This window comes from Pezoporus flaviventris, unplaced genomic scaffold (assembly GCF_033815535.1).
Source record: "Pezoporus flaviventris isolate CSIRO_AGI_PZ_B2104156 unplaced genomic scaffold, CSIRO_AGI_Pfla_v1 ptg000007l, whole genome shotgun sequence".
Classification (NCBI taxonomy): Eukaryota; Metazoa; Chordata; class Aves; order Psittaciformes; family Psittacidae; genus Pezoporus; species Pezoporus flaviventris.
The window spans coordinates 86,411,145-86,483,233 of NW_026892555.1; the positions used below are offsets into that span (position 1 = coordinate 86,411,145).

The following is a 72,089-nucleotide window of genomic DNA, read 5'->3' on the forward strand; positions in this document are numbered from 1 at the left end:
CTTTCTGTTTTATTTTCCCAGTGGTTAAATCCCAATGGCTAGGTACCACATAGGAGGCAAAGTCTGGATTTTAAGACCTGCTTATTGCTATGTGAGGCGGTGCATGTGCATGCCTGTGCCCACGTGCAGGTGACTTTCTGGCAACAGCACCACAAGCCTCAACCAAGGCACAGTGATGGCACCCAAAGCAGTTTGCTTCTGGCAGGAAGCTGCTCTGCTGCAGCAGCTCCCAGTCCTGGTGCTGCTGGCACTCACACCCAGATGAGAAACCAGCATCCACCTCAACCTCTGCTGCTATATACATGCCACTGCTCTTGAGATCAGAGTCTAGAGTACTGAAATTATTTTTTTTTCTTCACACTTTTCAGCTCCTTGTCATTGAAAGGACATTTTCTTGACAAGTAACTGCTGTTTCTCCATGATCTCCTTTTGTTGGCATGAGCTTCCAGCAGCCTGCCCCTGTCCTCTGCAGTGCCCGGCACACCCTCTACCAGAAGACATCCACCAATAGTGAAGAAATTTTCTCTTCAAAAATAATAATTTTGTTAATTTAACTCCAAAATAGCTATAGCAAAAGGCTATACTATCTTTGGTGGGATTTTTCTGGGTAATCTAAAGCAATTGGTGGAAAAACCTAGTTATGTTTAGAAGCATAAAAATCACAACAAATATCTTTGAGAATCTTCAGGTCAGTCAAGAGAATAGTTTTGTAAGACTATTAAATCAATACACCCTGAGGAACTACTTTCCCTCTCACTGAGGATGTTTAACAGAAGGAATAAGAATCAGCACAACAGCAACTGAATACTTCTATTTATTTCTTCATTAATATAGTATTTCCTTCCCCATAGATAAATAAAAAGAATCATTATAAGACAAGTACTGAAGAACTATCAAAATAGAGTGCAATTGCATCCATTGCTTCTTTCGGAAAACAATCTGCCTTAGTATTATTTAGAAATATCACTGCTACCTATAAGGTAATGAACCTCTTTTACCCCAACCTGAATATCCATAATGGATCCAAGGTACATAACATTGTGTTTTAGCCCAGTACTCAGATACATACCACATGAAAAGGTATAAGAATCATATTATTGAAGAGAAAGTTTATTAATGGTAAGGGCAGGTTAAGCCACTGCCAGAAGGTGAATTATTTTACTGGTCAAGATTAGAGTTTTGCTTTCTTCTGAAAGAAGCTGACAATAGCATTTATACATTCATCAGATAACCATCTCTCCTTCAGGACTTCACACTCTTTACTGTTGACTGCATGGAGCTTCTCCTTTTCAATACTTCGTAATAGTTGCTTTGACACTGCCAAGGTCTAGAGGAGAAAAACAGGAACATTAGGAAGTTCTGTTTTCTATACTGTTTCATAAAATGGAATAATAAACACTTCGGAATTCAAACCAGACTGTATTAACACTGCTTTTTGTCACCTTTTTGTCAGAAGTAATTATTGCATTTGATCACCAAGACTGCTAATAAGGTGGAAGTGGTTCAGGGAAAGGAAACAGCAGTCCATAATCAGGAGAGATGGGCTTAAGAAGTGAAACCTGTTCAGCTATTTGCAGTGCCAAATGCAACCTACTTTATCAGCAGCTGGCACGAGTGTCTCTTCTTGTACAATGCAAAGTAATATATTGTGACTCATATTGTTTTGCAAAACCTAAACTAGTGAGCAGAATGACTGAATTCAGCAAAAAGTAAAGCCACCCAGCATCATCTTGAGCACCCACAGAGTGCAATTAATATTGTAGACGCAGTGGTAAGGCTCTTAAAACTAAATCATTGCCAAAATAAACACCTCAGAGGAGACATCCAAGGTGTGCACACAGACTGCAGGTAGATTAATTAATTAGTTTTTAAGGCTTTTCAGCCACTGTATACAGTGCACTGTCTTAGAGTCAGCCAGGATAGAAGAGAAGTATCTGCTCTCCTGTAGCAGAGGGACAGATCTGTGCTTAAAGGAAAATATACTGAGCCCTGTTATTTCAATTAAGGACAAAGTAAACCGAGAAAGAAACAAGATAAGTTTGGCAGGAGGATTGGGAATGCTAGAGGCTTACAAGGTGGAGGAAAATTTAAAATACTGACATTTGGGGGGAGGTCTGCATAAGCTTCTAATCTTGCCCAAACTTCCTTCTGAAAAGTGCTCTCGGGGAAGACTTCAGTCACAAGTCCCTGGGCACAGGCTTCTGCTGCAGTCAGCTTTTTATTGAAAAGCAAAAATTCATTCGCCTATATAAAGAAAAGCAGAAAGAGTGATTCAATGAGACACAGGACTTGAGCAACCTGACAGAAAAAGTACAAGCTTCCAAGTCACATTTATTTTACTCTTGCTCATTAATATCTGCCCTCTGAAAAGAGCAGCACAGAATAGATGAGGCTAGAAGGGATATCCACATCCTGTTTAGTTCAAACCCCCTCTTCAAGGAGAGTCAGCTGGAGGAGGCTGCCCAGGGCTGTGTCCTGTCAGGTTTCAAGTGTCCTCGAGGACACCTCCCCTAGGATAAGTACATTTCCCCAAGGATGAAGACTTCACAGCATCTCTGCACAACTTGTTCCCATTTATCACTACCATCACTATAAAGGTATTTCTTAATGTTCAGATGGAATTTCCTGTGTTTCAGTTTGTACCCCTTTCCTCTTCTCCTCTCAAGACAAGATTGGGCGTTGGTCAGCAGAGGGTGAGCAATTGTGTTGTGGCATCACTTCTGTTTCCAGAGTTTTACTCCTTCTCTCTTTTTATTCCCTATGACTATTGTTGTGGTTATTTCTATTACTATTATATTTTACTTCAATTATTAAACTGCTCTTATCTCAATCCCCAGGTTTTATCTTCTTCCATTTCTCCTCCCCATCCCATCCAGAGTGGGAAATGAGCAAGTGCCTGTGTGTTATTTAGTTGCTGGCTGTGGTTAAACTGCAACACACTTTTTGTAGTTATTATAATTTAGTTTCCTTGTTTCTGGAGTAGGCAGAGCAAATAAGAGTATGGACAGAAAGCCAATCTATGTTAGAACATATTAGAAAACAGAAGAGGTCTGGAAGTAAATATATAAGTGGACTGCTTCACACTCACATTTGGAGGAATGGTTGAATACAAGTTTCCCACATGATTGGCAGAAGCCCTACAATACTTGCTCCCTCGCCTGAGAAAGGCAGTCTACCAAGACATTTCTTACAACAGCACTTACTTTCTTTTTCACATCATTCCATCCCATTGTTAGACAAAAGATGCAACCTTTCACCATACAGAAATTGTCTCAAGAAGGTGGAGAAAGCCATGAGAAAAAAAAACCTTAACCAGTTTCACAGTATGGCTTTCGAAGTGGTCACTGCTCTATTATAGTGCCTATTCTGACATTGTCATCGCATTTCTTGACCTTTGGTTCAAAAGCTGCAAACAGGAGCTTTCTCTGAGGACTCTTGCTGTGACTCTACTTGCTCTTACAGCTGGAGGATACCAACACACAAAGGTCAGATGATCCCACATAGAGTGCAGACATTCTTACCTTAGCGAAGCCCATGATTTTTGGAAACAGGTAAGAGGAACATCCTTCTGGGCTCTGTCCAAGTTGACTAAACGGGCTGTGAAATGTAGCCTGGCAAAACAAAACGAAATAAAAAACCGAATCAAGCCTCACAACAGAGCTTAAGACTAAAGTAGTAGGATTTAGTTTTCATTGTAAAGTTTCTACTGTGATGGAGTTTACAAGAAATACATTTGAACTGTTACCACAACAGGCTTTAAACACCATCCACTAACACTGCTTCATCCTCTCAATGTACACAAGATCTGACTTTGTACGTGTAATTCACTTCCCTTCTCATAATAATTGATGAAATTACCTTATTTGAATACAGTGCTCAGAGAAACTAATTTGCATGTGCAAAATCTGAAAAGTTAAATCCATAGCTCAAATAACTTAAAAAGCATTTTGCTTGCTGAAGTAATACTACATTTACTCTACTCCTGAAAATTCAAGTCACTGAATCTTCTTTCCTCAAATGTTATGCAAATTTAAAAAAACTTGTGGCAGAAATGCAGCATGGGATCACACGAAACAGTCTCATAATTGCAAGTCAGCACCAAACTACAGAATGTTGTTCTGACAACTCGTATCAACATTAAGCAAAGAAACGTTTGTCTTTATTTCTTTAATTTTCATTTAAAAACATGAACTGACACAGAGTGCAAAAGTTGCACTGTAATAGAAGGTAATAATCTCCTGCTGTACTGCAGAGGGCCATACAGTATGACAGACTAATAGACTTCCTAGCAAGAAAGCGGTATTTATATCCTTGTAAGAAAAGATTAGACAACATCTGCCAGGATACAGGCTAGTATTGGTCATGCTTAAGCAAGGGGAGATTAACTATACTGAACTGGTGCCCCATGAACTGGAGCAAAACCCAGCACAGAAGGCAATGCTAACTTACCACCCAAAACACTGATCTGTTGTCAGACTGGGCTGTGCAGTGTGGCTATGCAATGTGGCTGATAATGACCTGCTCTAGGAATAGATGGCTGAGAATAAAACCAGATCCTGGATATAGCAAAGCTGGCCACTTCAATGCCTAAGGCACTCCAATCTATGAGAGAATGTGAAATTGAGTATTAATTTGTACGAAAATGACCTTACTGCATGGGAGTTCACAATCCTGGAAAGGGAAGAACAGAGAACAAACACTTGTGAGAAGGTGTCCTGAGTTCAGCAGTAGCAGTCATTTTTCTCCTCAGTAGCTGGTACAGTGCTGTGTTTTTCACTTTCAGCCTGAGAATAATGCCGGTAGCACCGATGTTTTTAGTTGTTGCTAAATAAGGTTTTCTCCAATCAAGGACTTTCTGAATCTCATCCTGTCAGGGAGGACAGGAGGAAGCAGAGACAGGACACCTGACCCAAACTAGCCAAAGCAGCCAAACTAGCCATTCTATACAACAGCACATCATGCCCAGTATAGAAACTGGAGACAGTTACCCTGAAGGCCCAGATCCCTGCTCGGGTTGGGCTGGGTATCAGTCAGCAGGTGGTGAGTGGTTGTATTCTCTTCCCTTGTTATTTCCCTTACCATTATTATTATTGGTGGTAGCAACAGTAGTTTGTGTTATACCTTAGTTACTGGACTGTTCTTATCTCAACCCGTGGGAGTTACATTCTTCCAATTCTCCTCCCCATCCCTCTGGGATGGGAGGAAATGGCAGGGGAGTGAGCTAGCGGCTGTGTGGTTCTGAGTTATCAGCTGGGCTTAAACCATGACAGAAGGCTCCAATAAACTTGAAGTTAACAGTAAAGTTCTCAAGAAGACTAACCTAAGCAAAAGGCTAAGTCAGACCCTGCAGAAGTCCCCACAGACCTGCAACTAAGGGCACAAGCAAAACCTGTCCTAGTGCAGGTAAGAAAAAGCAAAAACTATGTCAGACAACTAAGAATGAAACTAATAAGCATGCAGAAAGTAAAAACAAACAAAAATAGGAAAACACGGCAAAAAAAAGATACATTTTCCCACGATAGCATATACCAAGTATATGACATGAACAAGTGTTTAATTGGCAACTCTAAAGTTAGGGATCTGGCTAGTAGAGCTGATGACAAGTACATAAATCAAATAACATTGTGGGATGTCAAAACAGTAATACAGCTGGCAGAATGTGGAAGAGTTCTGCTGTACTTCTCATCAGTAAGATGCTGGAATGATGCATCCAGTTTATACCACTATGCTTAAAGAACAACTTGAAGGAGCCTAGAGGAATGTGACTGCAGGCCACATGAATAAAAAATAAATGAATTGCAGCTGTTTAGGTAAAACGAAAAAGAAAAGGAAAAGACAGAGTGGATGTAAAGCTGAGACATATCTAACAGTCTAAGTACACTGATGGCTAAGCGCACTTACAGCTGTTGTAAAGGAGAATGAAAATTGTCTGTTCTTTAGATTCAGAAAGAATAGGTTCACCCTGCAGCAAAGAAAAAGATCAGATGGGAAGGGAGGAAGAGGGAGAACTCAACAATCTCCTAGCAAAAGATCTAGGAACCGGAGCAGACTGAATAAATCACGCACATTATACAAGCATATCTGAAGAGTGATATGGTCCCAGCTGATCCCATAATGGTGCAAACAAAAGGTTTTGGTCCCTTACAACTCAACTGCCTTTAGACTCATAGCGACAAACCCAGTCCAGCAGGGATTCCAAGGAAAAATCTGATACAGCGCTGAAGCAGGAGTCAAAGTACCACCCATTACAGACATCTCTTGCAACAGGCAGCTTGCCTAGAATTAAGACCTTGGGTTAAATTTATCTGTTTAATAACTTTATATAAATGAACATCAGAGAACATAAAAAATAAGCCATATAATGGGATTTTGTGCTATGCCTTAATATAGCTTTTGGTTATGCACAAAAAAAGAATCTTAAAAAGATTCTTAAAAAGAATCTTAAGTTGAATAAACAAAAGCTTTTCTAAACTTACCTTAGAATTAAGATTAGATAAAATGCCAGTTTCTGCACTTCCATAGTAATCCCACACTTGAAAGGGGCCTTACAACCATCATTTCACATCAGCTATTCTTTACTGTATTCACTAACACAGTAAAGAGTTTCCAAGCTGGAGTCAGTAACTTGATAACTGTAACTATGGCAGGGAAATTCCGTGCTTGTTAACCACTGGATGATGCACCCCAGTGCTAGTAATTAATATAGGTGTTCCTTGGCATAATATAAAAATACTTTACACCTGCGTGCTCTTTTCTGTGAGATTAACCCAAGCCAAATAATACTAGTTACAGAAAGAGGTGTAAAGACTGCCTTGGGATCACCTATGTAATGTACTTACCCTGTCAGAAGCGTAGATAACATCACACAATCCAAGGACCGTTACAGTGATTCCAATAGCTGGGCCATTTACCACTGCAATCAGTGGTTTCGGAAAATCAATAAATTGACCCACGAACTCTCTAAAGCAAAGGAAAGAGACGTCCTTGTCTTCCATTAAATATAAACAACTTTCAAAACATGTTATTAGATACTGCATTCCCCCCCCCCCCCCCCACCATGAGCCAGATTCTATGTAGCATGTTTCTGACCATTTTCCAGACAAATTCTGACAAGGTAAGATCTGAAATACCTGCATTTCCTTACCAACTAAGAATCAAACACATACATGTCAGCACAACTCTCCTAGTGCCTGCCATCAAGTTATGAAAGTGCTGTCCTCTTCAGCTACAGTTACGGAATACAACTCACTAACAAGAACAGTCTTTTGACCTGTCTATCCATCTGATTATACAGCCATCTTAATCCCACCCATGGGATATCCATTCCCATCACAGACTATTTTACAGTGAAGCCCCAGCAGGCACAAAAATTATGATGCTACCACAACGCAGAATTGCCTCATGCTGTTCTGCATGGGTTTGAGAAACTGTATTTTGTTTCACTTATCAAGAAGTGCAAAACAGATCCTCAAAATACAGCATTTTTTAAAAGTTAAAAATGTGGTAAAACTCCACTTCCCTGGCATCACTGTGCAGCAGTTGTAATAAAGCACCCTGCTTGTGTAGTAGTAGCAGTGTAGCAAATACAGTCTTCTCACAAGAGCAAGATAAAAGACCATAAACTACACGTGAGACTATGCATTGTACCTAACACCCTATAAAACACTGCAGGCTGGAACACTTGCCAGATGCCACTGAATAACATCTTTGCAGCAGATTCAGGCTGCATTGTTATCACTTTGTAGGGGCAACTGTGATCCACAGACAGCTGGCCTAAGTGAAAACTGCAAAACTGAGTACTCTGCTTGCAGTTCATCCTTAAAAAATAAATCAAAACCATTGTTGCTTTTTGTGTATTTTAGATTTTCCATCAACTGCAAGTGCTTGAGGAAGCAATACAGCTTGCGAGCATCTCTCAGATGTAATCATCACATAAAGAAGTAAAAGAGAAGACAAAATCTGGTTAAATAGGGAAGAATTGAACATGTTTGTCCCAAAAAAGCATTTCAATCTCTGTGTGAAGTGATGCCCCTGATTTCCTTGGCAGCAGAAAACAAAGTACTTTAACAGGTAGATTCAGACTCTAAGATGGAACAAGCTCATTACACTCAGTCTCTATTCAAAGTAGTCTGACACTGAAGGTATTTTGGCATGACCTGCTAGTGTAGACATCATTGCATAGTAACAAGAAAGAAAAACCCCACAAATTTTTCATTGTAGCATACAAACTATACAGTCAAAATTGTGCTTTTGTCATTCTATCTGCATGTATATTGGGGACTAAAAAATAAAATTGAGTCTTTAGCATCATTGTACTTAAATTTTGCAATATTCATCTCATTTCCTCATTTATTTAATATGATTAATACCAATTCTCCCACATGCTCTTTTTGTTTATGCATACGGCGAGCCCTCAGAGTCATCTAAATGGATGTATTGTAGCATAACTGTGTCCCTGCTGCCATGTTTTCTAATAATGCCCGCAAATTACATTTTACCCATTATGGTAACATGTATATATATATGAAATCAAGATGTTCTACTTGAGTAATGCTGCTCCATCATCTGCCATCTTCTTCATCTCACCAGGCTGGACATTAGTAAAATTATTCAGATCATTTCCACTACTATAGTAGTCTCCATTTCCTGCAGAGAACACATGAATAAATACACCAATGGTTTCTGAGTAGGTATGAGAAGCTTCCATTTATTACATTTACAAAAGCATTTTGTTCTAAGTATCTAACATTATTATGTAACTACAGGGATTGTCTCAAAGTATACACGCTACCTTAAAGGACATCTACAGTTTAAAAACAAGTTTTGACAATTCACTGAAAAACAATGGGTAGAGAGCCAAAGAATATTAAATCTGAAAGATTTGAGAGGGGGGAGGGAATTTCTTTTTTCTGTAACAGTGTCCGAGTGAAAATATTTTCTTTCCCTGCATACCGGTTCTGAGATTTTTTTCTGTCAATTCACGATCATTCACGCAGTAAGATGCGAGAAACTAGTGGGGTTTTTTAAACAGGAAGATGGAAATGTAACTTTAAGCATCTCCTTTCATCCCTCTTCAAACTGACGAAGGTATCAAAATTACACAAAATGACCTATTTAATATGTGGTAGAAGATTCATGGGGTTTATGACCAATTAAGGTCATTCTAAGGATAAGACTGACAGCATAGAATTGATATTATTATACTGAAAGGTAGATTCTTCAGAAAGAAGCAGATAGCCTGTTAGTGAATGTATATGTCAGTTTGAGGCACCATCAAAAAAGCAAGGAGTATTTAAAAGCTAGACTGCATGATTCGTGTAAATCATTGTATGTTCCATGAGGACATTCACAGGACAGGACCTTGCACAGGTTAGCACATCCACTACTTTATGCAGTGATCTTACTACGTAAAAGAGAACTGAAAGGCTTGTGCAGAGGTGTCTGCTATTTAGTCCTAGCTATACATGTGTTAAACATTCCAGTTGTGTCAACCACCCTTCTCATTTTGTAAGGACTGTTGTGCCTAGTTACTGCTCCTGAAAGGAAATTGAGCAAACTCACACCTTGTGTTCTAAGGAAAGACAACCATGGAGAAGACTATGTATGCAATTACCTCAGAAGTAATGAATAAACAGGCTTAAGCACAAATTCACCTTGCTTACTTAGCTTATTTACACTACTTAGCTGCCAGCCAAAGCTCAAGCTTTGGCTAATTTCTTAAATGCACACCTATCTGCAAAGAGGATGTGCCAGATAGGCAGTGCATGCCCTCAGCCTTTCTGTCCCTCCCACCTGCCCTTGCCATAGTCAGCATCAGAGATGGAACAAACTGTCCTCTAGAGAATCCCAATGATATGTCCCTAGAGCAGCTAAATGTCACAGACAGCTGAGTTTGGGCTTCCATTTCACCCTGTTGAGCAGTCATCTAGCTGCACACATCTGGTGATTGCAATGTATGTGGCTGGGCCAGGTTGTAACTTGCCTGACCAACCCTTTTCCATGGCAGCCACAGAAGTCAAACCACCTTTTTTTTCCAATGATCACAGGTAAACATGCAGTGTAAACTCTCTGCTTGCCATGCCAGTGCAGGACTTGAGGGACTTGATTTTAGTATGTTCCAATGTATCACAGGATGAGATAGAGTTGACTAAACCCATACCAATTAACTCCAAAAACAGTAATGAAGATGCTGTGGAGCAGGTATTTCAGCTACACAAAGTAATAAAGCCCTTCAGGAGTATTCCATGTCTATCTTCTACATCTCAAAGGTTTTGCTATAACATCAAGCTTGCTAAAGAATTTGAAATACCACCTTGAAAGAATATTGCCCAAGTACTTTGGAAAAATCTTAGGTCTATATTAGAGGAAAGAACTTCCTCAAATAATTCTATCTTAGTCTAAATACAGGTAGATAGTTCATGTTAGTACTGTACTTTGGCACAATATAAAACAAATCCAAGAGAGGAATGTGAAGTGTCATACCAGTAATAACTGCTATGGTAGAATCATCTTTTCCAGCTTCTTGAAGTGCTTTGATAATTTCTCTGTACATCTGTATAAGAGAAAAAATAAAAATAAAAATCAAAGTACAGTCCAATCTTGTATCCACAAAACAGGCTAATCTTCCTGCAGTTTGCCATTTTAATTTAGTGCAGACTGTAATCCTATATTAAGTTTGAAAGAAACCAAAAGACACAGAAAATCCCAATCTGTAAAATTTTAGCTGAATGGTTTCATTATATACTGGATATTTATTCCTTAGGTTATCATCGGAGTCAAGATACTAAGCCCTCAAAATTCAGACCACCATGCTTCAGTCAGCTCTGCTAAACCTGTAGTACTGATTCTTTAAACACTTAAGTCATTTACCCAGTAAAGAAAAAAAATATTAGTCCTCCCAAGTTAATTTCTTTACCATATGGTTGATGGCATTTTTCCTATCAGGTCGGTTAAACATTATCTTTGTGATCTTATTTTTGGTGGTAACTATTATTGTTTCATAGCCATCATGCCTGCCCTCTTCTGGGGAAACTTCTTCCTTCTGTGCAGCAGGTTCTGCAGAGACCAGACTTGCGACAAGTTCAGCATATTTCTGTCTGGCATCATCCTGTAAGACAAGAAAAGGAGAGGGGGAGAGGGATGACAAAAAAACCCCACACGAGATCATCAAAAGCTGAAATGGAGACATGTTTGTTATACTATTCATAAAATGGGTACCTGGGGAGTCAGGGACAGGGGTGGGTGGGAAGTGACACTGTGCTTCAGGACAAAAAAACAAGCAAAACTCAGTTAGAAAGCATTCTAATTAGGGAGAGAAGGGGAAGATGCTGTGTTTAAACACTACAGATCATGCTTAAAGTTATCTGGAAAGCAGCAGCCATGGATCTGCAAAATAAAAGTACACATGCCAAGAGGATGACATTTATTTTATTGGAGAAGTGCCCCCATCCACAGCTGAGATTATCAGAGAGATCTTTATCATATTCCCAGCATTTACACATTTCCATGGGTCCTTTGTTTCTACTTTGCAGTTGGTCATCTCTCCAACAAAATGAAAGTTTTTATTTTAGAACACATGCCGCTGAAAACAGGACTGCTGAAATGGGTCTACTGCATTTGAAGACAGTAGCTTTCATTTAGCCCAAACACAACATGCAAAAGCCTGAAGAATCCTGCCTCTGTACTTCTACAGTAAGAAGCAATTTAAAAGAATTTTGAATTTTAAGTTCTTGGTTGTTACAACCTATTTTCTTGAAAGAATAATATACTTCAATCAACTCTATAATTCATGATCTGTAGCAAGTGAAATTGTCTATTCCTTCTCCACTATAATTTCCAAGAGGAGATTCTTTTCTGTAACTATTTCTTGGCTACTCCTAAAAACTGCAAAGCCATCTCAAGAAAAACCCCAACCAAACAACATAAAACATACCCTAGAAACCATAAAGTAGCAAAAGACTATGTTACTGAAATGAAGCAAGCATGTTTTCTTTTAAAAGAAAAAGAAAGCAAAACCCCCTCGTGATTAAGTAATACCTTTTACTGATCTCAGAAACTACTCCTGAACAGCAGGCCTAATGCAGCAGTGACACAGCTGGTTTGTAAAGCTTATGCTTTCTTCACTTAAGAGTAGCAGAAGAAACTGTGGTAGCTATATATAATGTCAGACTCTACCACAGTCTGCACGAAGAAAAGAACACTTATGCAACTTTGTATCTTTATTCTTCCTGCTTGCTTCATTTAAAGTAGACTTCTCTAAAGGTTATGAAAGGTATTAAAGATGTCAAGATACACTGAGAAAGAATGAAGAGAGGCTCTCAATATTCCATTTTTCCCTAGTCTTTCAGAGGCATAAAAGACCAGCATTTTAAAATGGCGAAGTTATCAATATGCTGTATTCACAGATTTGTCCTTTGTTGTAAGAACTGAGAATCTCAATCCATCTTTCTTAAAGAGAACAGCAGAATAGAACACAAGGTGATAAACAACCTTTTTACTGGAAGTCACCACACACATAAGATCTCTTACACTGACGGAAGCTGACAGTAATATAGAACTAGGCTTACACAGTAGAAAAACCTCCTAAAAATTGAAGCAGTGAAATGACTGTAGAATACAGTGCAAAATATTTTGGCATCTAAAGCAGAGCTACTGAAGCACCATGCAGTATGTTTAGACATCAGGCATTCACTTATAGACCAGGCACTTAAAGGTAATCGAGAAAGCATCTAAGTGAAATGATAGGTATTATCACCTGAGACAAATTGCCAAGAGAATTCCATGCATCCCACTTGGCTTTCTTGACAAAGTCCAGCATACCTGGTTTTGGAGCATTGCAGGGACCTTCAGTAGCCTGAAAAGAGAGTGAAACAACTTTAAACCTTTGATTAAAGTTCAGATGCCTTGGTAGAAAAGCTGATGACTGGTCAGGATACATAAATTCATCTCTGATACAGAAGGCATACCTCAGGTTTGGGCAATATTCAGACAGTTCACATAGCATGAAGTTTTCAGCGTCTGCTATTCCCTGACACCTGGTGCTGGGCTTTCAGAACCTAACCAATATGAGATGCCAAAACACCCACGCATGTTAAGCTCTCCTATCTCAAAAATAGTGGAAGTTTCCTACTTAAAAAGAAAGTTAAAGACTTGCAACCTGTGTGAACAAAGAAAACATTGCATAGGATCTATTAAGTTGGATCTTACTTCAAAGTTGGTCCTATTATGAGCCAGAGTAGTAGACCAGTTAAACTGCAAGAGTCTGAGCTATCCTCAAGTATTCTATGATCAGTTTTCCTGGAAAGCACACCACTGGAGAGAAATATTTCAAGTAGGAGGCAGAAAAGAAAGCATACATTTATGACCTCATTATCACTAACTAATAAAACTACCTGGAACAGTCAGCTGTTTAAGTTTTTATTTCAAGGAGCAATTGATTGCCTTCTTCAGTATAACAAGCAACAGCCTGTACTGACCCCACAGCCAATCTTGACCCACAATTACTTCCCCAAATACCAGTACAAACCCCACTAAGGACTTGTGGCTGTTTCTACAAAGGTCTTCCTTTCTGTAGGCAACAATAACCTTCACTCAAAGTGTGGAGGTACAGTTCCTCCAGGTTTAAAACCAACCAACCAAAGGAGACAAAAAAAACCACCACACCCCTACAATGACCACACAAAAAGAAAACAACCAAACCACCCAGAAATCAACCTGTAGATGTCAACACCCTTATATTACAGGCCCAGCTGACTGACTGTAGATACAACAGATTTAAGAGGAAGCACAAGGCATCTTTCCAGAGGTGTGTCAATATATGCTATTTGGAAAGCATCACACAATGGATGCAATTTGGTTCTATTTCTTTGAATAAAGGTTTCTATTCAAAGCATGATTTATAAAACAGGTTTGGTTTCCCTCAGAATTTAGGCAGAGTTTGAGGGGCTGGCATTTCAAGAACAGAATTTGAGCACCTGAAATGGAGAACTTGTTAAGGCACAATACATTTGAACAACCCTTATTTTAAGCAAATATTTCACAGGTCCATGTTTTCGTATTACAAATGCTCCTTCCAAAACAAAATAAAACAAGCCTACCTGTTTAAACAAAGCATATAGCTTCAACTTAGTTTCATTCCCAGGATCCTTTTTCAAAAGCTTCAGTTGTTCTTGAGCCTTTTCAAAGTCTTTCTGGCTGACTTGCATGGCGGCTGCAGTCATGTGCAGGTGAACCGTTGGAATGCAAACAGCTTGTGTTCGCCTGTTAGTAAGTGGCATGAAAAAACCCATTGCTTAGTTTTTGTGTAAGACTAGAGGAGAAATGAACACGCTGCTTTTTAACATGTTTAAAGTAAATTTAAAACATAGTATTTGTACCCACACTGATCAAAACAGCAACAAGCAGCAAGATACTAAAAGTCATACAAAAGTTGCTTTAGAAGTTTGCTTTAGCTGCCACATAATTGACCTTGGAGAACATGATGCTCTCTGCCTAGTATATAAAGTGCTAGATTTAACATTGCTAGATGACAAAGAAACTATGCAGTAATATACCAAATGATCATATTTAGACCACTAAATGGTACTAGTGGTAAACTAACCTTTTACTGTTTCTGGAATAAATCAGAGCACTACAGGGTATAACTATGACAACCAAATAACAAACAGAATATTTTTATTGATTGTTTAAATCTCATCCCCCTGTACTTGGCACTGGTGAGGTCACACCTTCAATACTGTGTTCAGTTTTATGCCTCCCACTACAAGAAAGACAGTGAGGTGCTGGAGCGGGTCCAGAAAAGAGCATGAAGCTGGTGAAGGGTCTGGAGCACACGTCTGAGAAGGAGCAGTTGAGGGAAGTGGGGTTGTCTGGTCTGACGAAATGGAGGCTCAGGGGGGTCCTTATTGCTCTCTACAACTACCTGAAAGGAGGTTGTAAGGAGGTGGGTATTGGCCTCTTCTCCCAGGTAACAACTGATAGGACAGGAGGAAAGGGCCTCATGTTGCACTAGGGGAGATTTAGATCGGATATTAGGAATAATTTCTTCTTGCCAAGCACTGGAACAGGCTGCCTAGGGAAATGGTGGAGTCACCACCCCTAGAGGTATTTAAAAGACCTGTAGATGTAGTGCTTAGGGACATGGTTTAGAGGTAGACTTGGCAATGTTAGGTTAATGGTTGGACCTTAAGATCTTAAAGGTTTTTTCCAACCTAAAAAACAGCTTTATATGTCTATGAATTAACCTGAGTATATACAGCCTGCTTTTTGTGACCTTTTCAAGTCGTGATCTTCTATCTCAAGCCACTTCAATCTGAAAGCCCCATTCTCCAATCAGGGCAGCATAAGTGGACACTAATTTCAAAATGTACTTTGGTAAAAGACTGGCTGTGAAACAGCCTGCAAACACTTTGGCAGGAGGGGGAGTGGGAAAAGTGGTAAAATATTCTGGGAGAACAGCTTTCCACTAGGAAAAAAAAAAGGTAATTGCAGAAAAAAAAAAAACAAAAAAAAAACAAAAAACCCAACTTGTAAAAGCAAGTTTACTTCAACAGTTTGGAATCAAAAGCCAAAAAGTCTGATAACTTTGGCTTGTTTCAACAGGAAAAAAGTATGTTGTCTCAACTCTTTTTTCCTAAATTGCAACACAGGTTAAGCATTTTTACTATTTTTAAAATGTTAGCAGTTTACATAAAAAAATTCCATAAAAAAAACCAAACACAAACCCTCCTCCAGCTTTCCTCATTCTAAATTACAGGCACAGTTGTCATGTTAGAACATCATATATGATAGATTTCATAATCAGTCAGATTTGAAAAATTAATGATTATCTCAAATGCAGACTGATAGAATCCTTAATCATTAATTCGTGAACAACTCAGTTACAGAACCATCATTTAAAAGTCATACTTAGCATTAAAATTTTACTTTTTTTTTTTTTACACACATAATGCAAATTTTAGAGAAATTCTACTGCTTGTTTTCAAAAATAACTTCATTGCTCTTCTTAAATAAAACTTATTTTCTGTTGCAAGCCTAAAAGTTGCAGGCAGATAGCGTGAAGAATGCCAACTGTGCCCAATTAATTTGATTACTCTTACATTTCATACAGATAGAAGGTTTTAGTTGTCTTGTAAAAAAAGTATTTGTAACATCTATTGGTTTTAAGTCCTATTACAGATCTTCTGTGTTAATAAAACCCAAGTTCCTGGTATCATGGGGCTACTGTGTTTGAATGACAGACATGGAAAGAATATTTTCTGTTATACACAAAAATTCTTTCATATAGAACCAATTCCAGATTCTCCTTCAAAAACTTATGCTAGTAAAAACCATCTGAACAATACAAAATGGAATAGGCTCTCAAAAAGGGCTATAGGAACAGAAAGTCTTTTTACTTAAATTGAGCAGCTGTAGGCCTTTATTAACAAGAAATGCATCCAGACAAACACCATTAACCAGCTGCCAGTTTCACTAACATTCAAACTGATGTGTTCAGAAAACTGTGTCAGAGTTTAACAAGTTTATCCCTTAACCATCTGGGAGGCCAAACTTGTGGACTTCATCTCCAGCAGCAAAAAAATACCTTGGACAGGAAGAAAATGTACCTAAATAGTTACAGACTCAAGTTTTTTTTTAACACTGAGTTTCTTTGATTTGTCTATCCTGGAGTCACAGAACATAGTGGTTACTTTCAGATCCTATCTTCAAACATGTTCTTAAAGTCACATTTACAGGAAGAAGAAAGCGAGAGTGCAAGAATCATAGAACAGTTTGGATTGGAAGGGACCTTCAATGGCCATCTAGTCCAACCCCCCTGAAATGAGCGGGGACATCTTCAACCAGAGCAGGTTGCTCAGAGCCCCATCCAGCCTGGCCTTGAATATCTCCAGGTATGGTGCATTCACCACCTCTCAAGGCAACCTGTGCCAGTATTTTACCATGCTCATTGTAAAGAATTTTTTTTCTTCATGTCCAGCCTGAATCTCCCCTCTTTTAATTTAAAACCATTGCCCCTCATCCAACAGACCCTGCTAAAAAGTCTCTCCTCAGCTTCCTTATAGGCCCATTTTAAGAACTGAAACACAGCAATAAGGTCTCTGTGGAGACTTCTTTTGGGTTTGGTTGGGTTTCTCCCTCCAATTTTGCTAGCCATCTTTGGGTTTATTTGAATGCTGCTGTTCCCAAGATTATCTGTGTATCAGGTACAGTTTTATTTGCCAGTCTAGGCAGTGACTATACTGAAGTGGATTCAATGCTTAAAAGGGAGATTTGGGGTTACACCATGTTTGACAATCAAGAATTCACTCCCGCTTGGCTATGGTCAATATTATAAATAGGCTTTAAGAATCTTTTTTATACAAGATTTCATAGTGACCATAAATTAACAAAAGTTGAGGATGGGCAGCTGGGGAGAGGGGAATAGCATATCAGGCAGTCTGAAGGTATGTACACACATTTCCTACAGTTAAGGGGTTTTAGCATTTAGCTAGTCACAAGTACTCTTCCTTATTAACGCAAAGTGAACAACTAAGAAGAGGAACAGAAAACAATTAGCTGAATAAAAAGTCTGATTGGGGGCAAGTGGAACGATCTTTCAGTAAGTCCAGTCTCAGAGCAACTTTGCTTTGCTGTTTGGTCATATCCAGTTTTAATTCTTAACTTACTTCACCCAAATATTTTGTAGCTATCTATCCACTTTTAACATTCCATCTTTGATTCTTCTTTTCCTCCTTACCTCCTGATTTGTGATAGGAGATTGTGCAACTTAGCTGCTTATTGAAGCCTGGTTACAAGAAAAAACCTCTTTCGCTTTCACTTGCTGCTTGCAGCTTAATTCTCTATAGGATATCAATGATTCACTCCTTGCCATCTGCTTTCTGATCTCTAGAGGACATTTACTACGCAGTGATGATCACCAGTTGCCAACATGCTAAGGCTAAGCTGACTGTTATTATTTATTAAGGATGAAAATGCAAAGGGAACATAAAGCTATTTCACATTTTGTTCATCTTAGGCATTCCTCAGAGGTATATATGAGTATCAGGTAGGAACTCCTTTACCCGAAGTAGACCACAGAGTGAGGACGTAACTCACTGCTACATGTCAGCACACACAACAGCACTGCCATCTCTGGGACTGCACAGTGATGCCATGCCAGAATCCTGAAGACTACAGGGCAAGAAAGGCTGTTGCAGCACTACAGGTATAATTTGTTGCCGTTATCTTGCAAGCCCACTGTTGGCCCTCTTCACATAAACACCTCTTATACTGATAAACATTCAAACATATAAGTAAGATTTGAAAAGTCAATTACACTGAAAGTAGCTTCTCACTGATCATATTACCAAAGACTACAAAATTTGGTAAAGACAGGACCTTTCATTACTGTGTAGTTCTGTCGCTTGTATAAGGACTTTATGGACTTAAAAATACCAAATTTCCATAAAAAGATGGCTGCTCACTTTCCAACTTCTAAAGCAACTTAGCAGTTTCTTCATTAAGAATACACAGAAGCCAGAAGATCGCTGCACAGAAAATATCAGACATACTCAGCAAAAGAAAGGGATGGATATACCTGAAATCCATCTTTCATTTACTTAAATAAATGGTTTTCTTTAAAACATTAGTAGATCCTGGGGAAATAAAGCACAGACAGAAGCAGTTAAAAAATGCATTAGGATTAAAAGCAGCGGGTGGTGCTAGAAACATGTGGGTTTAAAACTCCAGACAGAGCTGGAAAATGCTCCTTTCACATTACTGTAACCAGCTTTAGAGACAAGGAAGAAAAAGAACAGGAAGTGTTGTCAGACAGAAGCCAGCAGTACATTAAACTGCCACTCGATGGATCTTGGAACACATGCTTAATAGATGATGTATCTTTTGTACATTCAGTGTAATACTTCAGATAACGCATATGACATCTCTTCTTTGCCACGATAACTACCACTAGGTGCTGTGATCTTTTTTGCTGCTCTTTCCACACATTCCTTATGGGGAACAGTGAGCAGCACAGTAACTGCCTCTTGCCATTTCACACACACCTGGTATGAGATAATTATAAAGTGGCAATTTTTCTGCTCATGTTCCATCTTAAGAGAAAATTAAAGAAAATCCTGGTTTGCTGCTGCTGAAGTGTTTTGGTTTTTTTTATTTTTTTTTTTATTTTAAGATAGGATACGAAGCAATCAATGCCCACAAACCTCAAGGTGCCAAATGTTTGGTTATAACCTAAAACAAGCTTCTGATTATGTGCCTCTCAAGAGTCTCTGCTAAGAGAAGACAACATACATTGCCCAGCCCATTACTATTTCCAAGGCACCAGCCAGAGCTTCAGCTGTTCTACAGGGCTCAGGAGCCTGAAACTTACTCAGAGCACTTCATCTGGTCTGCTCTGGCACCAGCAACTGCTGCTCTGAAAGGCTGCTGCCAAGTAAAGCCAGGGTGAAACCAAATGAAACCTCCTTGCTCACTGTCCTCCTTATGCTGGGCCACACACATCCATAGTGGAGGAACCATGAGCCTTCCCTAACAAGGTGACAGGGTAGTCCATGCCTACTGGCACCTGGCCATGGAGTATTCTCGCTCCAAGCAGAGTCTCAGGCTTCAGACCACCCCAGCTTTCAGTAGCACTTCTCCCATCTTGATTCTCCCTCAAAATTACACTGATTTTTCTCCCCAGAGAAGAAAGGGATCTGGAGAAGGAATAGCAACCACTGATCAATAGTTCAGCTACAGCAAGGGATGTAGGAACAGAGCTGGTGGGAAAGGTTGCTACCTTTGCAATTGTGGCAGCTGTTAGGAAATGAAGCATGTGAGGGGAACTGAAACCAGTATTTAAACTGTAAACATGAGAAAGTAAGTGGACCATCTAGAAAACGAAATTCAAGCTGACACTCTGACTGCTCTTATTTCCTTCCCCCTCCCCCAAGACTTTATATCAGAATCTTTAAAAATAACATTAAAAGGAAAAAGATTGATAACCAAATAACAATGACCAAAGCATTAGCAGTAACACTACATCATAGCTTTCTCTGTAACTTAGAAATAACATTACAATTTTTCATATTCACTTGCAGTATTTTCTGCATGCAATAAATCTGTACTTCACTGTATTTTGATGAGCCAGAAGAAGCTACTGTCTGCGCTGTTAACATAAAAACCATTAGAAGTTTTAATCTGCAGGTTGCCCAAGTCATCATTCTTCATGCCATTGGTGATATGCTACTGAAACCAAACAGCTATTTACCTACACAATAATGTAACATAAAGGATTGATATATTTTCACATAGCCCAAGCACTTACACAGCAATAAGAGCTTCCCCCACTCAGCTGAAGGTGGAAAGGCCTAATGTCAAACTTCTGTCATACCTCTCAGTCTTCCTATCTGCACAAGCTACCTAGAGCTGAGCTGGGAAGAGACACCTGGCAGTGCTAAAGCAAACTGAGCAACTGTGGCATTTTTGGAGCAACCACTCCTCCACTGGTGTTAGACAAAAAAGGAGTGGTATGTGAAGGGTGGATGACTAATTAATACAGAGATTCTGTGAGGGAGGCCTTCTGGTTGTAAAAGCCAAGCAACCCTCTCTCTTTATGCTATCCTGTTACAGGCTTCTTCCAAAGAAGATTTGACTAAACACACTATTTCTTATCATATACTCTTTTCAGGTTGTTTCATTTTTGTTTGGTTTTAGTGTTTTGTTGTGGTCATCTTTTTCTCTCCCTGCAGAATTATGTTGGTTATCATGGATGTCTATCAAACGACTATGAAGTCTGTTACGATATCTTGTCAGACTTCTAGGTGGAAGCAGTATCCTTGTAACAAAGTTAGTACAACTTACAAACAGGAGTTGGGTAGTATGTAGTGATAATGACTTACTACAGAAGCCTCAGCTTGACAATTTTTACACTAATGAAGTCAAATTACTTCAGCTATTAATTTCTAGTCCTGTCCTTTCAAGTTTCTTCTCTTATACTGGGAAATGTGGAGTAACAGTATCTGACAACATGAACATCTTCCTTTGTAACCTCTGTCATCCTGAAAAAGCCTGCACCTGCTTTCACTACTCTCTCCTGTGAAAACTTCTACTTTCACCTCATTTGTATGCACCTCATTCAAGATCCTCTGCTATTTATTAAAGCTAAACTAATTCAGAACACAGGCAGATGAAATTAATCTTCATTCAGAAGATGGATAAGCAGAGACTACCCCTACCAATTTTTGTCTGTTCAAATTTCTGTAACTGATATGTTTTCTAATATCTAACACTGACAAAAGATGAAAACACAGTTAAAATAATTGAGTTGCTCCTTTGAGTTAAAACCCAAACCCCAAAGTTTTCATGACAGTAACTTTGAGAGCTTCCAACCAACAAGTCAACTAACTTGCATGCAAAGCAGTCTGTACTTCACAAGTTCACAGGCTCACTCTGTTAAGCTCTGCTTTGCTATCACTTACTATCATGCTCTGTGGCATCAGCTGAATAGCAATCCAAGTCAGTAGGTTGCAGCAGGCTAGCATTAGATTAACACCAACTTAGCAGCCAGAGTGATTTTATTTCTTCATGCAGCAAGAACCGGTGCACACATCTGTTTGATAAAGCGAGGCTACTCTTGACTTGGCTACTGCAGAGACCTATTCAAACAAGTGCCTCACCTGTTAGACCAAAAAACAGTAGAATCATAGAATAGTTAGGGTTGGAAAGGACCTTAAGATCACCTAGTTCCAACCCCTCTGCCATAGGCAGGGACACCTCACACTAAACCATGCCACCCAAGGTTCTGTCCAACCTGGCCTTGAACACTGCCAGGGATGGAGCATTCACAACTTCCGTGGGAAGCCCATTCCAGTGCCTCACCACCCTAACAGGAAAGAATTTCTCCCTTATATCCAATCTAAACTTCCCCATTTAAGTCTTAATCCATTACCCCTTGTCCTATCACTACAGTCCCTAATGACTAGTCCACCCCCAGCACCCCTATAGCCCCCCTTCAGATACTGGAAGGCTGCTATGAGGTCTCCACGCAGCCTTCTCTTCTCCGGGCTGAACAGCCCCAACTTTCTCAGCCTGTCTTCATACCTAAGAAAGTCTCATCAGCACCAGAGTTATTCTCCAAAAATCAATGCATCTGTTTCACGTGGGGAAATAAAAAGTTTCATTAATCATGGTGATAACATGGAGGTGTTGATGACTCAGTACAAAATTTTCCTAAACACCAAGAAAACAAACAAAAACCCCCAAACAAGAATACCCGTAAGGAAACAACTACCCCTCTCATTCTACCAGCACAGCCCCTGGTGATCCTCCATTATAATTTAGTTACTCCACACTAACTACAACATATTGCTGTCAGGTATTAGCAATGCTTCTAGTGTTCTGGTATTTCCAGTATCTCTAGCTAGCAGAAAAGATGAGTGCAACCAATTTACTTACTGCTGCTTTCATAAACAGAAACAAAAATGAATGTCAAATTACTTTCTCCTTTACATTAGAACATTTCAATAGTTCTTCTAAACGCAAGTTTGGGATATAAATCCTTATCAGCTTTTACTATTTTACACTCCTACGCTGTTTTGACATATAAGAACTACAGGGTAATGATGTGTCTGTTGGCAAACTGAAGTGCTGAATCTCTGTTGTTTAGTGTAAGTGGCTCAGCTGTGCTTAAGACTTTTTCCAATATCAAAGAATAGCTAAGAATCAAAGATCTAGATTATCATTCAGAGCTCTAAATCAGTCTGCTCTTTATGCTCTATACAGTCACAGTTAATATTCTCTCATCACAGCTGCTAGGAGGGAAAATGGCATTGTTTCCCAAAACCTTCGCAAGTGCTCTCTTTCAAGCAGACTTATCTGGACATGGTGAATAACTATAGTGTGACAACTTCCTGTACATCCTCAGTCCATGTAAAATATCTCTGCAAGCAGGAAGATTCATAGACATCCTCTCAAACACATTTGAAGTTATAACCATGAATTTTAGCAGAAAAATGTAGAGCTGTGATACTCATACATGACACTTGCCAGGAATCACTAAAAATTTACTGTAGTATTTGGAGGGCAGCAAACTCAAATAGGTTTTTTATGCATTCTTATCCAAGGTGACTCTAACAAAACAGTCATGAACAAACACCCAAAATAACTTTGTTGCTAATGGAGAAAGGTAAAGGCTACTTTTATTTTGCTTCTGAAGACAAATCTTGTTGACTGTATGGACAGCAAAGTAGTACACACATCGATGTTAATGGCTTTTGGACAAGTAGGCAGGTTTACGACAATGACACAACCAGCTGCTGGAGTGTTCTGGGTTCAGCTGCAGCAGTTACTTTTCTCCTTCTTAGTAGCTGGTACAGTGCTGTGTTTTTGACTTTAGTCTGAAAACAACACTGATAATACCAATGTTTTTAGTTGTCGCTAAGTAATATTTACTCTGATCAAGGACTTCTCAGTCCCTCATTCTCTACCAGTGAGGAGGGGCACGGGAAGCCAGGAGGAAGCAGAGACAGGACACCTAACCCAAACTAGCCAAAAGGGTGTTCCATCATGCCCAGTATATAAACTGGGGACAGTTACCCTACCCAGAAGGCCCAGATCGCTGCTCTGGTCGGGCTGGGTATTGGTCAAGCAGGTGGTGAGCAATTGTATTGTGCATCACTCGTGTTTATTGTTTTCTTTTCCTTTTCCCCTTTTAGTTCTATATTCTCTCCCTTTGTTATTTCTCCTAGCATTCTTATTATTGGTGGTAGCAGTAGTGGTTTGTGCTATACCGTGGTTACTGGACTGTTCTTATCTCAACCCATGGGAGTTACATTCTTTTGATTCTCCTCCCCATCCCTCTGGGAGGGGGGCAGGAGGGGGTGAAGGGGGGGAATGAGAGAGCAGCTGCATGGTTCCGAGTTACCAGCTGGGCTTTAACCATAACAACTAGAAAACCACTGACACCCCTGCCAGTTCAGCTGAACCAGTGAAAGGAGACAAACAATTTGTGTGAAGTATACTTTCACTCCAGAATCCATGAGACATGGATACAAAGGGTATGGATACGAAGAACACCGAACAAGCTGTATGACAATAACAAAGCAGTATTTGTCAATGGGTTATCCTGTCCCAATCCAGAATTCAGATAATTTAGAATTCAACAAACAAGGTCTAAACGCAAAGTAACACACTTGGTTGTTTTGGCACTATTTCCAGCACCCACCACCAGACAAACCTACAGATGTCCTGTGAAAACCTGAGCAAATTTACATGACACAAACCTGATGGTAATTTGCATTTAGAGTTAAAGTACTTGCACACATGCAAGACTGGCAACAGTAGCCACTTATTTGTACTGCTAGAGTCAGCTAAGAATCCACAGAATACAATTAATCTAATATTAAAGAAATCATTTTTATTCCAACTTAAGAATGGAATCCCCTCTACTCAGCACTGGTGACACCACACCTGGGTTACTCCATTGAATCCCGAGCTTCCCAGTGCAAGAGAGACATGGACATTCTGGGAAGAGTTCAGTGAGGGCCACAAAGGTGATTAAAGGACTTGTGTATGAAGAAAGACTGAGCTGGGGCTGTTCAGCTTACAGAAGAACAGGCTCAGGGGGATCTCAGTAACATATATGGCATGTTTTGCACCGAGTTCTGATTTCCTGTTATTCAAATATTTTTAATTTCTTTATACATGCAATGTCCCAAAAACATTGCTAGAAATAAACCAACTTCTTGCAGACTGCTATGCAAGAATGAGGTATATCGGTTTTGCTCTCTTCACCAGATCACAGTTGAAGACGGAACATAACTTGCACAAGGACAGAAGTACAAGGGAAGAGAGAAATAAGTAGCTTCTTAGAATGGTACTATTCAAAGACAGTACCATGTACCCCAGCAAGAGCTCAAAGTTCCTAGCACCATTTTAAATTAAAAAACAGCCAGACATTTGAAAATGTATTTTCTTTCTCCTCAAGAAACTCATAACTACATTTAAAAATAAGGGTAGAAAGAAACTGGTTGCTCATGTCAAGTGGGAGCTACATGAGAGCCCACTTTGCTAGACTTGAACAGCCATTCTCTCCAAAATTCAGTAACAAAAAGAATAGTTAACTACCACCTTACTTGAATTCATATTATCAGATTCTTTTGAACTCTGCAGCAAAGCTGCTGCAGAAGCACCTAGTGATCACTGACTTCAGCAGGCAACACTGAGAAGGTCACACCAACTTCAATGAAGAGCTGCTTCAAAGCAAATTAACAACAAAAAGCAGTGTTCCAAGCCAATCCATCTTCAAGACTTCCAGACACTTTGGCTTGATATTAGCTGTGAACTCTCAAATTCAGCTCAGTTTCATACAGTTAGTGAGCTTGCTGCTCCGGATTTTGTTTTGTTGATTTTAACTGCTGCATGTATGTCTGCTCAAAACAGTTTAAGACTGTGTTTAAATAAGGACACAAGTCTATTATGACACTTCTCTGGACGACTGCTCAATTATTTCACCACTACGTTTTCTCTTTTAAGCCATATTGGTAAATCAGCATGTGTAAACAAGATGTAGTAACTCAGTATTTGCAGAAAAAGCCTCCCATTAAGAGATTTAATTGTTCATTTTCCATTAACTAGTTAGGGTCAGTAGTCAAAAGACAGTGGATGAATTTACTCTTAACAGCTATGTTTCAGAATCCCAACCCTTAAAGAAAAAAAACAGAAATTTGAAATTCATGGGTGGTATGAAGATCCCTTCAGAAATACTCTGAAAGTTACCTTTCCATCACAATGTTAGGGGAAGCTGATTTTACCAGTATTCTGCAAAAGTCAAACTGAGCAAGGTTTCAAGAAAGAAGGCAATTTTTCTTTTAACAAAAATTATTGCTCCTTAAAAGATAAAGAAAATACAATGAGATCTCTGAATTGTGTATTGATCTGCACCAAGAAATAATGACCAAGCTTGGGGGCAAAACCAAACAAAACCAGGTTTAAAATCAAAGCAGTTATGTACTGTGCCTGATTTTTCTGGTGATCTAGCAAGGATCTGTGGTCCACAGATAAAGGTTGTGCAAGACAACTTGGCTCACAGGCATCAACTAGAGCTAGAAGCCTGGTTTGAAAATATAAGCCCAGTTACCTCAAGCAGGAGGAGGAGAGCAGAGTACTTAAGACCTACATGATCCAGCATAAGACAAGCAGATCTGATAAAGAAATCTGTCACAAGAAAAAAAAAAATGTCTGGCGGATAGAGAAGAGCACAGAGCTGAGCAAGCAAGCTAGTACAACCTCAGACACAGCACCAAAAAAAGCATAACTTAAGAGGCTCTGAAATCAAAACACATGAAAGAGAGCAACAGGAAGTAAAAAGCATATTCCACAGGGCCCCACAGTGTAGGATCAGGGTATGTGTTTTGCACTATGGATAAAACACAACCCTATGCATGGATGCATTTCCTACATCAACATGCCAGGAGGTGTTCCTTCCCAACTGCTAGAAGGTGGGGAAGTTGGTGGGCAGATATTCAGGAGGCTGCAGGGCACCTGCTGCCTATACCACACTAACACTGGCAGAGAAATCATACCCAACTCAGGCAAGCTCTAACAGCTGGGCAAAAGTTTCAAGCATAAAGTAACTTCTACTGCCAGCACCAGAACTTTTGGTACAAACCCACAGAATAACAAGTACTGTTAGCAAATAGATTTTTTAAGAATATATTCCGATAGGTTACGTGAGAGCAATACTACAAAAATCCAATCCTCCTCCTTGTAAAAGGGAATTGGACTGGGACTGACAGTCAGTAGAAAAGAGAAGGAAAGCAGCTGCTGCAATACAGAAATAGCACCTGGCAGCAGGAAAGTGGGTGAGAAGTGAAGAGGCAATAGTGTCTTGTGCCTTCCAGCCTAAGAAATCCGAACAAAGACACTAATATTTGTATGTCTGTACCAAACTACAGCTATCTGAACAGGATTGACAGAAAGGAATAAACATTTTCCACTACAGGGTTACAAGGCAGACTCCCTCTAAGGCCAATCAGCTTCTCATGGCCAAACCTGGAAAAAAGAAACAGGCCAGAAGAAAGGATACCACCAAACTTACTGGTCATCTCCAGGATGATAGTAGGCTTAAAGATGTTTTCCACAAGGCTTACACGCGCTCTGGGTGTGCTGACATCTGCCATTATTCCCAAATGCAGGAAACTTTATTGCATATCTGCAGCAGGGGAAGACTCTGTTTACATCCTCCTCACATATTAAAAATGAACAAACAAAACTCCATGATGCAGTCAACAGACCTTTACCAGCAACAAAGTATTTTACAGAATTACCTGGAATACTGAGCCTCTTCTCACTGACAGAGGCCCCAGAACACAGCCATTCAAGGAAGCCAAAAATAATCTCTCAGCTGCAAGAGTTCAGCTCTTCCTCCACCCTCAACAGAGGCATTTGTCCATAATAAGCACCATTTCACAGCAAGACAGCTCTGCCACCACCACGAACCCCCCCGGCTTTTCCCACGACCTACACCTGACTGGCTTAGTGGGAGAGAAGGCAAAAAAAAGAGCTGTAAGGTCTTCAGTGACAAACAGGAGGCAGAGGAGGAAATGGAAGGGTTATAATGTCCTGCTTTAGCCATCAATGTACCAAAGGGCCCTTGATAAAATGGCCAGCGAATGCAACTGCACTACCAAGCAAAGGATAAGCAATTCAGGGAGCAGATTCCATTAATTCCCAGACACAAGCAGAAAAGGGTTGCAGAAACTGTGCAAGGACTGTTGCATACTGTTCTGGGACTTAATAATACTTGAGTTCCTGCCATGCAGGTAGTCGGTAAACATGAAGATTTGTCATGAGACAATGAGGAGAAACCAAGAAGAGATTTGGGATGCTATTCAAGAGCCAGGATGGAAGCAAACTCAAACCCTTAAGACTGCTGCCTCCCAAGCTGAAGAGTAGACACTGGAGTAAAAATAGATTTACTGTAAACAGGAAGTATTCCAGGTATAGGCAAAGACCAACAAGGCTACATAAGCAAGGACAAACCAACAGCTTAACAGAAAATTAACTGGTTTTCAATCCACTTCAAAGACCAGCATTTATTAGTGCTCCTCTGAAAAAGGCTCTTTAGAGCTGCTGAGAAATAAAAGAACAGCTCATGGACAAATTGTTCTTGTCAAGATCTGACCTCCTTTACAGTTGCTGAGATAACTATATCAAGGAAAACACGAGGAAGTTAGGGTGTGACTATGCTACTGTCTTGGTTTTGATCAGGAGTGCTCTTGGAACAAGTCTAAGCTGTTGCCAATTCCATTCCCCTGGTTTGTGCTGTAGAGCTGTCCTGGCACATGCAAATTAGATTCCTTTCTAGATTAGATGAAATCACAAGATGCCTTCCAACTACTGATCAGCATTCAGTGCTAGGATCATACTACAACCAGCCCAAAGGAATCCCTGAAACAATTATACCATGGGATGCAGCTTTCCAAGCAGCAAACATTCCGTGCCCAGTGATCTGACTTGCCTTATACACAGATATGGCCTCACAGCAGTAGAGTTGTGGGTCTCCCACTTCAAGCAGCTGAACGCAAAGTGTCAAATGGCTACAGCCCTGGTAAAACTCTTTGAACGTCCATTTGTGTCAGCATTCCACCTCCTCAGACAAATTCAAAGTTGGAAAAATTACATATTGCAACAAGGCAGGATGAGATACTGACATGTGTGAGAAGAGCCTGCAGAACTCACAACTTAGTGTCTGAAAGGACTAGGAATGTCCTGCTGAGGAGGGAAAAAAAAGCAAAACAAAAATCAACAAACAAAAGCTGCTGAGAAGGCAAGAAACATTCTTTCATTATGCACTTCTATTTGTGTAATTTTTCCTCCCCATTACCCATTAGTAATATAGTTTTATGACCTTACTTCACATACAGAATCTTGCTGTTTCAAATACATCTGACTCCACTAGCCTAATGATGTCCAGCAGGTCAGTCTTTTACATGTTCTCCAATTTAGAATTGCTTCCCCTTCCTCTCACTGTAACAACTTAGCTGTATGAAATTAGTATTATTTATCTGTAGAAAACTTGCCTAAAGCATTCTCTTTTTGAAATAAGGGCAGAAGTCACACTGATCATACAATTCATATTCTCTTGGTTTCTCCCTGTATCTTAAGATGTTCAAGTACGTATTTCAAATAATTTCTCACAAAGCTTTGTGAGAAAAATGTTACTATTTAATGCATAAATTACCACAGTTTTCTGGTCAAGATGCACTCATGCTTAATGGAAGTACTGGAGTAAAAGCATTTCTCTTATGAAAATATACATTAAAACAATCAAATATGCATGTTGTTAACAAGCAGGGTATCCCAGGTAGTATCTATTGGTATGATGATACCTGCTTCACTATTTTGCTTAGGAACTTGCTTACCAAGTACACTTAACATACCAAATGCTTACTCCTCTTTAAATATTAAGCTGGTTTTGATAGAGAGAGGAAATTCCACAAATCAACACACTTTGCAATTCTTATTCATACATAAACAACTTTACAGTGGAATTTCCATTTTAACCATTTTCAACAAAAATGTCAATCCTGCCATTCTAAACCTACTTGCAAGTCAAGCCATCCTTTTGGCTTTCCACAGCCTACCTAACACTGAAGGCATGCAGCTGCTGCATCATACACTAGTGCCCATAGCACTTTATTTGGAAACAGCTTAAGAGCAATATGTGATAAAGACACACCGCGGGAGAAATTATGTGACTATCTGGAAAGCTGTAGTAGTCTTAACAAGAAACCTTAATTATCCAGATATGAAATTAAGCTTGTTTTTTGGGGACTGATGAGGGGCAAAAAAAGGCAAACAAGAAAACACAGAATCATAGAATGGCTTGGGTCAGAAAGGACCTTAAATATAACCTAGGGTCCAAGCCCCTGCCATGGGCAGGAACACCTCCTTCTAGACCAGGCTGCTCAAAGTCCCATCCAACCTATCCTTGAATACTGCCAGTGATGATGCAGTCACCTCTCTGGGCAACCTGCTCCAGCACACGTTTGACCCCATATTTCAGTATGGTTTCAGATACTTTATCCCTAAGCCTAACCAACAGTTTCTTTGGTGGTTAAACATCTGCCTCAGGAAGGCATTAATTCCGTATTTCCCACTCCAACAGTGTACTCACACACTGAAAAGGTGGTTGGCATGGCTGGAAACGCCCCCAGCTCAACAAGAAACTTACCTCTCTCAGCTCAGGATGAGAGCAATGTCGCACCCTGCACATTAACCAGGTCCCTATGGGCTGCATGAAGGCTAACGCAGTCCATCAATACTACACAAGGCAGGAGAGCCCCGAGTTTCCACGCCGGGCTCCCGCGTGACAAAGATGGGACTGCCCAGGCCTGCGGCAAGGCCGGCCCTCCCGCAGCAGCGGGGCACTCGCACCTCAGCCCAGCGCCGGCGGTTCTCCCGACCCCGTGAGGTACCCCACCGAGCAGCCCCAGAGGAGCAGGTGAGGGCTGCTGGGAAGCCACCCATGGCTTGCTGCCGGCCACTCACCCTGGGAGCACAGCGGCGAGACAGCAGCTCACAGAACGGTCCCTCCCTGGTGCAGGGCAGCGGAGAGTCTTGCCGCTGAGGCGGTGCGATCGGAGCTCACCTTATTTCGCAGAGCGGCCGCCAACACAGCCTCCGGACGAAGGTCAGGGCCGCAGACGCCATGGCGGGGCGGGAGGCTAGAACTAAGGGCGGGAAGAAGAGGGGACGGCAAACCCCGCCCCGCCGGAGCAGCCACGCCCTCGGCTTGAGGGGAAGCAGCCCTTAGCTCGCCTCACAGGGAGGTTGCCGCCTCCATCGCCGCGGGGAGGCTTGGCTGCTGCTGGTGGTGGCTTCGCTGAGGGGCCTCGGTGGGAGTTAGGAGGTGAGGGTGTCAGATCTGCTCTGTCGTCTCTTAAAGCAAAACCGTGTGGCAGTGCTCTGTAGCCGAGCCCTGGAAAATGCACTTTGGGGTCAGAAATGGGACAAGCTGTCGTTGGGCAGCAGAAGTCGCTAGAGTGGTCTCCGAAAACTGAACGGGTGTGAAACCAGAGCCTTCATGGGCCAAAGTCACAGACTCGGCTTAGCTCTACAAATGCGCTTTGTAAGGGACATCGTGTTATTAATCAGGGCTATTAATTGCATTACTTATTTTTGCGTGTTAGGGGGCTCTTAAAAAGGTTTGTATTGTTTTCCCACACGAATCACCTGTTAGGCTGCTGAACAGCCCTGCGCCTGTACCTCGGTAGGGTTGGTGCTGTGTGAAGGTGGAGTAAGCGTTAGGGTCTGCCCCCTCTAACCGAAAAGCTACCACTACATACTGCTAAGCGTTTGCTCTTTCAGCTTCAGCTCCTGAGGGTGTACTTAATTTTTCCTTGCCGATGTTACTTGCTACGTGAAAGACGGTTTTGTGTTTGTTAGGTGCTGGGAGGATCTTAATGATTCAGATAGTCAGCTCTGTTGGTTTCCTTTCAAAACACATCCACTAGAACAACCTTTTAGTCCTGGGGGTAGGGGGGGGGGGGGGGAGGTTTCTTGATTTGGTTTGGGGTTTTTTCCTCTCCCCAGAAGTAAATGCATGTAGAACTCTGAGTTCTCCCTCAAGAATAACTGTTTCAAAGCTGTTAGTGAACTGTGGGGTTTTCCTTTCTTAAATACTTGATTACAGTTTTCCAGAAGTGTATGTATCCATTAGAGGCTAGCAATTAGGACAGCACTTTTCTGCCCTCATACTGGGAAGGTCATGACGTGTTACTCTGGTCAAATTGCACGTAGCTTTTTTCTAACATGGCCTTGGATTCCAAGTACAGGTGCTCTTATTTGAACGTGATATGCCTTGTGTTTTACTTATGATTACACATCCAAAAGCCTAGCATTTCTTCAATTCAATTTTCTTTGCTGCATCTTAAGCTGACCTACTTAAAAGAGATATTTATTTATATTTTAGCCCCTCAGTGGCAATTTCCTCCTCTGCTACACAGGGCTGAGGGCTGTGAGGTGAAATTAACTCACTTTTGTAGAAGACTTTGAAAGCACCCTACAAAAGGTGCTGTAGTGAATGCTGTTGTGGATCTATGTCCTTACTTAGCCCTAATCATGCAAAAATCACAGCTTTTAAGTATGTACCTTGTTAGTCAGCAACAGTATTTTTAATGCATAAAACCCAACTATGGTCTAAATTTTGCTCTGAGATACAGGAATGAGACTTTCTGTGAATTAGAAAGAGGAGAATTTGGCTTTAAAATTATGGCATTTGTTTTGCCAGTTAATAACACTTTTCTTACTGAAACCTTATGCACACAACAGTTTTAGTCTTGGAGTTTGAAAAGGCCAGAAAAAATCATTACAGAAATGTAATATAATGAATGCCAGCTGAAAATTTAGTAGTATTGTCCTTACTAATGTAATGAATCTAGAGAGGACTCTCTAGGGATCTCATTTAGTAAGTTGCTTCAGATTTATTGTTTGCCAAATGAGTCCCTAATGACAATGCCTTCTCTAGCATTTTATTGCTAATGGGAAGATGAAGGTTTTTTCTGGCTGCATTTTAATCCGTATGTAAAAATCTCATATTCTTTCCTTTAGTTCAGAGTAGCACAGCTTCATATTTTGTGTCTCCGTCTAGAAAATACAAGAGAAAGGAAAAAAAGGTGCACTTCTGAATTTCTTTGCTTTCATTACCCTCTTTAAAAACAGAAGAGCTTTTTATATATTTGGTTAGTTGAAGATAGCTAACTAATGAAAGAGACTCATTAGACCCAGATCGCCCATTTCAATTCCAAAGCAAAAGTCTCTTTCAGTATGTTTTCTATTGCCTCTATGCAGGTGAATACAAACCATAGCAGCTGTGCATTATTTGGGGACTTCCTTGTCACTCAGTATCATTTGCAGAAAATTTTTGCTGTTACCTATAGAATCATAGAATAGTTAGGGTTGGAAAGGACCTTAAAATCATCTAGTTCCAACCTCTGCCATGGGCAGGGACACCTCTCACTAAACCATGCTACCCAAGGTTCTGTCCAACCTGGCCTTGAACACTGCCAGGGATGGAGCATTCACAACTTCCGTGGGCAACCTATTCCAGTGCCTCACCACCCTAACAGGAAAGCATTTCTTCCTTATATCCAATCTAAACTTCCCCTGTTTAAGTTTTAACCCATAACCCCTTGTCCTATCACTACAGTTCTTAATGAAGAGTCCATCCCTAGCACCCCTATAGCCCCCCTTCAGATACTGGAAGGCTGCTATGAGGTCTCCACGCAGCCTTCTCTTCTCCAGGCTGAACAACCCCAACTTTCTCAGCCTGTCTTCATATGGGAGATGCTCCAGTCCCTTGATCATCCTCGTGGTCCTCCTCTGGACTTGTTCCAACAGTTCCATGTCCTTTTGATGTTGAGGACACCAGAACTGTACACAATACTCCAAGTGAGGTCTCACAAGAGCAGAGTAAAGGGGCAGGATCACCTCCTTCGACCTGCTGGTCACTCTCCTTTTGATGCAGCCCAGGATACAGTTGGCTCTCTGGGCTGCGAGCACACACTGAAGCCTGCTCATGTTCATTTTCTCATCAATCAGCACCCCCAAGTCCTTCTCCACAGGGCTGCTCTGAATCTCTTCTTTGCCCAACCTGTAGCTGTGCCTGGGATTGCTCCGACCCAGGTGTAGGACCTTGCACTTGGCATGATTAAACTCCATAAGGTTGGCATCAGCCCACCTCACAAGTGTGCCAGGGTCCCTCTGGATGGCATTCCTTCCCTCCAGAGTATTAACCGAACCACACAGCTTGGTGTCATGGGCAAACTTGCTGAGGGCGCACTCAATCCCACTGTCCATGTCACCGACAAAGATGTTGAACAACACCAATCCCTGAAGGGCCCCACTTGTTACTGGTCTCCAGCCAGACATTGAACCGTTTACCACAGCTCTTTGTGTGCAGCCTCTCCAGCTAGTTCTTTATCCACCGAGTGGTCCATCCATCAAATTGATGCCTCTCCAATTTAGAGACAAGGATGTCGTGTGGGACAGTGTCGAATGTTTTGCACAAGTCCAGGAAGGTGACATCAGCTGCTCCGCCCCTGTCCATCAGTTCTGTAGCCCCATCATAGAAGGCCACCAAATTGGTCAGGCAGGATTTTCCCTTAGTGAATCCATGCTGGCTGTCACCACGCACCTTGTTGTTTTTCAAGTGCCTTAGCATGCCTTCCAGGAAAATCTGCTCCAAGATTTTGCCAGGCACAGAGGTGAGATTGACTGGTCTGTAATTCCCTGGGTCGTCCATTTTCCCCTGAGGAAATTTCAATTTCCCCTGATCCATTTTTATCTGAGGTTAAATATCTTTCTTAATTTTTCTTTTGAATGTATGTCAGTTTAAATACACCTGCCTTTTTCATAGAGGCACACTGAAACTTCTGAGGGTGAATGAACTGTTTTGCCAGTTTTACCTAAAGATAGCAAACAGTCATCTCTGTGGTTTTAGTCAAAGATGGATTGTGTGCTATAGGAATTAAATACAGACATCAACAGTATTCAGTGCTCACCAGAGAGGGGCGTAGAGAAATAGTAACCACAGTGACTTCTTTTTTTCATCACCTCTCTAAGATACATATCACAATCCATGTACTGTGCCTGTAAGAGTGCAGTTTGCTGTATGTGTCTGTCTCTAGACACCTATGCCTCCTTCCTTTTGTCTTCTCTTGTCTTCCTTTCATCTACTTAGCTTCATCTGACTGCTCTGGTGAGCTGAAATTTAATATTCAAAGCATTTTGTGAGTAGCATGTCATATAAATATCGTTCTAGTTTATTGGTTGTGTTACCTTTTCTTTACATATGTGATATTACTTATTTTCTTAGCATGTTTTTAATAATCTCTTCTTGTGCAAAGCGTTTGACGCTGCCGTGCATGGCATCCTTATCTCTAAACTGGAGAGACCTGGATTTGACAGATGGAACACTTGGTGAATAAAGGGTTGGCTGGATCCTTGCACTCAGAGTTGTGGTCAATGGTTCAATGTCCAAGTGGAGACCAGTGATGAGAGTTGTTTCTCAGGGGTCAGTACTGGGACCAGTGTCATTTAAAATCTTTGTCAGCAACATGGACAATGGGATTGGTTGTGCCTTCAGCAAGTGTGACAATGACACCAAGCTGCGTGGTGAGGTCAACATGTTGGAGGGAAGGGATGTCATCCAGAGAGACCTTGGCAGGCTCAAAAGGTAGTCCCATGCAAACCTCATGAAGTTCAACAAGGCCAAGTGCAAGGTCCTGCACATGGGTCGGAGCAATCCTATGCACAAATACAGGCTGAGTGGAGAAGGGATTGAGAGCAGGCCTGAGGAGAAGGACTTGGGGATGTTGGTTGATGAAAAGTTCAACATAACCTGGATGTATGTGATTGCAGCCCAGAAAGCCAACTGTATGCACGGTTGCATCAAAAGGAATGTAGCCAGCAGGTTGAGGGAAGTGACTCTGCCTCTCTACTCTGCTCTCGTGAGACCTCACCTGCAGTACTGCATTCAGCTCTGGGTTCCCAAATACAAGAAGGATGTGGACCTCCTTAAGCAAGTCTAGAGGAGGGCCATGAAGATGATCTGAGGGCTATAGCACCTTTCCTTTGAAGATGGGCTGAGAGGGCAGGGGTGGTTCACCCTGGAAAAGAGAAGGCTCCAGGAATACATTATAGTGGCCTTCCAGTATCTAAAGGGGCCTACAAGAAATCTTGAGAGGGATTTTTTACAAGGCCATGTAGTGACAGGACAAGGGGGAATGGCTTTAAACTGAAAGAGTGTAGATTTAGATTAGATATTAAGAAGAAGTTCTTTACTGTGGGGGTGGTGAAGCACTGGAACAGGTTGCCCAGAGAAGCTGTGGCTGCCCCACCCCTGTCAGTGTTCAAGGCCAGGTTAGATGGGGCTTTGAGCAACCTTGCCTAGTGGGATGTTGGTGTTGGAACGTGGCAAGGGTGTTGGAACTAGATTATCTTTAAGGTCTCTTCCAACCCAAACCATTCAGTGATTATGATTCTTTGCAATGAGTTCTTACATCTGGAGAAGGGATCATGGGGAAGCAAAGTCACATACCTCACAGGATTGGATTTACATGTGGCTTAATGTTACGCACTTATTCTGTCTCTGCAAATGTGTGTAAATTCTTTTCACCATATATGTCCTGTCAAAATAACTATAAGCTATGTGTATGCTAGAGAAACTCTTGTGCCCTTATGAAAGACAAAATTATGTGGTAAGCTTCCAGACCACTGGATCCTGATGTTTTGCTTGGAAAATAAATGGTTTGGCTTTTGTAATGTATACCTGTGTGCTCTGTGTTTCTACATAATTGCAGGTTCTTTGACATGCTGATGCAAGCCTGAACAAGAAGTGTTTTGCATAACTTCATGGTGGAAGGGAGAGATAGTGCTGACATGATTCTGATACATCAAAGTGATCACTATCACCTGCATCTCCAGTTTCTTCGGGGTTGCAAAATATTCTACAATCTGACCAGCACACTAATTTTTTTTTTTCTTTAATAATAATTCCTGCATCTTTGCAGTGATTTCTGCACTCTTTATGTAGAGTGTTCGGTGTGTTTCCCCCCAGATTTTCTGAAATGCTATTTGTAATATCACTGAACTGAACTCATTATTAAGGAGTTGAAAATTTGTCCTCCTTTACCATGACAAGGCAGCTGTTCTCTCCTTGGTAGAAATTGTTTATCCAGGAAGCAGATGTGTTGGGTACTTTATTATTCAGAATTTGATTTCCATGTCAAATGGCTTTGCATTATCACTACAGGGAACTTCAATACATATTTAACAAAGTTTTCTTGATGCTTTTTTCACCTTCCCCTTGAAAGTCAATTCCATAAATCCTGCAGGACGTACTTGTGTGATGAAATTATCATGCATTTTGTATTGATGATGACAAGCCATCTCAGATGTGGGAGAGGGGTTTTCATAGTTCTACTGCTTCAGTGTCGGAAACTACAATGTTAGCAAAGGGCATTTGTCACTGACATCTTTGTTAAGCCTGGTTTTGGAAATCCCTGTTTATGTGGACCATGTTCTTACCTCAGCATGAAAGATATGCTCAATTCCCAATACCCAAGATGAAATTAGACTTGGACCTGTTTACTTAAGCAGAAATTTTTACCAACAGAGAAATATAAACAGAGAAATCTAATCAAGAGCTAACTAATTATACAGTGTTCTGCTCTATTTTTATTGACTGGCTTGCTGGTTCATTCTCAGGTAATCAGTAATTCTGGAGGAATAGCCTTTTTGCAGTGTTGTCCTTAGTCTGGATCTAAAATACCAATTTCTTTGTCTGCAATTCTCATTAATCTCCTCCACCGACCACCTAATGCATGCCTTGATCTGTCTCTGTCTTCTCACACTCTGCAATAAAGTTCCGTCCAAAAAACAATCTTGCTACTCAAAATCATTGAAATTCTTTTACTATAAATGCAAATTAGTCTACCCATTCAGTTGCAGATTATCTTCATCTAATAAAAACATATTATCGTCTATCTTGAATTGTTAAGCTTTCCAAAACTCTCAGCATTCAGTAAAGTTGGACAACACATCATTTTTACTGAGATCATATGTGCTGGACTACAAGTTTAGCCCTATCTCACTTGAAATATTTTCACAAATGAGGGTATGAAGGGCTAAGCTTCATGTCTGGAAAGTACTGTAATTATTTAGGCACTTTGCTGCTATTAATGGACTTGCCTCAGATGTGCCAGTGTTAGCTGTCACATTGTATTTTTATTGCTTAGTTCTCCTTTCTATGTGCTATAGTGTCTCCCAATCTTTTCTCTCAGTTTTTCCCTGTACAGTCTTTCTGATCCCTTTACAAAACAGCTACAAGTAGGTGTCTTGTGCAGGGTCTAGTACAGTTTTCCTTAGGTGGAACATGGGCATATTCTTATTTACTTTGATCATTCACCATTTACTTCCAGTATTCAGAAACAGGAGAAGGCTATTTGTAGTCAGAACACTTTTTGGCTCATCACCAGCGCCTAGCTGCTCTTACAAGTCACTGTTGCATGTTTATTAAATAAACTATTTGGTAACTTTGTTTTGAGGCTTTTCTCTGTAACTAGTGTGTTGGTGTTCAGAAATTGCTATACTTGCCTCAGCAGGTTTCTCAGTGTATTGACCGAACATTTAAACTGCACAGGAATATTATTCTTAAGATTTTTAACCAGAATAAAAACAGAAATGCAATTAAAAATATTTTTTTTAGGAAATAACATAACAAACCTCAGAGATTTTGTAGAGGTTTACCTGGTAACAAACAAATCTGTATATTTAGCTTTTGAAAGATACAGATGTTTTTAAATATGTTGTAGATTTGCGACATTTATTAACAATCTATGGAACCTGTATATTCTTATCCTCCTGTTCTGAAGTGCAACAATTATACGTGAAAGGTTGCACATAATATCCTATGTGCCAGGACTGGGAAGATACCCACTTAAAAATAATGTGCAAAATGCAGGAAATGAGAAAGTACTTTTGAATGCATCTGAAGTGGTATGTTGGGTTGCATTGGTTTTTCACACTAAGAGCACCTGGGAAAGAAACATTATTGGCAGGAGTTCAATCAGGAGATGTGGTTACAGGAGTTTTATTTTACATATGAATCAACTAACAACAGAATTGTTGTTAATTAAAGGAATTGAAATCTTCCTAAACTGGAGTCCTTTTTAGAGTCCTGAACCATTAAATGATGCAGGTGTTGGATGCAGGCTCATCAGACTCTTTTGTCAAAGAACTGGAACTCCTACTTTTTATATTTCACTCAAAAAAAAAACCACAACCCAACAAAAAAAAGTGTTTTGGGCCATCATTTAACAGTTTAGACATGAAGCCAGGATAAGCAAATACTGCTGCTGAAAGGAGCAGTCTTTCTATTTTCCTCAGTCCCTCCCGATTCACTCCCATGCCTTCTTTTCTGCTGACATGGCTGTTTTCATGCCCAAGCATTGAACCAGTTCAGGCAATTGATCTGAGTTACAATTAACCAGAAAAAACCAAGTAAGTAAATGAATAAAGGTTAATTGTGACCCAGATCAAACCTCTTATCCTTTTCATCACTCAGCTGAACACATGCTCACGTTGGTGCCAAAGAGGGAGGTGTAAGGAAGCCTGACAGACAGTAGGATTGCTTCTTTCAGCAGCAGTGCTTTGTTACATCAGCTTATGACATGAAAGAATTAATGAATTGCCTCTCAGGGATTTGTTCTGCTTTCTGTCATAGCCCCTGAGGGATTTGGTATGCTTTTCTATCTTGGACTGTTTATATTGCTAAAATGGTTACTCCCATACAGCAGAAAGTACCTCTATAAATGTGTATAAATGGGGCTGTTAGCTTGCTCTTCTAGAAAGTACACTACAAAGCAATAGTAATGTCCGTCTATTAGAATGTTGAAATAAAAGTTGACATGGGGGTAGGAGAAGATACTAAATTCCTACACATTTTTTTTTTTGGCTGACAGAGGAAAATAAAACTATTAATGGTCCCAGTAAGCAAAGGAGTACATCGTGGGCTTTACCCTCTATCAAATGATAGCCATAGAAAACATTTTTCTTACATTTGGGATTCTCTGGGCCTTGATGTATTGTAAGGGGAAGCAATCTGAACCTCCATTTGTTTGTGTTTACCCATGCATAGCCTGTTGTGCTGTGCCAACACCAGTATTTGTGTGGACATTCAGTGAATCAAAGAACTGATCCAGTTAAAAAATAACCCACCCAAGAAAACCCATCAGCTGGACCAGTTTCCCCTTTTGATTTACTCTCTTCACAAAAACAGTGAAACTAACACAGCTCAGAGCATAGTCACTGTTTCTGCTTTTGTCTGGACCAGGATATTCACCTTCCTTGGTAGCATCTCTCCTGCTCCCTTGTACAAGTGGTTTTGGTTAAATTAGTTAGTCAAACTAACACAAACAACGTCTGTGAAAAATCGTAATTATTAGTGTAAGTGATTTCGGATTTTTTTTCAGAAATAATGTTTGTCAGAATGTTTTGGGTTTATCCACCACAGTGCAACTTACTGGAGTCCAGCCAGTTTGATGTTTATTAGTTACCAATGGTCTTGAATGGCAGTGCATTTCTGGTTAAGGAATGTATTTTTTTTTTAATGAAGTGCTCTTCCTTATTTTACTTCTTAGGATTTAAGTGATTGTTAATCACTCCTTGATTTATTCAGGTGCATGCTTAAATCATCCCTTGTGGTCAATACATATGCATGGTTTAGTTTGTGTTAATCACAGAAAAGCTGTGAATTTCTAAAGGGGACTATGTGGAGCATTCATCCCTTCTAGACGGTTGTTAAGCACAAATTTTGTTTCTTCATTTTTGAACAGCTGTCTTGTCGTAGCACGAGTCATAGGCCTGCTCCCCACAGTGATAACTTTTGTAAGGATAAAAGACAAGAAGACTTTCCATGTCAAAATGAGTAAGTTTTACAATTTCTTGTAAGACTAAATAAAGAGGCAACATGAGTGAGACAAGACATAGCAGTGACAATACTGGTCAAAGGAGCAGGCAATGGTCTCAGTGTGTCAGGTAATTCATATTTGCCAGGTACAAAACAGAGTATTAAAATACTTACATTTTACAATTTTTGTAGCCTCAATCTGTTTTACATTGAGAACTGGATCTATTCTGAGGCATACTGGTGGTGACACTAGGAAAGGTTAGTAAAACAATGACTCTGAGGATGTGGTGGTAGATATGCCTGAACTGTCACAGATTTTTAACCAGATGGAAAAATAAAAAACTCAAAAAAATAAATTCTAGTCCCTGATCTAAAACATTCTCTGTGGAAAACCATCTATAACTACAGTGGCATATTCTGCTGATAGGTTCAGCATCCAGAAGTGGCATATAACTTGCTTTCGTTTTATTTGAGATCTATACCTCAAAAAGATTGAAGGGTCTCTAACTGTTGCCCAACTTTTTATTGCCCACGCACTTGTACAAGAGAAAAGGCCTCAGAAGGATGACATTAAAATTTATCAGGTGTTTTGGGAGCTGCCTTAAGCTCACCATATTAATGAATTGGTGAATTGCTGAGTTTAGGGGAATGCTTTCAGTCTCATTTCTCTCTAGAGCTGACACAGAATTGCAGACAGAGTGACTCTCCCATGAGGGATGGTGTCCATAGGATTCCCTCAAGGATACACACCTATCTTCATTTTTTGAGACAATTTTAAAGAGCTAGTACTTATTTTATCATAGGAATGAAGGAAATGGCAGGGAAAGAGACGGAGCAAGAAAAGTAGGCATTGCCCATCTTTTATACATTACCTACAGATGAAAACACCCAGTCAGGCCTTGAGAAGCTTAGGTTAAATGACAGAATGGTTTGGAAGGGGCCTTAAAAATCATCTAGTCCCACGGGCAGGGACACCTTCCACTAGGCCAGGTTGCTCAAAGCCACATCCAACCTTGCCTTGAATACTTCCAGGGACAAGGCAGCCACAGCTTCTCTGGGCAACCTGTTCCTGTGCCTCAGCATCCTCATTGTGAAGAATTTCTTCCTTGTATCTCATCTCTATCTACCCTCTTTCAGTTTAAAACCATGCCCCCTTGTCCCATCACTACTTGCTGTTATAAAAAGTCCCTCTCCATTGTAGGTCCTCTATATATCTTACAAGCCAGTATCTCTTACAAGCTAGCCTTAAATTTATGTAAGTATTACTTTTCTAGCATTCTTCAGTTTCCACAGCACCGAAGTCATGCACAGCCTATCCTCTAACACTGATTTTAATGGCAATAAAATTAGCATAGAGCAGATAGAAAACAGAGCCAGGCAGCTTTGTATCTTGAGGTAGCTGCAAATGTGTTTTGAGCTGTCCTCTCAGCCTTGACTTCCCCAGGCTTCCTGCTTGCAGAAGGGGCCTGGTTTCTGCAAGATGCTTGTGGCTACTGACCTGGCTCCTGCTGGCTAATTGCTGTTGCACCTGTGACAAATTCAATTACCCACAGCTGGGCTGGCTGGAGGCCACGGCAACAAGTTATCACTCAGCAATAACTGGTCCAAATTTGGCTTGGGTCACAAGCTCAAGAGAGCATACTGTTCCTTGTTTTTTTTCCAGGTAAGGATTTCTATATTAGTTAAATAATCAACATTACCACAGGATCTTTGCTAAGCCTTTGTCACTGATAGACACCAGTCTTTCCTTTTGATTGTAATTGTGCTGTATAGCTCATAATTTCCAATTGATTAATTTTCCTAAGTCATCAGTTCCATAAGCTATAGAACTGTAACATGCTTTCTGTTTTTGCTGATCTCAGTGGGACTGTTCAGCTGAACAGATTATAATATTAGATTGGATATAAGAAGGAAATTCTTTCCTGTTAGGGTGGTGAGGCACTGGAATAGGTTGCCCAGGGAGGTTGTGAATGTTCCATCCCTGGCAGTGTTCAAGACCAGGTTGGATGAGGCCTTGGGTGATATGGTTTAGTGTGAGGTGTCCCTGCCCATGGCAGGGGGGTTGGAACTAGATGATCTTAAGGTCCTTTCCAACCCTAACTATTCTAGGATTCTATGATTCTATATACCAAGCATCCTTGGTATAGGTTTATCTAAGTGTTGGTTTGCAATCATGTTCTCTCATGCTTATTGTTTATATTAATATCATTCTCTATATTTATCCAGAAGTGTAAGAATCACCTTCCAGTATAGGGATGTTGATCTTTCTATGACTGTAGTCATGTATCAAAATCTTCATATAGCTAAGAGCTAGAAGACGGATATCAGCAAGCTAGGGAAACACAGAATTTTAGCAGTAAATCCTTCACAACTGGGTTGGAGGTAAGTGCAGCAGGGCATTTGTCTAGGAGCTGGTCTGATTTGGAGAATAGCTCCTGCTGATTCAGTTCTTGCTACAGCCCAGGGCTTAGTTGTCCCAGCAGACTCCAGGCCACTACAAGCCTGTTGACAAGGGTATAATGTAGGCCTGTGTCAAGAGCTGTGCTTGAAGTGCTTGAAAAGTTCAGGTGTCAGGTTGGTCACCCCTCTTCAAATGTGAGTTAGTAATTTTTTGGGGTGTTGATGATGTTCTTGGAAGCTACCCTAATACATAATGTTTTTCCCTTATAATCCTTCTTTACATTGTCTCTGTTTTAAGGCAAGCTTAATTTTGAAATGCAATTTTAGTCATGTATTAAAAAGACCTCTTAATTATGTGAGATTGATAGACATTATTACAAAAGAATAGAATCTGTCATGACATCAATGAATATTATATATTCTTTTGGCGTTTTTTTTCTGAAGCGTCATAGAATTATTAAGTTTGGAAGGGACCTCTGGAGATCATCCAGTCCAAGTACCCCACTCAAAGCAGCATAAATTTAGAGTAGGTTGTTCAGGATCGTAAACTTTTGGCAGTGTTCTGACCCTCCATTGCTACTATGATCTGACCCTTCATTGTTACTTCCCTTTTCATTGCATGGAAGCACCACTAATGAAATCAGGAATCTCATGATTATGAATGGAGTGAGAACTTGGGCTCCAACCTGATTACAGAATGAACTGGGGCCATCCTGGGGGACTGTACGTCTTATCGAGAGAACCTAAGTATCTCCAAGTAAATGGCCTTGAGTTGTAGGTGAAATGAAAGGCAAGTTTGCTTCACTCAAAAGGGAAACCCAAGCTGTACGAAATGGATTTGGAATATCTGAGAGTAGAAGTAGTTATCATTTTTCAGTCTAACATCACCTGGTTTGTTTCTATAAGTAAGACTGTTTCTCAAACAACTAGGTTAAGTTTGCTGAAAACCACAATGCCTCCTTCCCGCACATATGTACTCAATCTGTGCATCCCACCAGTGCTATAAACACTGTGAGCCATAAGCATTGACTCATTCTTAAAGGGGCAAACCATGCCTGACAAAGAATTCAGTGTTGCACTAAGTTTGTACAATTTTATACGCTCTGTTGTGGTAGAAATACTTGGTTGAGGAAAAGATAATGGCTTTCTTCCTCCAATATACAGTGGATACCCTTTTATTGTCCAAATCTAGAACATGCTTTTAGTCATTTGTGAAGAATGTTTTCCAGTTATTTACCTTAATATTGAACTATTATTTATTTGAAAGGTGCAGAACCATAGTATGCCTCAGGCAATTTGAACTTATTCATCTTTGGGGGCCCTAAATATTTCTGTTCTGGATTTCAGATATGTTTTGGCAATACACAAAGAAAATAGAGCATTAGTGTATTGAAAGAGTACGTGGTGTGTGCAGTTATATTCATGACAGCAGCTTTTTATGTATAGCTCCAATTCATACGAGAGTCTAGACACCCTTGAATAAGTGATGAAAACTGTTAGTAAAGTATCTCAGTGCTCCAAATTATCCTGTTTATTTTATCACTGAAATCAAAATTGCAAAGTTCCTGCAATTAAAATGAAACTTCATAATTGACTGTATGTCCTGGGATGATATACTTGAACCACATATCAAGTCTGGAAGTGGACATTTCTTTTGCAAAGTAGAATGCAGTCCTAAAGAAACATAAAATGGAATTGGATCAAGCTTGCTTCTAATTCCTAGTAAATAGGTGTCCAGATCAGAACAGTCACTAGCACCAGTTGTCATGCTAGTACACAGCAGCATGCAGTAGAGAATGAAAAGGATGAACAGTTTGAAGAGTGAGCTAATTTCTACTGATCATACATTGAGAGAAAGCAAATGAGAAGGAAAGGTAGGGACAGAAGAAATACCAGTAAATTATACTGAATTATCTGATTCATGATAGAGAAGGATAGATGCTGAAACACAGAAAAGGGCATGAAAAGAAGGAGGATATAGTTGTATTATTTAATTAATATACTTCTCATTAATTGGTAAAAAAAAAAAAAAGGTAATTTTCTCATCCTTTTCTGTTCCATAAAGTAATGTGTCATTAATCTGAGTTAGGAAAAAAGTTGAAGCATGTCAGAGTATGATTGGCTTGGAAAATATTTGCTGTGACTATTGTTTTGAATACCATGTTCACAGAATGCTATTGCTGTTTTACATCTCTATAGCTAAATAGAAAAGTTGCTGTGAAATTGAGCAGGAAATAACATAAAATTCCATAGGCTTCAAACAAAATTCTTGGCTAATTTCTCCTCTGGGATTGAAAAATAACTTTTACACTAAATTTTTAGAAGACATTAGAATGCAGTATATGCTAATCCATTCTCCCTTCCCTGGAGACAGCTCAGCGAGTTAATGTAGGCTTCAGCTTGTGGTAGACTTGCCTGCTTGGAAAAAAATTAAACCAAACAACCCTCCCATACAGAAGACAGCTTTGCGCATACACACACGTGACTATGCACGAGTCCTTCTGCCAACAGTTGGTTCCACTCATCCTGCATTTGGAAGAAGAAGTGGAAGCTAGGAAAAGTAGCTAACTTCTTATTAGTAACCTAAAAGTGCTTTTTAGAAGAATAGAAATTGCATTGGATAAATTTAGGAGACAAGAATCTAGTGTAGCCTTGCATTTTCAGCTATGCTAAGTATTCTGATTATAAATGTTGTCGTAAGCAGTTGCCTGAAATACTTGTTCCAGTAGTGGCTGAGTCTGGAGCATATGCTTGCTACGTCTGTTTCAAAGAGAAAAATTTCCGGGAGTTTTCTACCTTGTTACAAGGCACTTTACAGCTCCTCCTGGTGGCAAAGCATTGCAAAATGAGGACAAGAAAGTTAAGACAGTACCCTTTGTACTGCAGCCCAGATTATCAAATACAATATAAACAAACCCACTGATCAATTGATTCATAGCCTTCCAAATGCTTAAAGTAACCGAGTGTGGAGAAATCAGAGTGGTGCTGTGTTTCCTGTAGAACACCTTTCAGATGCAAGCTGCAAAGAATGGAAAATGTAGGACTGAGTGCAATGCCAGTAAGTAAATGAAGCAAGATCAGAAACATTAGCCTTTGGTGATCTGGAACGTAGCAGCATTGATGTGTATTTTTAATTACATTACTCTCCCCTCTATTGGCGAACACAGGTTGAGCCTCTATGTGCAAACACATGCTTAAGCCATGGTTCTTTAGCAATTAAAGATTCTTAACACAATCAACAAAATATATATGTGTTGCTTTAAAAATAAACACATGATCTTTTGCCTTGGAGAAAGGCCACTTTATGTACTGTAATCTAATTATAGGGAATTAACTGTAGACTTGAAACAACCTACTAATTCTCTTCCCACCAATCCACTTCAGAATGATCTTTAGCACCCATTACTTCACTAATCTTTTGAACCCTGTAAGTTGATAGCTAATACAGCTCTGTATTCTAGGTAATGTGCTGCAAGCCAGCCAGCTGTTTGTCTGGAACTGATACCATGAGCCAATATTGAAGAAATCTCCCAAATACTTTATTTTTGCATAGAGTACAAGCTGGTACAGGTAGCTTTCGCACAGCAGGAGCTGTTTCAAGTGAAATGGCAGCTTTCTGGAGCAGAACAACAGCAAATGTTTTTCGGTAATATCAGATGCTGCAGTTTCAGGGAAATGGCTTTAAAACGAAAGAGGGTTTTAGGTTAGATATAAGGAAGATTTAGGTTAGATATAAGGAAGAAGTTCTTCACTGTGAGAGCAGTGAGGCACTGGAGCAGGTTGTCTAGAGAAGTTGTGGCTACCCCATCCCTGGCAGTTTTCAAGGCCAGGCAGGATGGGGCTTTGAACAACTTGGTCTAATGGAATATGTTCCTGCCCATGCCCAGGGGATTGGTACTAAAATCTGTAATATCCCTTGCAACCTAAAGCATTCTATGATTCTATGATAGGTGCCATGTTTGTGAGACAGAGCTGGGAAAACATCCGACTTGCTCAAGCCCAGAAAAGTTCTGCTGATATATTTGCAAATGCCCACTTGCAAAAAACTACGTTGTTTTCATTTTTCCCCTTGCACTGCTGATGCAAGTTGTAAACAGGAATCTTGCAAAGGCCAGTCACTGGTTTGCCGGTATTGATTCTAAAGGAGGGTACTCTCTTATTAAACTTTGTTTTGGTTTTTCCCTCACTTCCTCATTTTCTGGTATGTTGTGTAGGATTTTACTGCTATACTCCCTAGGCTGGAGTGTCTCCCTAGCATGTTTGTGTCTTCAGAAATGACTGATTTATTTGTACCTACTGAGAGCGAAATAACAGGAGTACATCTCTCTTCCACAGATAACCTGAGGAGTGAGGCCTGCCAGAGTGATCTTTGGCTAGCTTAAAGCAGAGGAACTGCTATGAGTATTATGGAAGTATTATGGGTAACTTTATCAGGATTATGCTTGTAATATCTTTTTAACTGTCTTTTTGGTCAAGCATTTAATAAAATGCAGTTTATTGATGAAGCTATGCAAAAAGATATTGATCTTTCATATTGTGTTCTGCAGCTGTGTTTTTAAACGCTTTTGTAAGTCTCTGTTGTACCTGTCAGCACCTTTTATTGCTATGCCCCAGCACGTATGGATTACCACATCAGTTCTAGGGTTTTGTACCATTTGCTTTGCCAGTGACCAGGCACTTTTCAGAAACTGCAAATTACTATTAGCAGTGCTTTCTTTGTCTTAGGCTTACACCAGCAATAATACCAACCTGGCCTGGGGCTGGTTTTAACATGGCTTGTGTTCTTTGCTGCTCCTTCTCTTGAAGTTGCTTCATTACATTTTTTTAACCATGGCCTATAGAAATTGAGCCTAGTATAGGGGAAAGAGGGCAGTTCTCGGAGCAAAAGTAGGACATAAGAGCAACACTTAATGGTCCAAATAAACCTGTCTTGTTTTGACTATGACCTTATTTCCCAAGAGCTCTGCACCCTTTTCTTTCCAATGAGATCCAAAGCCGTGAAAAGTTACAGTAGATATATTACTATGACATTTCTTTCAAGGCTGATATGGAAGCTGCCTTCTCTTTGCTTTGAAGAAATACATGGTGAGACTAGTTTCACAGGCTGACAGCCACCTGATCACTGCTTGCTGGATCCATCCAGTTGCTCTTGAGTGTTTTGAACAAGACTACAACATCCTCTTGTTCTCTTTGAATCCTAGACCACTATCATCTGCAACAGATCAGATTGATCTGTGTTTATCCTCCTGTGAAACAAAATCCTTTTAGAACTCCTGAAGTCTGAGAAGCATTATTTACCACCTGGATTAAGGAACTACTTTTGAAAGGGCTTTGAAATACAATCTGAACAAAAATCTTCTATTTTGATATGTGTGTAGGCAAGCGGATAGCTAGCTGACGAAGGTATTGTATATGCACTGCAGACAGACAGATCATGCACAGTTGTCTGCCCTTCTGTGCCTTGAATCTCTGACCCCTTAGTAATTACACTTGTAGCATTCAGTTCCTTTTATTAGGTCTGCTACTTGTGTGGACATGATGGGCATTATACAAAGGAGAAGCATCCAAAAAACTATTAGATTTCCATTACTATGATGTCGTGGGTAAGCAAAGAATGCTTCAGTAAACATACGATTTGTGAAAATGAATAAATGAATACAGAAAGATTGTATTAAATATTTCTTGGTGGATGTCATAATAAATACTGCTGATTGGTTGAAGTACCCACTTCAAGCAGACAATATGTGACATGGTTTAGTGGTGGTCTTGGCAGTCCTGAGGTAATGGTTGGACTTGTTGATCTTAAAAGTCTTTTCCAACCTAGTTGATCCTATGGTATCAGAGAATTAATCCTTCATGATTCTTTTGTGCCTTGAAGAATTTGTTTCTTGTCTGACAAAAGAAACTTTCTGCCTCTGTATTATTGTTTTGCATGAAATTTGTCACTTCCTAGAAATTTATTCCTTGCTGAAAGTCCTTGCTCTTTTGACACAATGATATTTGAACACTTTTTTACTGGGAACAGGGGTGCAGCACTTTATAGAATCTGTTTTATTTAAATCTAGTTCAGGTGTTCAGACAACATGTAGGTTTATAATATGATTGAAGCTCTGGGGAGCTCTTAGGAGAGTAACTCATGAATTAATGCTTTGGAGGAACACTAGGTGGACACCTGGATCTTCTGAAGCTGTGTGAATTTTGTTACATGTTCTCATTTAGAATGGCACTCACTAGATGCTCCTTCATTGCTACACCCATACCTTTGGCACTTATCCTTCAAACATGCATTCAGTATTATTGTAAAGAGCATCAACTACTTGCCAGTATTAAGGAAATAATTGCAGCACCAGTAGGTGCAGAAACAACACTGAGGTTGCTGCGCGCGATGTTAAATTTGGTGTCCATCTTAGAAAAGTTGCTTATGCAGAAGAACCACCCTATATACCATAAGACTCTGACAACCCCTATAAATACATTTGGCACCACTGGTGATTCATTGGATCTTTATTTCTCTAAGGGACTTGTTTTTGGCTGGGAAAGACAACACAGTCTTTTCTTTCACACAATGTCCTGGTATGGCCAGTACTGATTGGGTAAGGTAGAAAACTGTCACTTCATTAGTCTTTCTTCCCTTGTGAATCATCAGATGAAATACTTGGAGTGCTGCAAGGTATCAGAGTTGTGAGTGATTCTATTCTTGGTGTCAAACAGACCAGAAAAGTCAGCCTTGTGCAATTTTGCACAAGAATCCTTTGCTGTTTGCATGATCACTTAAAAATGAGCTCAAATTATTCAGCTGTTTCTTTTTCACATGCAGTAAAAGAAAGTTATGTGTTGAAGTCATTATTATGAGCACCTCAGAAAAAGTAGCAGACTTAGGAACAAAACATTAAATGATAAAAGAAAAAATAATCTGAGAGGCACACCTTAAACATTTTGCCTGTACTGGCTGCAAGAGCTTTACAGCTGCACATCAGCTGTGCTTGTTTCTTAGTTCTTCAATCTTTGATAGAATAACACCATGAATGCTAAATGCGGAGAATTCAGGGGTTTATTACAGACAGTTTAATACAGCTTACAGGTCTCAATAGTTGAAATTTTAGCAGATTTCTGTGGCTTAAAACTGGGCTTCAGAGCATGAGGGATTGTCTCAAGAAAAATGCACAGAAAGTACAAAATATTATGCAATTCAGGCTTCCAGCAAGGTTTTTTTGTTTGTTTGTTTGTTTTGCAGTTGCTTAAAAGTATTGGGAAATTTGTTTACATAGATGAAAAGAGAGAGTAGTTTATTCAAATCTTGTTCAGAATAGGTAGTCACTGCTGGAACAAAAAGGTGTTCCACACAAAGTACCACCACAGTGAAATGGTTCTGACATATAGATACAAATAAGAATATAGAGTCATTATTCAGTATGCTTGAAATCCTGTGTTATTTTGAATAGGCTATATAGCTGCACCCTGTATTCTTAAACACTTTGGCTGACGGGATGAGAGTGACTGTGAGTACTGAACTGTTCAGAAAACATGGTCAGGTGTCAAGTAGTTGGACCACCTCTCCCTTGATTTGAGTAGTGTCCTCTCCAGAGGCAAGAAGTATACATTTTGTTGTCTCTCTCTCCCCAGCAAGCAGTGGTGTTTTATGTAGCACTTGCGAAGCTTTGGATGGAACTCAACTTACCAGCTAATTGTGGAAGGAAGAGTATGTGTACCTGTGAAAAGAAAAAATGTAGCCTTTAGAGGTAAACATTTTTTTAATTTTCCTCTCTCATGAAGAACAATATCCTGTTATTTCCAGTTTGTCTTTCTGTTACTCACTGTAACAAAGATCATTTTGCTCTCTCTGACAATAGAAGCCCATAACTGGGTCATTTTTTTTGTGCCTCTGCCTCTCTTCAGAAAGCTGATTATATTTGTAGATGACATATTGGGCAGTATTTACATATATTTGGAGTATTTGGAACAATCTGCTGCTTAGTGCAGGTGAAACCCCTATCTTTGGCAAGATGCGTATGGAGCAGTTTCTGGAGTTTGGCTGAGCTGGGTATCTTTTAAATTCTAAAATGTCACATATAGATACAAACCCAGAAAAAAAGAAATGGATGAACACATATTGATTAGTATTATGGTAAAGCTTAGGAACCTTATTCTTTGTTTTGGTGGGTGCTATCCAAAAATACTCACCATGAAACAATGAACAAAAGGCTTTTCTGCCACAAAAAGCTTACAATATAAGAGAACAGGGTGGAGAAATACAAGCATAAAGAAATAAACAGCTGCTTCTGAATTCATAGGAGACTGGTACAGTTGTCCTTGTTGGGCATTTAAAAGAAAGTGGATAGGAGCAGAGCTTCAAAATCCCCTAGTGCCCTATTCTATAAGGAATAAGTGTATTTATGTGAGATGTCAGGGTTGATAACTGTATCTTGTAAGAGCTGATTTAAATTCCCCTAAATAAGGAAATCCATCCATACAGACTCTACAACCTTTGCCATTTCCTACATTTTTTAGGAAGGAAAGGTATATAAACACAGTTCTGCTGCACAATGAACCTTTCTCTGCAATCATTTTGAGTCCTGGGACTTTAGCCTTACAGCAGTGATCTCTACTATGTGTGTTGTAGGACTGAGTACCTCAGCCCTCTGAATGCTATAATCTGAGGCGATATGGTTTGTTGATAGGGTCAATGGCAACCTTATCCCAGTGACCATGCAACAGCGATGCTCAAGATCCTGAGGCAAGTGAGGTGGGCAAAAACCAGTGGATAGACCCTGGACTTCAGAAGGCCAGACTTTGGCTTATTCAGCAAGCTTGTACAGGGGATCGTATAGAAGGCAGCACTGAAGGGTAAACAGTATTCATATAATTTACAAATGCCTCTCCAGATCACCTCAGCTTTAAAGGGTTTCACATTTCATTTTCCATCTGAACTGTAGCAGCATCCACATTCACAAATCTCATCACAAATTGGTCTCATAAATTAATATAATTATCTAAACATCAAAAGCAATTTCACACCTGCAACTCTTATCTAATTCACAAAAGACAGCATAACTATCCTGGCCACTCTTCCAAACAAACTGTGTCTCTTGGGTCCAGCTAAAAGTATTACTTATCCCAGAGTTTTTTTTATTCTTTTTCTTAGCAGGTTTGGTGGCTATACAATAATGTTATTTTAACACCTCAAAAATGTGTTTAAAAAATACACATATCACAACATCTAAAAGAAAAAATACTATCCCAAAGTATATGCATACCCCATACGAAAAAATGGTTGGCAGACAGAACAAAAGTTGTATTGGTTTTTTTATCCATCCTGAAAGACTAAATGGAGAGATGTATCACATCACTGTCATAAGGTATCATTTTAATTGTGGTGCTCAACAATGATGTCGTACTGTTATGACTGCACTATAAAAAGTCTTTTCTCATACCTTCCTATTTTTATCTTTCAGTGACATTTGAAGAAAATTCAAATTTTTATTTTAAACACAATCTTTTTAATGAAGCAAAAAGGAAAAGAAAGTCTTGATGATTCTGTTTTTGTCTTAAATTTTTTGGGGAGAGAGGAAGGGAAGCTGAAGATCTGGCCTTAATTAGATAAGAAGACTGCTTGTATAAGAATGAAACAGACATCTTGATTTATTTGCCTTTATTATCAACCAGCAAGCACTGAGTTTTAAATAAGGAAAAGACATGTGCTTCTTCCTGGTCTTGTCCCAGAAACAGATGGGTGTAAGTTGTCCATCAACAGAATAATCTTAAGGTTAGCAGGAATGATTTAGCAGGGCACTTGAACACATTAACTTATGATATTGCATCTAGACTTGTTTCTCTTCTAAATGAGATGAGGGGTTATTGTCTTCTTCCTGTCTTGAAAAATGGTGCACCCCCTCTTCATTTCCTTCCTTCTCTCCCTGCCTCCCTTTGTAGGTGCTCTGTTGCCTTTCTTCTACTCTAGCTGTTGCAGTAAGAACTTGCCCTTCCTGTCTCAATCTGTCTCAACCATTGTGCAAAGGAGTAAGTCACAACAGAAACTGGCTACCTCTGAACTCAACATTTTATTTAAATAAAATTTGCAGGACTTTTAGTACTTTAAAAGTCTCATTCCATGTGGGAAGACCTTTGTAAGCAGATCAAAACCTTTTTTATTCATGAAAACTGTTATTAGAATTATGAGAGTTAAGAGGAGTGCAGAAGCCTTTATAGGAGTATGAGATGCAGTAAAACGAGGCAGGATACACGAATAATTAAGATCTATAGTGGGAGGAGATGCTAAAAATGCTGTGGGACTTGTGTTGTAAATAGACTAATGTAGGGACAGTTCTATATTCTTCTGAATTCTCATAAAATTTCCGGGAAAAAAACTACCATTGTCAACAGACTACCACTCTGGTGGACAAATGGTGTTTCAAAACCCATCTGTATCTATCTTGGAACAATGCCCATAGCTTGCCTATATCACAGACAACAACGCAGCAATCTCCAGAGCCACTCTGGCTGTAGGCTGTAGCTCAGCCCAAAGTTCAGGTTATTAGCTGAGATCTGGAAACAGTGTAGCTGCACCAGGTTTTTCTGCTGTGTTTGGTGATCTTTTGCTCGGGTTCTTACAGACCAAAATCCCAAAATGTCCTTTCTTTCTTTATTTACTCACCTTCTGAATTTTCTGCAAAATTGTTGAGGTTCCTTTGACAGTCGAAATTGCCACTTCCTGAAACAAGGAAGTCTCCTAAACACACCAATGCAATTCGATGCTCTTCTTAAATGAGGAATTCAGCCACTTACACCAGGTACAACCTGATGATGGAGCTATGTCTGACAGATACAAAGCAAGTAATGGTGTAAAGAATCCAGATGAGGTGTAAAACTGGGCTCAGCTGGCTTGTATTTTTTTTTATCAGGATTCCTGCAGACACTCACCTTTGGCTGCCAGTAACAGCATTACAGAGGTTGAAGGTGCTCTGAGTTGTAACAGAGGTCATGGACATTTCCCTTTTTCCCTTTTCTTACTGGCCGTGGTTCTCTACTGTACCCAGATTCCCAGTGGCCTGGCATTTAATAGACTTGTCCTCTACAGGTTTCTGGAGTTCCTTGTACATGTACATGAGAAGATGGGAGGCAGAAATGAGGAGTCAGTCTGATGCATAGTAAACCAAGTCAGTGCAAGTTTGGCAGTAAATGCCTGCAGAGGGATTCAGGAGATGCAAAATAAGTAAGCATTCTGCTCCTTGCCTAGTTTTCTAAGCTTTGAAGCTCTTCCTGAGGAGGCTTTCCAGGTGTTCCAGTGCTGGAATATTTCCAGGGAAGCAAACTCCTTGCATTCATACCAGCTTTCCCCTGCTGTAGCTTTGACCTGGTAGATTGGTCTGTCCTCCACTTGCACATGCCAAAGATCATCTGATCCTTCCTGCATTACATCAAGGCTGGCTAAGAAATGTGTGAAATGTGATGCCTGTATGACACTTCTAGCTGAACTGTCCTTGGCAGCTTCTCTAAGTGCTATGTAATTTCTGTGTAACTCTGAGGAAAAGAGGAAAAGAGAGAGAAAAAATGAGAGACTGTTTTTCTGCCAGGATTTCTAGGAAGAAAAGTGTAATATGAATCAAGAGGAAAAAACTCTTTCTAAATAAAAGTTGTGAAGAGGTTGATGTTGATCTCAAAAGGCATGATCGTGGTCTCACCTACTCATTTTACACTGCCCCAGTTGAATTACACATCACTGGTGCTTGTAGAAACATAATTAGGCCAAGATCCTGAGAGCTAGCAGACTTTATTATAAGTGATCCCATATTCTCAATCAGATTACTTTGTTGTTTAGCTTTCCAGGAGAATTGATACTTTGGATAAAATTAAGGCCCAATTCTTTGACTTCCTCAGTTCTTTGACTTGTTCTTAAATCCAGAAGGATTACATAAATGCAGCTAAAGAGAACTTAGCTTGCACTTAGCTCAGCTATTGAAATTTGCAATAATTGTATTTTATATGAGTGGTTTTATGAACATATCATAGACCAGTTGATAACCTTCCTTACTTTTTGAGCAAGTGAGAAACAGGATATTGCAAATGTTAAGGTATTTGTGCATTCCCTTAAGTCAATTTCAGATACATTTAATATATGGTAAACAAATACATATTATTTTGTCTCCCCAGCCATTAGCCTTTGATAAAAACATCATGAACTTCAGTCACTAAAAGTCAAATATTCTAATGTTTTGTAAGCTGCAGGGCTAATTGGAGAGGACATGGTTCTGAAAATAAACTTCAAAGGCTGGAACAAATATCCTACCTATAATTACAAAATGTGATGTTCAGTAATAAGGTGGTGATTTTAGTCAGTCCTTGGAGTATTTTTAAAGATAAATTCATAGCCTTGCATAAGATCCAAAGCTCAATACCCCCCAGTTTTACTAGAAATTTTGCTCTGCTAGCTGATGTGTAGGTGTTATTTTTGATGGAACCCAACTTAGTAACTTAAGTTTGATAATGAGATATTGTTTATATGGACAAAAATGTATAGTTACATTTTAAGGGGAACTTCTGGAAACTGTTGTGTTTAGTATATGTGTTGTTTGACCATTTGTATTTGTACTTGTTACTTATAAAAAAGCAAAACAGTAACAAATTTTCTCATCTGAATTAGAACAAAGGTTCATTTCATTGTTTTCAGTCTTGATCTAGTCATGCTCTTGATAGCCAACACACACTTGTTTAGATGTGCTTCATTACACGTTTGTTGAAATTAATGGATGTTAGCGGGATCAGCAACTGTTTCTGACAGTTCTTTGAATAGATCTAAAAATTCATTAACTAAGTTTGCTAATATGTAGGTTACAGTTATGTATTACTCAGTGCACTGCAAAGCTGGTATCATTGCTTTTTCTGGGCAGTTTACTGTTGCTTTGATTTTGCTGTTAGTGGTAAATTGCAGGAGTCTTTTATTTAAAGTACTGTCTCTATCAAAGTCAGTATCTTCCTGAATCATGGAATCATAGAATAGTTAGGGTTGGAAAGGACCTTAAGATCATTAAATTCCAATCCCCCCACCATGGGCAGGGACACCTCACACTGAACTATTCAGATTGTAAACAAGTAGGAAAATTAGGAGGGATGTTATTTTATAGTTTAGTCTACTCAATTACAGTAGAATCCAGCATCCAATAGATGCTTTCAATCAGGCAGTGATCCAAGGTTCTTCTCATCAATAAGAGCATTAGTGCATACTTCTGATATACAAAATCAAGAAGCAGACCTAACACTGGATATAGAATCATAGAATAGTTAGGGTTGGAAAGGACCTTAAGATCATCTAGTTCCAACCCCCCTACCGTGGGCAGGGACACCTTACGCTAAATCATATCACCCAAGGTCTCGTCCAACCTGGTCTTGAACACCGCCAGGGATGGAGCATTCACAACCTCCCTGGGCAACCTATTCCAGTGCCTCACCACCCTAACAGGAAAGAATTTCCTTCTTATATCCAATCTAAACTTCCCCTGTTTAAGTTTTAACCTGTTACCCCTTGTCCTGTCACTACAGTCTCTAATGAAGAGTCCCTCCCCAGCATCCCTATAGGCCCCCTTCAGATACTGGAAGGCTGCTATGAGGTCTCCACGCAGCCTTCTCTTCTCCAGGCTGAACAGCCCCAACTTCATCAGCCTGTCTTCATACGGGAGGTGCTCCAGTCCCCTGATCATTCTTGTGGCCCTTCTCTCGACTTGTTCCAACAGTTCCATGTCCTTTTGATGTTGAGGACACCAGAACTGCACACAATACTCCAGGTGAGGTCTCACAAGAGCAGAGTAAAGGGGCAGGATCACCTCCTTTGACCTGCTGGTCATGCTTCTTTTGATGCAGCCCAGGATACGGTTGGCTTTCTGGGCTGCGAGTGCACACTGCCGGCCCATGTTCATTTTCTCATCGACCAACACCCCCAAGTCCTTCTCCACAGGGCTGCTCTGAATCTCTTCTCTGCCCAACCTGTAGCTGTGCCTGGGATAGCTCTGACCCAGGTGTAGGACCTTGCGCTTGGCATGGTTAAACCTCATGAGGTTGGCATCAGCCCACCTCACAAGCGTGTCAAGGTCCCTCTGGATGGCATTCCTTCCCTCCAGGGTATCAATCGAACCACACAGCTTGGTGTCATGGGCAAACTTGCTGAGGGCGCACTCAATCCCACTGTCCATGTGACCGACAAAGATGTTGAACAAGACCGGTCCCAACACCGACCCCTGAGGGACGCCACTCATTACTGGTCTCCAGCCGGACATTGAGCCATTGACCACAACTCTTCGTGTGCTGCCATCCAGCCAGTTCTTTATCCACCGAGTGGTCCATCCATCAAATTGATGTCTCTCCAATTTAGAGACAAGGATGTCGTGTGGGACAGTGTTGAATGCTTTACACAAGTCCAGGAAGGTGACATCAGCTGCTCTGCCCCTGTCCATCAGGTCTGTAGCCCCATCATAGAAGGCCACCAAATTGGTCAGGCAGGATTTCCCCTTAGTGAAGCCATGCTGGCTGTCACCAAGCACCTTGTTGATTTTCATGTGCCTTAGCATGCCTTCCAGGAGAATCTGCTCCAAGATTTTGCCAGGCACAGAGGTCAGACTGACTGGTCTGTAATTCCCCAGGTCATCCATTTTCCCCTTCTTGAAAATGGGGGTTATATTTTCCTTTTTCCAGTCATTGGGAACTTCACCTGACTGCCATGATTTCCCAAATATGATGGCCAGCGGCTTCGCAACTTCGTTTGCCAGCTCCTTCATGACCCGTGGATGGATTTCATCAGGACCCATGGACTTGTGCACATTCAGATTTTTAAGATGGTCTTGAACCAGTTCCTCTCCTACAGTGGGCGCAAGGTCTTCATTCTCACAGTCCCTGTGTCTGCCTTCCAAGACTTGTGTGGTTTGGTCAGAGCCTTTGCCAGTGAAGACTGAGGCAAAGAAGTCATTCAGAACCTCAGCCTTCTCCAAATCCCGTGTAGCCAGTTCTCCCGAGAGCTTCCTGAGAGGGCCTACCTTCTCCCTAGTCTGTTTTTTATTTGCTATGTACTTGTAGAATCCCTTCCTGTTATCTTTAATACCTCTAGCTAAGTTTAATTCTAACTGGGCCTTAGCTTTCCTAACCTGGTCCCCAGCTTCCCGCACAACATCCCTGTACTCTTCCCATGCCACCTGTCCTTGCTTCCACTTATTATAAGCCTCTTTTTTCATTTGAATTTTCCTCAGGAGCTCCTTATCCATCCAAGGAGGTCTCCTGGCCCTCCTGCTGCACTTCCTTCTGGTTGGGATGCAACACTCCTGAGCTTGCAGCAGGTGATCCTTGAATATCAAACAACAGTCTTAGGCCCCTCTAGGGCTGTATCCCATGGAACCTTCCTAAGCAGGTTCCTGAAGAGGCCAAAGTCTGCTCTTTTGAAGTCCAGGGCAGTGAGCTTGCTGCACGCTCTTCTCACTGTCCTGAGGATCTGAAATTCAACCATCTCATGATCACTGCATCCAAGGCTGCCCTGAAGAGTCACATTTCCAACAAGCCCTTCCCTGTTGGTGAGCACGAGGTCAAGCATGGCACCTCTCCTTGTCAGCTCCTCTGTTACTTGCAGAAGGAAGTTGTCTTCTACACAATCGAGGAACCTCCTGGATTGCTTGTGCCGGGCCGTACCGTCCCTCCAACAGATGTCAGGGTGGTTGAAGTCACCCACGAGAACAAGGGCCTGTGAGCGTGAGGCTTTTCCTATCTGTCTATGGAGTGCTTCATCCGCAGGTTCTCCTTGATCAGGCAGTCTGTAACAGATCCCCATAGTAATGTCTCCCATAGCTATATTCCCTTTAACCCTGACCCACAAACTCTCTGTGGACTGCTCACCTGTCCCCAGACAGAGTTCCATACTCTCCAGCCTATCCCTAACATAAAGGGCAACTCCCCCTCCCCGCCTGTCAGGCCTGTCCTTCCTAAAGAGTCTGTAACCTTCCATTCCAACACTCCAGTCGTAGGAGCCATCCCACCATGTTTCTGTGATGCCTATTATATCATACCCCCGTAGACGTGCACACATCTCTAATTCCTCTTGTTTGTTCCCCATGCTACGGGCATTTGTATAGAGGCATCTGAGCCGAGCTCCAACTGAAGCCGGCTCATTGGCTGGAGCAGCTGGGATATCTCTAAATTGCTCTGAGCATTTATTATAGGTGCTGGCAACTGACTGGGTGTGTTGGGATGGAATGATGCCCCCCTCCCCCAACACATCTAGTTTAAAGGCTCCTTGACCGGTCTGGCAATCCTCCTACCAAACCTGCTCTTTCCCTTCTTTATCATCAGAGCAGCTCCACCAGCCCCCACTAGACCTGGCCTACAAGCTTGGGTCCCATGTTCAAGACACCCAAACCTCTGACTATGACACCACACTTCTAACCAGTTATTAACCTGACCAATCCTCCTAGCTTGTTTTAGGTCATCCCCTGTATCCTGGAGAATTGATGAAAAGGCCACCTGAGCTCCAGAGCCCCTAACCACCTCCCCCAGGGCTCTGTAGTCCTTCTTTATGTTCCCCAGGCTACTACTATCTATATCCCTAGCACCCACATGTATCACCAGGAGTGGGTAATAGTCCGTGGGACTTACTAGAGCAGGCAGCCTCTCTGCCACATCCCTGATCCCTGCCCCCGGTAGGCAACACACCTCCCTTGAGACGGGGTCTGGCCGGCAGACAAGTGCTTCTGTCCCTTTCAGTGTAGAGTCCCTTACTACTACGACCCGCCGCTTTTTCCTAGCGGCACCAGTAGAGATCTTCTTTACCAGGGCATCAGCCGGCTGTTTCTGGCTCGAGTGCGTTTCCTCATTAGCCCCCTGCAGGACAGCAAAGCGGTTCTGCGAGGGGACGGGATTTAGGGGGAAGTCCCTTGCTTTTAGTTGTCCTTTTCCTTCTTTTTTTTTTGTTGTTTTTTTTGTCACTAATTCCCAGCTTCCCAGGTTAACGGCCTCCTTCTTTCCTTCATGAGGTAGAGGTGAAGCTAGAGGCTCCTGCACAGTCTGGGCCAGGAGCAAGCATTCCTGCTCCCTCTCAGCTTCCCTGACATCTCGCAGTCTATTAAGAGCATCCCGCAGCTCAGCCCCTGCTGCAGGAGGACCTCCACAAGGGAGCACCGGCCGCAGCCCTGCCCACTGTGCGCCCTCCCCTCACCAGACCAGTGCAGGCACTCTCTACACTCCGAGCTCTGCACTGTAGCCCCGCCTCTCATCGGCTCTGTCCGGGTGCCTACGCTGGCCGCCGCCGGGGCAGCCAGAGCAGAGCTGCGGGACCGGGCCCTGATCATACGACGAGTGCTCACCATCCCGCTCGCCTGCCCGCGCAAACTGCCTCGCCGCGCTCCCTGGGGCAGGTTTTTACCCAGTCAGGGCTGGTGCCGCTGCTTCAGGCTCCGCCCCGTGTGAGTCAGCTGCTCGCTCTCGTCAGCTGAGCTGCCGGCTTCTGAGCAGGTCCTGTCGAGGACTTGAGGCTCCCTCGGTGGCTCTTGTCGCTCTGAGTTGAGGCTCCTGGACGCTGATCCCAAGCTCCGGTGTTGAAGGCGTCCTCTCTCGAGCTATTCACCTCAGCAATTCAATATGAATGCAATACTTTTCATCCACAGTGCCCTCTTCAGCAGTCTTCCATCAGCTTCAAATAATCAAAAGATATTATTTGTAAGTGTTACTGTAGATGGCTGTGTTTGCCTTCAAGGAGGTCCTTGGGATGGGTTGAATACACCCCAAAGCTTTCTGGATGAATATAGCATAGTGGAGCTGCTAACCTACACAGCACACAGTGTGATTTTTCATGAATGCTTAAGGCAGAAATAAAGTGAACAAGCAAAACTTGCAGTGCTCCAGCACCACCAAACAGACCTACACAAATTAATAAATTACAAACACTCATATGGCCAGGTCTCCTACAGTGGACAGAAGCTGAAGAGGTATGTGCCAAGAGGTACACCCAACACCACCTGCTGTGCAGGAATCTCTCCTACAACTTACATTCAGTCAAGTCACCTGCTAGCAGGAGGCATGAAGTATGTTTTGGGTTTGGTAGCTTGGGGGTTTAGTGTTTCCAGGCACAAAGTTTACTTTTTCTTTCTTTTTTTTTTTTTTTTAAAAAAAAGGACTTGATAAAGAGGTTTCCTTCCCAATATTTGGTAGGATCTCTCAGAATACTATTGACGTATTTAAAGAAACGGAAAATGACAATAAATCCTTCATACTTGTATGTACAGACAAATATGCTTAGTTACTGAGCTGGGAATAGAGAAGTTAAATGATCCAAACATGACATCCTGACTTGCATAGAAGAGTGCCAATGCATATTTAGAAAAGTTTAAGGACACATGTAGTTACCCAAAAGACTGGAGCAGAGAACAGTCTGATAAGTAAGACTGACAAAGGGAAAGTGATAATTTTGATCTAGCTTATTTGGGAATTACTTCTGAAATAGAAACATATCAAAACAGTGCATTCAAAACTGAGTTCAATGAGTTCATTGAGTTCAATGAATTAGGTACCTAAATTGCACATAAAAACACTGAGAGGTCCAAGACTTTTTTTATTAGCCCATCTGCCCATCAGAAATCTCATCTTAGATTTCTTATCTTATATCCAAGGCAACCATTTTCTGGTAATCAAGAAAAGATTCCTAATTTGTAGCTGTAAGTGCTTTAACGTACTCCCCCTGCTAGTTCCTCAAGATCCCAGCCACATCTGACTCTTGGTACTGGTTCTCAAAACACCTAAAAAGTAGATTTGTTCCTTGTTCTACAGTGTCTAGGCAGATGAACAGCAAATAAAGTGAAGTCAATATCATGTAAGTTCATTTTTCACATATTGGATGTGTGTTTTTATATACATTTTATGCAATGAAATATATATTTTATGATTTCTAGTGGCACCACTCAATAGAATAGTATTTAATTAACACTAGGAATATGTTCATCTCCAGCCTTGAGGCTGTATGGCCAAGACCACATCTTATTGCTAGTAGTGTGTTGGTAAAAGACAATTATTTATTGTGTCCTGTTTTTTTAAAGCAGATGTTAAGCAGTACTGTTACCAAGATCAACATTTTAGAAACATCCCTAGGAACTGATTGTCCTTTGGACATCTTGTTCTTTTAGGCTGACACTCAGCTAGTTTTCCATGCATGCAAGTCATACCTTCCCAGAAAGGATCAAAAGATGCTTTGGGAGGTTGTGATAAAAGCCTTACTAAAGTCAAGGTAAATGACATCTACTTCCATCCCCTTATTCACTGAACCAGTCATCTCACTACCTTCATCCCCTTCACGCGTCCAGAAATGATGTTCAGGAAGATTTGCTACATTTTCTTCTCAGGGATGGAGATAAGACTGACCAGCCTGTAGCTTCCCATATCTTTCCTTCATCAACCGGAAGTGATGTTTGCCAAAACAGCCTCCTGCCTTGGCTGCTTGACTTACATCAGAAAGGACAGTTTTCTAAGTTGTGTTTGCCCTGGGTGGTTAACCATTCTATGTTCTCTGTCTTGTTAAAAGGCACATAAGATATTATTTTGACCGTAGTCCTATTACAATCTATGAGACTATTCATGTGCTTCAAATTGGTCAGGGTATTAAATATGTGTTCAGCTGAGGTGCTGAAGCATTCTCATTTCTAACTGGCAACAAAGCAGGCATTAGATAAAATGTCTAATTTTGTATCGCATTTTCAAGACTCAGAAAACAAATCGGAAAACCAAACCCAAATGTTTGCCAAATTTTGAGGGAGATTGGTCTTCGGAGCCATGCTTCCTTAGGTCTGCCTTTAGTCAAGAGGCTGATTGGTAATAGTTGCTTTCTGAAAGATACAGTAGCGGTAAAATTAGTTTAAACCTATTTCAGAAAATCCACTAGGCTTTCTCTAACTGCATTATTTGTATCGGTGGAAGCCAGGCTTTCTTGAAATCACACAGCCAATATTTCAACCTAAGAAATTTCAGTGGGAATAGTGTGAAGTTTTATCCCATCTAATTCCAAATTTAATGCATTTTTCTTCTAATTGCTGCTGATACTTCCTGAAGTTGCTGAATGCTTCAAGAGCATATTTATAGCTACATAAAGCTGCTGGTTGTTCATAAGAAGATCACTAATACTCCCTAGCAAGTAAGAGTAGACTTACTTAATTTTATTAAACCTCATTCTTTCAAGACTTCAGAGAATAAAAAGAAAATGGGAATGAAGGAGTCCCTAGCTGATAAGGGAAACAAACATATTGTCAAGAATGAATACTTTTTATATTTTACATGAAGTTTATTTAAAGTATATACAGTGATTAGTCTTCCCTGGGTGCTGTCTAATGCTTGTGGAATTAAAATGCCACCCGTAATTTTTGTTTGTGGCTGGTTTGCTTTTTCATTCTGCTTCCTCTATTGATCACAGATTTCACACTTGGATACCTTTTATCTTCAAAGGAAACATTCCCTGAACCTTATGTAAGGCATTACTGTTTTGGAGTTTTGCCTTTTGCAAAATTGTTTCCATCTTTCCTGGATTTGGTCAAACTTGTTTGGCAATGAGAATTTAATTTATGTACTCGTCCCATGTATTTGAGCTTAGTCTTTCTCCTCCCTTTCTCACCTTTTCTTTGGTGTATTGCAGAAGTTTTTGTTGCAGAGCCCTGTTTTGTGATAGCAATTGCCTGTGTTCTAGACAAGAGGTCTTTCACAATCTCACTGCCTCCTGATTCAGTTGTGTGAGAAGCGATGTTTTGGGATTTGACTGCAAAATGGAATAGCTTAAATGTATTTTTCAACATATGGTCTGAAGATACAGAGTTTTATACATTCTGTATCAGGTCAATCCTACCATAAATGTTGGTTTTCATCTAAACCTGAAACTATTTGAAGTTTACCTGATTATCTAGAATGCTGTTACGTGTAACAACAGATCGTTTCAGCTATACTGAAATAATTTTGCCATATTGTGATTATTTCTGAATTTGAAGTGAATACTATTTTATACCTTGGCATGGTATGTCTATCTTTATCATTACTGTCATTTAGAAAGCATGGTTCTTAATAAGTCCCTCAAAAAGCCACTGCTCCTTGAAAATGTTTACCTTGTTCTCTCAATAATGTTGATTTGACCAGGTAAACTACAAAAAACTTGCTCCCAAACCTGCACTTTCAGTTTTTATAACTTTATTTTATTTCTCTTCAGATATCTGTAACACAATGGGAATAGTCTTGCCAGGTATATGATTCCTTGTAAAGAAAAACACTTTTCCTGGAAGAAAATTTTAACAAAACAAAACTATAATTTAGATGTCTGGCTGACTTTGTCTTGCAGTATTATTCATACTTTTGCTGGAATATTTTTGCCCTCTCTAAATCTAGTTATTAGTCTAGATTTTGCCTGTGTACCTCCTTCTTTCAAAGAAATTTGGAAGAAGAGTTGGAACCATTTTCCTAGATCACATTCCAGAGGATTCAGGTGACTTTAGTCACCACCACCCTTTGAATTTTTGATAAAAATTAATCAGAATTTTTCCAATGGTGCAGTTGTTTCTCCACAGAAAAAAGAAAATAAAATATCTATGATTCCAAACACTTGATTTGGTAGAGGCTGCATTCATCAACCATATTTTTGACATACATAAGACAGTGTTTATCAGACAGACATTCAGAGCTCATGGACTCTGCAGCCACGGCATCAGATCCTGGAGCTCTGCTCAGTGTTTAACGTGGGAGGGCTGTGCTGGGAGGGTTCCTGCTGGTACACTGCCATGTTTAAGACCTGGCTGGGCTTGGAGGCCTCCAGCTGTGGTAATAAGACATAGAGCAGCATGAAGTCTCTTGAGTCTTCTTGAGAACTAGATCCTTGTTATTATGCCAAGCTGTGAATAAATGATATGTTCTTATTTGAGGGAAATGTCTCTTTGTTCTACCTTCTCATTCTGTTCTCCACACTGCACCCCTTCTTAAGAAAAAAAGGGTTTGAATATTGGTAGAAATATAAATTTCATCATTTTTTACCAAATCAGAAGCTCAGCTTGTTTGTTTGTTTGTTTGTTTATATTTTCACAAATGCTTATAAATTGTTTTCCAAAGTGTGAAGTTGACTATCACACTCATTTCTTTGCTGGTCTTTCCAGATCTACAGAGCAGCTGCACAAAAATACATTCTGTATTAGAAATTGCTTTAGTGTAATTGAAAAAGGTATTTCCTCTGTACTTCTGGTTTTCAAGTGAAGGGATTTGCAAGAAACCTTCAGCAGAGCATCTGTAAAGCATATACAGGGCAGCTTTGGGGCCTAATGTTCACTGGTTGTCTAAGTTTAGTGCTGAAGGCCAGCCCTATAACTGCTCATGGGAGCAAAGCAGGCAGGCTCACCTGGAAGCCTACATGAACAGCAGACTATGTAAAAGTCCCAAAAAACATTCAGTGGCTTAAACTTTGCGTCCTCCCTAAGTGCATTTGCAGGAAACTCTGTGGTGATGATCCAAGCAGGAGGCACCTCCAGCAGCAGGTGGAGCTGTACGTTATGCTTTATGTGCATGGCCCAAAGCTGGTGTATGTCGACATCACCAAGTCGTTGCAGTGATTCGAAGCTTGGGTTTTGACCACAAACATGCATGTAGATGCAGGTGACAGTTTCACAAGTCAGGAAGATGCCTGTGGGGCCCTGCTGAAGAAATTGTCTGTAGAAGAATGCTTAACAGACATGATGTTCAAAATATGGTCAAAAGAAGAAGCAGAAAGGAGTAATGAAATTAGTGAGATGTAACAAACAGAACTGAGAGAAATACTTACCAAACTTTTGATTTAAATATGTGTCTCAAAAGAGTTGCTGGTTTAACAGCCTAGTAAATGAGCTGTATACTACTGTAACAGTGGGGAAAGCTTGTTCTACTTCTCCCTCCACATTTGTTTGTTTGTATTCCTCTTCTTCAGGGTATTTGTACATTTTCATTCCCATAAAGTAGTGCCATTTTGAGTGCAGATGGTTCTCTGCCATCCAAACCCACTAGCAGATCAAATAGTTGTCTATTACTCGTTTATTACTCCACAGAGTAGCTGCTGTCAAGCACATGCAAGCCATCTGAACCATCTGTCTACTCTTCAGAAATAACTTCCAGAGGTACTTCCCAAACCTTCTTTCTTTTCTGGTTTATCTGGAAACTTCATTATTAGTAGCTGAAATAGCTTTCAATGTAGAAGTTGTTCTTTTGTTCTGCTTTTAATTTCAGCTCTCATTCTCCCTCCAAACTTTTTTTTTTCTCTTATCTTCTTTCCCTTACACTAACATGCATTTTTACAGCAGAGAAGAGCCCATTACAGCACAACCTCACCACAGCTCATGTTCTTTGACACTATGATTTTCTTCATGGCTGTGCATTTAAAAAAAATAGTCAACAGAACACATAATAACACAAAAACATTCTTCTTTAAGGCAGATCCCATCCTGAGAGGGTGAATCAGTGCAGCTCTACAGAAGTTAGTGGAGATTCACTGCCCGTGTGCTTCTGAATGAAGTCTGTTCCCTCTAGCAGTGGGCGTTACAGACTAATCTATTTTATTGCCTTCACCATGTTATCAAGCTGTCTCCCTGATAAATTAATAATGTGGTTTTTAAAGAGCTAAATGATATTACTATACAAAAGCCACAGTTTAATTAGGGATACTGTAATTGCTTCAAGAAAGACTCTAGTTCATGTATTTAAAAGATGAACTTTGGATCTATTGTACTCACAGGATATAAATTCCAAGGTTATATTTTTTATTCCATTTGAACTGTTTTTCTTTTTTAAATACAGTACTTCTTTTCCTGTTAAATCCATAATTTTATGTTTCTTTCTTCTTGTTCCTACTCCTTTTTCCTTGAAGTATTTTCGATTTTATACTGAGGCCTCCTCAGCTATACAATGAGACGAAGGCTGATATCATTGCCCTTCCATTCCTCCATGTATTTAAAAGATAGCATGATTTTGACAAATTGTAAATCAGAAAATCTACTTTTGATTTTAAAGGCCTGATTGTAAAAATTGTACTACAATGCCATTGTGTTCACTAACATAACTTAGAAGTTTAGTATAGATGGAGAATTCATGCTTAACATACATTTAAGTGAGCTGTCAGGATCCATCTTTCACTCATGTTTTTTGAGTCCTCCAGATTAAGACCTCTGCCTCTAATTGTGACTTCCTCTGTTCATATACAAGGTATTCCCTAATCTAATTTCAGAGCAGATAGGTCTGAAAATAGTTTATGCTGTTATGCAGAGGAGGCAATTTACTACAGTTGTGTGTCAAGGGAAAGGGGAACCATCTTTTGTTTAGTTTTACTTTGGCATCCGTGGTGGCTTCACTAAGGAAACACAGCCCACCGTAGAGTTTCTGGCCATATCAAACTGCAGTTCTGTTGCAGTTTGTACAATGCTTTATAATAGAGCTTTCCAGCAGGCTCCACTGCCTGATTAAAGTGTTACTGTTGTTGTCTGTGTTACAACAAACTGGGGAATTCCCCCTTGGTCAGGGTGCCAGGAGCCATTGCATATTGTGCTTGACAAGTGGCCCATAGGAATTGCTCAGCCCAAATAATTGGAAATGCCAACTTCATTGCAACTTCAGAGTGCTTCCTAATGGAATTGTTTTGGTTGGACAAATATAGCTGTGCTCTGTGTGTGCTGCAATATAGTTCATTTGCAACAAAAAGGTGCAGTCTTTTTCTGCGAACTGGTAGGGACAGGAGGAGCTTTGGTTTTCCCTTGTAATGAACAAAGCTAACTAGACAGAATTTCAATGATCTGGAACAATGCGACTTATACTCAAATCTATTAATGGCTTCGGCGCTTGTGATGAGACCTGGGGACTGAGACTGACTGCCTTAATATCACCACATGTAAAATGAACTTCCTTGAAACAGCGCTTTCAACAACATAGTAGAATTAAAGTAATTAAATATTCATTTCCTTATTGTTGGAACACTTCATGGATTACTGCATTTGGGAGTTTGGGGAAAAGGTCTTTTTCAAAGAAAAATGTAAGAAAAAGAAAAGAATAAAAGGGTTTGATGTCAGCTGGTCTATGACTAATTCCTAGTGTAGTGTTGTCTAACCAGTATTATCCAATGTCATTTATGTCATCCTTGCTGGTAGTTTCAGAGGAGAGGCAAAAGAAGAAAAAACAAAAGGGTATATCAAATGAGCTGTATTCTTGTCCCTATAAAAAAGGGAAGAGGAGGCAATTTCTCAAAGAAGAGAAAAGAGGGGTAGTATGTCGAATGACAGATACTTAGAAGGACCTGCTGATATGTCGATATATTAGGTGTTGAAGGAGGAAGAAAAAGGATGAAGGGCAAAATAACTAATAATAAGAGTGCTGGTTAAAGCTCACATTCTAGAAAATGTTCCTATCCAAAACTAAACTGGTTTTAGGACTGACAGTAAGATTGTCTTGACTTTTCATGTTTGTTATCTGTAAACCCTTTACATATTGTCACAGAAAATAGCCTTTTTTCCTTCATTATGAATTGCAGATTGTTAAAGGTACAGCCTGTAACAAAAGTCCATAATCTTTCTGTTGTACTACCTAAGATAAGGGATATGGTGATTAACATGTATTAAAAGATAACAGTCCATACTGTCAAGGGCAAAAGCAGTTCAGAGTTCATATGGCAAAAACTCATCTTCCTAGTCTTCCTCAGACTAACAGTAGAGTGTTCCTGTAAGAAGCAATCTTTACAGGGAGGAGTGGTAACCCCCCATAAAATGTAGACATAGCACTGCCAATCTGTGTTTGCTCCGGAGCTCACAAGTACTGTGGTCAAAGGTGTGATTGCCATTAATCATAATAATACTCATTAGTATCCACTAGCTAGGAAGGGCACCCTGGAATCATGACACGGTTTGGAAACCCCAAATGAGTATTTATGGTCCTGGACAGCATGGGTTGAGATGACAAAACTTCTCTGCTGTTGATAAGTCGATTGAAATTAGTGTTGGTCGACGCTGCGGAGCAGAAGCACCACTGACTGCCCCAAAGATGTAATTTGAGGTTATTCTTAATCTCTGAGGTTTTCAGTTCAGCACTGCTTTTGGGCACTTCTACTTTTTTGTTACTATTATTCATTTTTTTAACATGGCAATTGATAGTTTGTGAAGATATCTTCTCAGCAGTCAAGCACCCTGCTCCTGACTATTTTGTACTTCTGACTCAGTCTAAATGACATTGCCCAGAACACGACCCCGTTACTTCCCTGTGAGGATGGACAAACGACTGATGTTATGTCTCCTCCTGAAGTGATAATCCTTGAAGTTACTGCTGTTATCTCCATTCAATGTCTTGGCATAACCTGTTTGGGGTTTTTCTTTCTGTTTGCAAATATTTTGGAAGACTTTTCTCTTTTTGTTACTGTTTTAAGGCAGTTGACTGTGCCACGCTAGCAATAAATACTGTGCAAGCGTCTCTGGAGAGACACTTTGCCCTCAGCGCTGTCTTTATTTTTCACCTAACAGCTCATCACGTCGCTTGGCAGGTTGTGAGCTCAAAAGGGTTAACAGCAAGTCAGTGGGTGATGCTGTAATCCTCCAGGACTGCCAGCACGCTGCACTGTTGTTGTGTCAGATGGGGGGGTGGGAGGGTGGCGTTGAAGGAAGCTGTGCGAGCTCGAGCAGCTGCCTCAGTCGCAGCTGTCATTTTGGGTCTCTGCTCCCAACAACATGGGTGATGTAGTAGGTAAAACGATTGACTCCCGTGCGGGATACAAAACTACATTCTTTCACTCCCTACTGCGCCCAGAAAATGGACGGCCTCTGAGAAAGAGCCATCCCCTCCTCAGAAGATGAAAACAGCGTGTCAGGAATGTGTGCCCTTGTTGAGGGGCAGAAACACAAACCCTTGTTTGACAAACAACCGGTCTCCTGACTGTAATGGTGAAAACAATGCAGGTAAGCCCAACTGCCCTCTGCCCTACTTCTCCTCTACTGTGAGCAATTAATTCTCCAGCAAAATAACCAGAGGGAGCACTTTTTCCACAACATTGCTATTTTCTAAAATCTGCATTGGCTTCGTCCTTACACTGACATTGCAACCATCTGGTACAAACGGTTTGATATGAACTGGGGCAAATCCACCCTCTAGCTTCTAAAGAAGTACTCTTAGGGAACCATGCTAGTTTTCCCTTTTATTTTTAAGAAGACTTTAAGCTTTAAATTGGGGAGACAAAAAGCAATTTAGAAATGTCAGAGCTGGACTTAACTTCAGCACCATTTGCATTCAAGTTCAAGCATTTTTATGGTTCCTGTCTCACTTGGTATTAAAAAATCTGACATATTCAGCCCCATAAAACGTTTGAAGATTAAAAAGCAAAACAAAAATACACTGCATGATTGTTACTGTCTTCTAGGTTGAGAACCAAGCACAGAAATGGATGGATCCAGTCACAAAAACACCTCTGGCTAAGTTATTGCCCTAATCTCTGAATTACTTTTCTATGCCTGTCTCCCTCAAGGTACTGACACCCATGACAGGAAAAGCTGTATTTTCTTGGTGACATAGGTGTTTTTTTTTCCTTGGTAAATCTCTGTATATGCACAGCATATACCAAGCTTCTGAATAATCACTGAGCAAGGCACGCAGCAGGCCAAGGGCAAAGCTAAGACAGCGACCTATATATTCTGGGATTGGCGTGTAATGAGCCAGAGCATTTGCTAGCATCTCGGAGCAAGGGGTGTGCTTTCCTTCCCCTGGGAGGCTCAGTAAAGGAGATAGGAAACTTCTGCTACATCTTCAGTCTTACTGGGAGAAACAAACAAAAGATCACAAAGATGGCCCCCACTAGATGAGACTGAAAGGCCAGTTTTCAGCCTATTAAAGGGGCTGGTGGTAATGGATGTTCAGGGAAACATAGTAAACAAAGTAAATATGCTCTTCCCTGGTATACCTTTCCATCTTCTACCAGTAGGTGATGAGGGATTTTTAGATTTGTGGCTCACATGCAGACCATCACATTTAGCAGGGCTCAGTAGACCTTTCTATGAATTGGTCTAGTCCTATTCAATCAGATTTTCCTTTTGACCTCCACAACATCCTGTGTCAATGAGTCCCAGAGCTTCATTCTACGGTCTGTGGAAAAACACTTCCCTTCGTGATTTTTTTAATCCTGAAGCTTAATAATTTCCACTGGGAGACTCTTGCTTCCTTCTTTTTCTGAGAAACAATGAATAGTTGTTCTGCTTGCCACTCTAGATATTTTAGTTATCTGATAATCTCTCTGGGTTGTGCTTTCTCTGGACTGAAGGGCTTCAGTTGCTGTCTGAGTGAAACACTTCAATGTTTTAATCATCCTTTCTGCCCTCTACTGTTCTCCACTATAATATTTATGGGTTAGAATGATCAGAAGCATAGTCACTACTCAGGCTATGAGCACACCATAGATTCATATAGTGGCATAAACCTGTTTTCTGTTATATTCTTTACTCCTTTCCTGGCAATTCTCAACTTTCTGTTTATCCTTCTGACTAATGGTAGGGATTCACATTACATTTTCTGAAAAATATTCAGAGGAAGGAGTTATGATCTCTACCCCCTAAAGACAAACCAAACTCATTTTAACATGGGAAGAAAACATCAGTATGTTTTTCATGGCTTTAGCCCTTTCACTGTTGGCTGAAGCACACTTACTTTCCCCTCATCCCAAGATTTGGAGGGACATTATGGAGTGAGGGATACTGCAGATCAAGAAAGTCACACATGGGAAAAGCAGATGGAATTAATGGCATTGCAGCACAAGTATTTCACTTGAATGTTGGGAGTAGGAAGAAAATGTAGGCTGGGTGTGGAGCAGGGAACAGGAGCAGAAGAGCTGTGTGTTCTTTGTCTCACTTGGAAGGAAAAGCAACTGGCTTAGATCACAGCATTTTGCATGGTGAGATTGGGAGGGATTTAATAGATTACAGGGCTGTGGTATTGCAAAAGCAAGTGCAGGTTACTATCGATAGTTTACCTGACACTGACTGTGAATAAAAATTGGAAAATTCTCCAGTGGCAAACAAAAAGGATACTCTACAGCTGATTGGAAGCTTAACATACTAACCATACTGTTAAAATGTGATTTAAATACTGGATGGGATTCTGGTGATTTTAATTTATGAATACTGATGGAATTTGTGAATTAACCTGGTGTCCCTGTCCAACTACAGTTTAAAAGTGGGACTTTCTTCCAGCTGTTTCCTAGGCTAACAGCAGCATGAGTCTCATTCAT

At 40.5% G+C, this 72,089-nt stretch overlaps 1 protein-coding gene across 5 annotated transcripts; it reads right to left on the reverse strand.

Annotated features, from left to right (window-relative positions):
* Positions 1–801: 801 nt before the first annotated feature.
* On the reverse strand, positions 802–30,778 carry ECI2 (enoyl-CoA delta isomerase 2). 5 transcript variants are annotated; one of them, XM_061449376.1, is made up of 11 exons: positions 30,529–30,752; positions 18,575–18,632; positions 14,097–14,259; positions 12,755–12,853; positions 10,916–11,107; positions 10,483–10,552; positions 8,544–8,646; positions 6,840–6,960; positions 3,522–3,611; positions 2,101–2,244; positions 802–1,327 (listed from the first exon to the last, which is right to left on the reverse strand). In XM_061449376.1, the coding sequence occupies exons 2-11, from the start codon at positions 18,583–18,585 to the stop codon at positions 1,172–1,174; spliced, it is 1,149 nt and encodes a 382-aa protein (XP_061305360.1). In that variant the 5' UTR covers positions 18,586–18,632; positions 30,529–30,752; the 3' UTR covers positions 802–1,171. The 5 variants fall into 5 exon arrangements, with proteins under 5 accessions (XP_061305360.1, XP_061305361.1, XP_061305358.1 ...); XM_061449377.1 differs by having other exon boundaries at positions 30,629–30,686; XM_061449374.1 differs by lacking the exon at positions 18,575–18,632 and having other exon boundaries at positions 30,629–30,778.
* Between the last annotated feature and the right edge of the window lie 41,311 nt (positions 30,779–72,089).

Coding starts and splice junctions, on each gene's coding strand:
- ECI2 (XM_061449374.1), bottom strand. CDS start 30,690: ATGGCGTCTGCGGCCCTGACCTTCGTCCGGAGGCTGTGTTGGCGGCCG. Junction 12,854..14,096: donor TATATGCTTTGTTTAAACAG/GTAGGCTTGTTT, acceptor CTCTCTTTTCAG/GCTACTGAAGGTCCCTGCAA. Junction 3,612..6,839: donor TTATCTACGCTTCTGACAGG/GTAAGTACATTA, acceptor TTGTTTTGCCAG/GCTACATTTCACAGCCCGTT.